We start from the raw sequence: 72,089 nt of genomic DNA on the forward strand, positions 1-72,089 counted from the left end.
CATAAATATCCCAATTGAACATTTATATCACAAACAAACGAAACCTAAGTTTTCACCAGCCAAAGAACTTACAAACTGAATCAGCAACAGTTGGTGAATTATAGAACTTGATCTACACAAAACTAAATCAAACTGAATCAGCAACATTTATACACGTCTCTTTACATCCTGAAGAAACTAATTTTGGTACATTATTCATCCGATTTGTGTGGCTTATTGAGGTTTACTCATTAGGCATAATGTATTGAAAAGATATTCGCTAGTGTCAGGATTTCATGTATTGGTAGCTGTCTAGAGAACCAGATGACAATGAGAGTACCCTTTATTTTAACTGCAATGACCAATGAGGTTCCCTCACTTCAGTCACCACCTGTCCATGTACAGAAGATCTGGATCCACAAGTTCGGTGTGATCTGACAAGATCACAAGAGCAAACTGACTGTTGTGGATTTGTCCACAATCAATTCAATTCTTAGGGCAATCTTATATCGAAATATAAATGAAATCTCTAATGGTCAATATTATTTGTGGAAAACCCCAGCAATAGGGCTGTTGTGGCTTGGGATTGAGTAGAGGGCTCTACATGGTGAATTTGTCACATGATACATCTGCATTGCAAGGCAGCAATATGGCATGTAATGTAGGGATTAGGGAAGATGGAAGCTCCTTACTTGACACCCCTCCCCCACGTGACTTTGCGAGAATGGGAAGATGGAAGATGGAACCAAGGTTTAAGTATAAAATTCGTGGTGCTGTTTTGAATCTCACTATTATCATTACTCTAAAAAAATAACTGTTGTTGTGATATTCTACTGTTCACTTAAAAGAGAAACGATCGCTATGCTACCGGGTATCATGCAGTGCTGATTAATACCAACAAGAATATATATATATATAGATAATACTCCCAAATGCTACGGCAGCTACCCTACTATAAATTACCCACAACACATTGTGGTCATACATTTGGAACAATTTTCAACTTGTATATTATCATTCGAGATATTCTCAATATATGGTTTTAGTGTCTTATAAAAAGTTCAATCAAATAGATGTTATAATTATACTATAAAAAACTGATCAAATATGGCACTCATGCTCAACATGTATTACTTTGGATGGTTTAGATTGAGTCTTGTGACTCAATGAAAAAATGATTTCTTTTGGTAAATTGGAGATGAGCTACACAAGCCAAGGGCCCATCCTCACAAGTCACACAAAAAAAAAGTAACTCTAAGAAACCAGGAAGAGCACATGCATGCTTCGTGTTAGGCGTGACTATATAATACCCTACGATCCAGCATTTCTGACATCTTGAGACAATCTTTGACTATATATTTCAATCTCCATGGCACCTTCATCTTCTTCTTAAGACTCAAGATGACAATGAGCGAATCCTCTTCAATGCAAATAGGCTGGTATCTGAAATTTAATGCAATATTAGTGGAGATCCATGTAATGTACGGAATTTGTTAAGTTAAAGATAAACAATAGAAATATATAAGAGTATATATAGGAATGTCAATAGGTCGTGTTCTACATGGGTTTGCCTCAATCCTAATTCTACCCTCTAGTACTCCAATCCGAACTGGCTTAAAAAATACATGATCACCAAACCCAACTTGACCCTATAGGGTTTAACCGGGTTCCGACCTGACTTGACCCGTATAGTTTTAAATGTATTTTTTAACACATTTTGAAAACCTAAAATACATTAATTTAAACAAAGAAATTGTTTTATAGATTCTAAGGTGTTATTTATTTTTATTTAAAAAAGAAGAAAATCAAAATCAAAATATAAATAAATTATAAACTTTAAGCCTATAAAGTTAGAAGTCGAAAAATTGCAAGAATACTTGGTATAGTGGAATTTTCATTAGTGTCTTCTTTTGAAGACAATGAACAATGTCTTCCTTTGAAGGGTAGTTTTGACATTTTCAACAGATAACTGACGATCAGTACGACAGGGACCAACTTGACACTTTTTGAAAGTTTAGGTACTATAGTGGAATTTTCCATAATAATAATAATAATAATAATTTTGTAAATATTACATTTTACATTACTTATTATAGATAAGTATTAAATTGAAGAAAAATGATCAAACCATTAAAGTGATTCAATGATATCAAGTGAGACCATGGTATAATCATGAGTGTTTGGGTTAAAATCTTTACATCATCAAAATATTTTGGGATTTCTATAGAAAAAGTATAGTTCCAATGTTAGTTCCTCCAAGGTCATCAAGGCTGATTCTCTGAATTGGTTTGAGTAGCATAAACCACTGGGGGGTTAGTTCCAAGAATTTCGAATCAAACTCATCTGTAACAGATTGAGTAGGGCCAGTTCAAGGCCAATTTAAGATTGATTTCATTTGGTTTTGGATAGAACCGAACCTATACCCATTTGCTCACCCAACTTGCAATGTTAGAAGTCATTGGGTTTCGTGACCCAATTAGATGGGACCCATCAAAATCGAAAGGGTATGTCCATCTTTGTATCCTAGCGTGTGCTTTGTGGTGTCCTACCATTTGTTGAGAGAAACTTCCAAAGGGTTGTTTGCTAGAGTTCTTATTATCATGGTTTTCAAAACCGGATCGGAACTTGATCGGTTTCGTTTTTCTCTAAAATCGTTGATTTTTGTCAATAAATTGCTGAACCAGCCGGTTAATCGTTCGAACGGTTTTGACCATTTTTTTTTTATTTTTTATTGTCAGAATAAGACGACCATTTAGATTGAATGGTTAGACTGTTGGAACCGATAACCAGACCCCTGACCAGTTCAATTTTAAAAGTCATGCTTATTATATGTATCTGGATTTGCGCATAAAGCGTGTTTCTCACAGCAATTTCAGCCGTTGATTAAGAACATCTCCCATACTTTGTTTTATGATTGATATTACATGTACTTGTATTAAATTAAATAGTTTTATATATGAGCATTGAGCATTAACATTATTTAATAATACAGATGCCCATATCCATGCATGACATGAATATTATAATCTCCAGACTTAAAAAAATTAAAGATTATAATTAATCCGTTTGAACTTTGGACACACATAATGAGAAAAACAAACGGTCGCTCAATGCATTTGGAATTCATTCTATGAAGAACCCACGCGTGTGGAACTGCTCAGAAGGGATCTCGATCATTCTGAGCTTATGTATAAAGAAGTGTGTGAGTTATTGGAAATAGAACTGGATGGTTGGGTTTTCTTGATTAATCGAGTTTTGTTTTTATTAAATTTCCTTGGTGGTAGTGTTTAATATAAATATGAATCAGAAAGTAAATACATGATGCACACAAGGTTATAGACTATAGTTTTAAAAGGAAAAGGTACCTAGAATCTCTCATTCCTGGATAGGAAAATGAGCAGGAAGGAATCCATCTACCAACAACAACGTTAACTCACAGAGGACATACGATTCGCCACAGTGATGGGACCCGACATTGTCCACTTCCTAATAAGGACACATCCTCCAAAATCCGGTTGCCTACGATCCAATCTTGATGAAAAGAAAAGAAGCATCGATCCCAACTGTCATGAACCCGCAGATAGTGCTACAGCAGAGAGCAATGAGCATGGAGCGAAATTCCCTCCCACAGTCACAGTCACAGTCACAGCGTAAGTGGATGGCAGCACTCCGGCAAACAATGGGGGGAGGCAAGTGTGGGTGGTCCCATAGACGTCTTGTCTCCTCCACTCTCCATATCACTACCTCTCAGTCTCAGTCTATGGTGGGGGGTGGCTTGTCCTTGCTTTAAATTAATACACGTTAGTTGCTTAGAATCTTATTATAAAGCCTAGCTAGCTAGTGTGGGGACTGGGGTGGGTCTGAGACTCTCTGATCGAGTCCCCCTACACATAGAATGTTTCTTATTGTATGCTTGTTGCAAACTAATATAGTAAACCCTTCTGAAAAGAACAGGGATTCAGGGAAGGGAAGAATAGAAACATCCCTTTCAATTACTTTTATTCATAGGATGCTCTCTCTTTGTATAAATATTATATATGCTTATAGAGATCTACCTTTTTTTCTATTGAACAGAAAAGAGAAACACAACAGAGTTTCATAACTATTGTATTCTAATTATATGCAAATTACTTCTTCTTTTGTTTTAACTTTTAACACAGAGATATGGGCACGTAAGAATAGATGTGCAAGGGAGACAAAAGGGTGCACATAACGAAGCAAACAATTTGATTTAGGTTGCTTTGGAAATCTCATATCGGACCGAGACTGTGGAATGACCGGCCCACGTGTGCACTGGTTCAGGGCTTCAAAGCGGAACGGGATCTGCTCCTCACATTTGAGCGTCTCACATGCACATTTACTGTGCATTGGGACCATCTCCTGTGAAGTACGGGAGATATTCCCAATGCATAGTAGGATATGCGTGTGAGGAGCAGATTCGATGGTTTCGGCTGCAATTAACTGGATGTACACATGCAGTTACACAGTAGTCGGTCGGCAGCTGCGCCTATCCTAGAGCGGGCCATACCCGAGTGGGTCTCGAACCCTCCGCTTTTGGGATCTTTTCGGATTTTCTCTCCATCCATTTATTCTTTGGGATAACATACTGCATAGACAGACCTTACTCGATATCGATAGAGTGTTGTTGTTTTAAAGTTTTACGGATCCACTAAAAAGTCCGAGTTTGAAAATGCGAATTTGCCCCTTTTCAGGTATGCCTTGATGGGTATGGCATCCGCTTTTTATTGCTTTTGACCGTACTTAATTTGTTGTCTCTTTACATTGCAAGTAAAAACTAAAAAATTAGAAGAGCTTTGGTGAACAATGAAGTGAACTGGTTGGGGCGAACGGAAATCGAGGAGGACTAGAGCAGGAGAACGGGCCAGGTCTCTTTGACTCTTCAAAGTAAAATATCGCGTTCATGTCCTGAGGGCACGGCATATTCCCGCATAATAATAATAAGGATCCGTTTGATTTACAGTTGGAATCGGAATCTAAATTCTTTAAACTTAGAATAGGAATCAGAATGGTTTATCCCATAACTTATTTGATTCAGATAGAAATGGGAATGAGAATTGAAATCAGAAAGAATGAAATTTCATTTTCAGGGAAAGGATAGGAAATGGCTATTCCTTTAAATGAGAGAATGCCAATCTAGCAGGACTGGGTGTGGGGTTCTATTTCTGCCCAATCAAGTAACTGGAATCGTAATAGCCCATTCCGATTCCGATTCCGATTCCAAACCCCCATTCCCATGAACCAAATGGGGCCTAATATCTTCCATGCTCTGTCTCAATGATCTAGAGGATAGGGTTGTCAACGAATAGGGAATAGATGGAGTTCATGTAGAATCAGAACCAATTCAACAAGAAATATTAAAGATCTGAAATCAAATCAGATCCGATAGGATCAGTAATTTTACATCCAAAACCAAATTGATCGGTTCTCGAAACAATAAGATTTGACCCAATGGATCCTATTATAATAAAATTATTGAAATTATTTTATATATTAGTATGAATTGGATTTGAATTGGTTTAGGCCTAGGTGAAACTGGTTCCAAACCAATAAGAATCGGGACAATATATACGGAAATGGGACCAATCCATCAATTTTGGTTCTTTTAATAAAAAACAACCCAATCGGTTTGGATCCATCAGGCCTGTTGAAATTTTTTACTTTTATTTTTTCTTTTTAACTTTCAAGAGGTCCCATTAGAGAGCCATATAGCCTCATAGAACTAGGAGTGCCCGTTTAAGAGGCCCTTCATGTTGTGGCTGTTTGCTTTACAAGGTATAAAGAATGTGTGGTAACAAAGCCACATTCGATCATTATTATGTATTTTTCTATACAAGCCTCTTTCTATGAAAGTGGATTTAGACCTCATAAAATTGTGAAGATGGTTTTTGTGGAGATCAAATCCAAATTCGTTTCAATAGTTTATACATCCTGTTCGGAAGGGATTTCAGGTGGTATTTTTTGGCTTTACAAGGTGAGTCACAGCCATAGAGGTTATAAGCAATATTTGTTCTATGGAGGGCTGATGAATAGGAAGAAAAATAATTTGGCTCATGGTTTAGCTTACAAAGTTTGTAAGGAGAGAATCTCTAGGCAGTTCCAATTCTCACAAAATGGAATGGATGTAACTATGTTTAAAAGCTTAATATAATTCTATTCCTTTTTCTTTTGCCAAGAAAAGTTCTTTAGATAAATTATTCAAAGACTTGGATGGATGAGGTCCAGTGCTCCTCATATCAACCTCACAATACATCTCAGCACATCACGAACATCTGCCATATAAATGGGGGAGGTACTGTGAGGTCAGTGGTAGGTGCACTCTGGGGAATGAACCCTGATTATGGATGCAAAGCCGTTTTTCACATTTTCACGAAGCATAACCTATAGGATGTCTGCGTGGGGGCCCATTTTAAAAAGCAAGAAGCCCCTCCCAAATGGGCACTTGGTGAAAAAATTGAAAATTGAAAAGCCAAAATATGATGTGCTTCGGCCAAAAAAGGGCTTTTTGTGAAGAATATTGTTTTAATAGTTTCTTCAAAATGGCTCAGTGAAACAGTTCAATCAAAGCTGCAAATGGGTTAGGTAATCGAGCCAAAGGAGCTACATATAAAGCTAAGCCTCCCCAAACAGGCCTCAAGAATCCATATGTTTTAGCTGAATTAAGCTTAAGCAAACCAATCACAAAGTTTTTAAGTAGAGTCCATGAATAAATTCAGTGAAATAAAATCATTCTCCGCTACAAACCTTAGGAAATCAGAAGGGAAGGACCAAGTATAGGTCCCGAAAAATAATTAATACAACCATGTTTTGCAATTATACGAGAAACTTTATTGCCTGCACGGTCGGTAAAGGAGATAGTAGTAGAGCTATCGAGCTAGTGTAAAAGGGTATTGGAATCAGAAATAAAGGAATGATTTCTCCAAGAAATCTCCAAACGAGGCTCAAACAAGACTCGATTGAACGACCTTCTGAACATCTCCATCGATACAAACATCTTCCAACTTAAAATCCAAAGCCAATTTCAACTCTTCCTGAATGATTGGCCCCCAAAGCATCGTCGACATTACTCTTAATTGTGTTGGAACCATGGCTTTTAGATATTTAGAAAGCAAAATTTCCTGCTTTTTATTTTTTGCTTTTTAAAATATTTAAAATTAAAAAAAAATGTATTTCTATTGGGAGGATAACCAAGAATTGATTTATCGACATTGCTATATATTGGTGAATCGATACACTTTTGATACGAGTTGATACATTGTGAAAATGGAAAAATAATGTTAAAATAAAATAAAAAGGGATTATTAGTATTTAACCCTGGCTGTTGTCAGAATTAACGTTTTTAGGCGATGGCTCAGTAATGAAACGATTCAGGAATTCTAACTAACTGAGTGATGGGTTGACTAATCGACGCAATAGATGGAAGAATTCCTTTTTTTCAGAGAGATATTAGCAGGCGCTGTGTGATGCACGGGATTGGGAATTCCTCCTTGTCCCTCGCCTCCATAGTCAAGATATTCCACCTCATTTTCATTTTGTCTCTATTGGGGATGGAGAACCCCCAAAATTTTCATATCCCAATGTAATCACTTAAAAATAATCTAATTTATAGATATTTTACAAATAGGATTATAGGAATCTGGGAGTATTTCATGAATTGGATTATGACAATTTGGAGATATTTTATAAATTGAATTGTGGGATCCTACGATTATAAGAATATGAGGAAAACTAAGAAACATGCTAAAAATCAATATTAAATCTACTAATTCACAATGGGGTTTGGGAAATTATATGCAAAACCCGTCCTCGAGTTGGAACAAAAATATTTTCCTCATCTCCACCCAGTCTCTTCCCCATTCCTATTTAAAATTCAAGAAAACTTGCACCGTTTGGGGTGGGGTAGGGTAAAGCCCTAGTTTAATAGGAAAAATTGCTATCCCTACAGTTCTAATAATTTTCTATAACTAATTAACTAGCAATAAATTAAATAACAAAAAAGTACAGTATTTTATAATAATTTTAAAAAATTATACAAATTATTGTTCATTAGCAAAAATGTATAGTAAATTAGTTATTTACAATAACAATAAATTAATGTGAATTAATGTAAATTACTTACTTTTTAAGACTAAATTATTTACTATTAATCAATGTGATGTAATTATAATAAATTAATGTAGTTATGGTGAATTACATTAATTTTAAATAAAATAAAATTATTTGTTGTTAATTAATGTAAAACCAAGTATGGTTCAAGTCAACCAAGTGGTCTAGATCGGTGTGGATGGATTTAATAATTTTCCTAGATTATTTCATAATTATTTATTAAAATAATAATAACAATGGATTGTTATTTAAATAAATATGAAACACTTTCTAATAATGGGATATTATTTAAATATTTTTGGAGAATAATAATAATGGGATATTATTTAAATAATTATTTAGTTGAATAATAATAATGGGATATTATTTAAATATTTTTGGAGAATATTTTTCGTAAATTAATTTTCCAATTTTTAATTATTATTTATTTAAAAAATTATGGAATATTAGTTAAAGAGTTTCCCTTAATTATTTGATAATTGTTAACTATAATTATCGATTTTATATAAATTAGTAAATTACACCGATTAGTAATATCTTTTATGAATGAATAATTGTTGTAAAAATTTAATGAAATTTTATTAAATTAAAATGATTAATGTAAATTACGCTAAACATTAAAAATTTGAACATTTATTAATTAACCAATGGTTAGTTTTCACTAATGGTTGGTCAATTTCGAATGACCAACTCCCTAACCCAACCAGATCAGTTTGGCTAGCCAAACAATCTCCAGCCAAACTGAATTGCTTAGTGACCACTTCTAATTTCAGCTAAATTAATAATCTAATCTCTAACAAATAACAATTGTTTAATCTCTAATAATTATTGAAACTTTATAGCAAAAATACACAATTGCTAAGAATATATTTATTAGGAAAATACAATAAGTAACTAATAAAAATCTTTAATACCTCTAAGTTAATTAATCTACTTCCACTATTTCAATAATATTTTTTCATTTATTTATATTTTATATTCTTATTAAAGTTACTATATAATTTTGTTATTTTGATCTATTTTTTTTGTTTTTTAATATTGTTTAAAATATGATTTAGTATTCAGTTTTTTATTGAAAACATTTAAAATCTATTTAAAAATAGTATATAAAACATAAATAATTATTAAAAAATAGAATATAAAAATTAATAATACCATGCCCCACCTTGAACGGGGCAAGTTTTCTCGAATCTTAAATAGGGATGGGGAAAATATTTTTTCTTGAAATTAAGGATAGGAAAGGGATGGGGTTTGCATATAATTCCCAAACCCGATGGTACATTAGTAAAATATTAGTATATTTAATATTTACTTTTAAAATTTCTCTAAGTTTTTTCCTCATATTCTTATAATCCTACGATTCCACAATTCCATTTATAAAATACTCCCAAATAATCATATTCCAATTCCTAAAATACCCCAAATTCCCTTAACCTATTTGTAAAATATCCACAAATTACACTATTTTTAAGTGGTTGCCTCGAGGTGGGGAAAAATTGGGGATTCCCGCCCCGCCATTGGGGATGAGGCGAGGATGGGGTACAATGTCTTGAATACAAGGGAGAGGGACAGGGAGGGGTGCCACATCTTGTGCATCACATGAGACCCCATTAGTTATAATGACTTTTGTGCTTTTGATATATTTTTTAATTTATAACATAATTTTGTTATTTAATCTATTTTTGTTTTTGAAATAATATATAAGATATGGTTTAGTTATTAATATTTTGATATTTAAAGTATTTAAAAATTAGTTATTTATAATACTATTTGAGTATTTAAATAATATAATTATTTAAAATTTTAAAACATTATTTATTTATTAAATTTAATAACCCATGGAATTATAATTTATATTTTTGTTACATAATTTTGTCATTAATTCTATAATATATAAAATTATTATTAATTCAAAAGTTATGAAATCTATTATAATTTTTATTCTACTTTCAAGAAATTTTTTAAAATTTATTACATAATTTTGTTGTTTAACTATTTAAAATTGAGTTATGTTAATATTTAAGTAATATGTAAAATATTTAATATTTTTTTTATTTAAATTTTATTTCTTTAAAGTTATTATGTCATTTTAAATATTTCGTTACATAATTATTTATCTATTTTTCATATTTTGTTATTTAAATAATTTCTATTATGTTTTTAAAATATTATTTAGTTATTAAATTAATTGAATAATCCATAAAACTATAATTTCATAAAAATATAGAATTATTAATATTATGAATATTAATAAACCCATTATAATTGTATTGTGTGTTATAATAAATATTTTAAAGTTATTAACGCAAATTCATTATAATATTTAAATAATTATTAAATATTTTAATTAAAATTTTCTTTAGATAGATATAGATGAAATACGGGGGACACGATAAATAGGAATTAGAGATTATTTAGGAGATAATAGGAAGGAGAGATAGAGATCATTTAGGAGAAAATGGTGGATAATTACTTCTCTAATAAAAAGGATAAGAAAAAAGGGAGATGATCCATGTTAGGTGGCAACTCCTAGTGCTTCTAGAGGGATTTTTGCACCCCCTCTAGAATTGTTCAATTTGGATAATGAAGCAAAGAGAGGATTGTTGACTTGGCAAGTTCTGTTTTAGTATATATATAGATTTACACGTCTCCCACAACAAACTCCGAAGTGATTTACTAGTTTCCTAATTGTTGGTTACAAACTCAAAATCTATTTGTCATTTCGACTGCTAGACGACAACAACTGGCTCTAACAACTTATCGGAGAGTTCTCAAACTCAAACAACCTTACTAGATTTGCTATATTATAGTGCATATCTACAAGTGTCTGGTCAGTGAGTCTCTCTTTCTCTCACACACATTTATCATGTAGTTTTTTTTATGTGAAAAAAGTACAATTGAATTCAGTCAATAATCTCGGTTGAGTGTAAAGGAGTTTATGGTTAAAAAAATGGGGTTTATGAATTTGGATTTTATCCTCACTGCCCTTGGGGAACATTTTCATATTTCAATGTACTTACTTCTCTAAGGGGTGAGGATCAATTCCGAATTCCACCGAGATCAACTAAAATGCCTATCATCAACAACAACCTAACCATTATATAATGGGCAGCTCTACAATGGTCTACGTCATCATGCTTTTCCTTGCTCCATTACCCCAACCCTTCATTCTCCTTGACTTTCTCTTATCTTTCCTTCCCACCACTTGTACTAAGCCAACTCAGTACCCTCTATTTTCATTTCCTAATCAGTTTAATATATTTTACCTAAAACCTCTCTATCTATATAGAAATTAGCTCAAAACTCTCTCTCTTTCTCTCTCATTGTTTTTCTTTTGGGAAGAGGGTCCGAGAGTTCAAAAGGGAAGGTTCCAAATAAGAGGGTCCGAGAGATAAAGCTCGAGGGAGAGGAGAAAATAGAGGTTAGAGAAGTCTGGGAGTTCTGGCGAGAGCGAACAAAGAGAAAGAGAGCCGAGAGAAGAAAGGGAGAAGGCTTCTTATCCCTTCAGCCTAGGTCATCGAACGTACCTCCACTCTATGTCCACTGACGTCGATATCCTGTTACCATTTAGCTTCTGCAGCATTGCTATCCAACTCAAATTTGTTACGTCTCTAGGTTTGAACCTACAACAACATCAATTTCTTCCATCGAAGGCTACAAGAGGTAAGATTCACACCTCATCTCTTTGTAGTTTCTTCCATCTATTTTTATTTTTTAATTTTCTTTTCTTGAGCTTTTCTCAAGACAAGAGTGCTTGCTTCTTCTTGCAATCGAAGGAAGAAATCCAAGGGCTCTCTCCTTCTTCCAGTTGATCAACTGAGTAAGATTGTGGAGGTCCTGATAGAAAAGGGGTAGGAATGTAGTCTCACCCTTTTACTTAGGCCCCTGTACCTAAAAGGAGATTAAATGGGGAGGAAGAGATGCCCAGTTACAGAAGTTACCTTCCATTGTAGGTGGGATACAAATTTCTTCTTCTATGGCCTTCTTCTCATATATGATTTTAGGGAATGGAAATAAAATCTGCACCGATCAAAGAGAGAAATGCCTAATCCCTTCCCTCTCTCTCTCTCTCTCTCTCAACTTACCTACATCTACAGTGACAAGGCCTGGAGTCCCTTTTTTTGGTTTAATTGCAATTATTTGGGAGGCCCATCACTCCCTACTCTGTGATTTTGGTGGGTGGCGACTCTAAACAATCAGCTAGGAAGTGAATTGATATTTTTTTCCGATGTTCACAACTATTTTTGTGAATAATTAAAAAATACCATAAAATATTACTATTCTTAGTAATTACTATTACTATTAGTAACTATAACTTAAAATTGGCACGACAAATGTCCTACTCCAGCACAACATGTCTATTCTATACATGCACTCGAAGCCTATACAAAGGTCAGGTTAGCATTCAATTCATACTTTATGATTCACTGAATTCTCACCTACTCCCTTCAGATAGTTACAAGCCCGGGATATCATCCTAGGCCCTCTGACCACATCTTCCTCCTTGCAGGTGAACTCCAAGCTGCTCCAGGGACCTCGCCAATTTTGACCTGCATCAGGTGTCATATAATTTTCTTTATCAATCGTCCAAATGCCTAAATCTCTTAGAAGTCCATAGAGGAAAGCAATTTGTCAAAAACCATTTTGTTGATTTTGTTCAATCTTGATTCTTGAGAAAGAAGATGATGAAAAGTATTAAAGGATAATTTTGACATTTTCAAAAGTATTAATTCATAGATATCATCATGTGATAAAGGCAATTGACAGACTGTAATAGCATGAAGTAAACTGAAACATTTTGAAAGTTTAAATACTAGATTTGCACGTTTTGAATTTTGGATATCAAAGTGAAACTAGACCCAAAATACAAAATATTATTCTACAATTTTCCCTATCGATCTATTTTAACCACTATTTTCAAAATTGGACCAGATCGGACAGTCAAACCAGAAAAACCAGGAACCAATCACCTGACCATTTTCGTTTTTCTCCAAAAAACTTTTTCCCCCAAAACCGTTGATTTTGGTTAGCAAACTGCTGAACGGACCGATTAACCGTTCAAACGGTTTTGACCATTTTCCAATTTTTATTTTATTTTATTTTTTGTCATAATGGGCCAGTCGTTCGGGTCAAATGGTCAGACCATTCAAACTGATAACTGGACCCTAACCGATTTGGTTTTAAAAACCACAATTTTAACAAACACCTGGCTAAGGTTTTAACCATCAAGAAGAGGGGGCTGAAACGTGTGCATTACTTTCACTAGTTGTGATTAGACCTGTTCATGGGCTGGGTCGGGCTCGTGTCGGGCTTTTGCTCTTTATTAACATAAACTTTTCAGGCCCGAGACCGAGCCCGGCCCGACCAACGGGCCTAAAACTTGGGCCCGAGCCCGGCCCTCAAAAAAGCTCGAAGTCCGGGCCTGAGCCCGAAGCCCGACTTGGGAGTCTGAGCGCCAGTGCCGTATGAGAGAATGGTGCCTATTGAGTTCGCCGATTCCTGGGAGTCTGAGAGTGAGAATAGAAACCCAGAAAGTGAGAAAATAGAAGATGACAACACACAATAGTGCCAGCTAGAGAGAGAGAAAGAGAGCTCACTACTCAAGAGAGAGAGAGAGAGAGAGAGAGAGAGAGAGAGAGAGAGAGAGAGAGAGAGAGAGAGAGACGATCTAGATCTGGTGGTGCTAGCCGTTGATGCGGTGGTGCTTGAGTTCGTAGAATGAAAACGGCGCGCCTGGGTTTTGGTGGCTGGAGAGAGAACTGAGAATGAGAAGAAAGAAGATGAAAACGGTGCTAGCTAGAGAGAGAGAGAGAGAGAGAGAGAGAGAGAGAGAGAGAGATCACCGCCAAAGAGAGAGATGACTAGTTCTGGACCTTCTGGTGGAGTCGACCGTCGGTGGCTGAGTTCGAAGGTGGGTTGGGTTCACTGGTTCTGAGAGTTGAGAGGGAGAAATGAGAGCCGCTTCTATGAGAGTGAGAGTGAGAGTGAGAAAGAAGAATGAAAAGAAAATTTTTAAGTATTTAGGGTTAGGATTAGGTAGTTTAGGAAAAGTTGAGTCGGGCTTTTCTAACAAATCCCGAATCAGCCCATAAAATAGTCGGGCTTGGGCTTTTAAGCCCGAGGTCAAGCCCACGGACTAAAACACATGCTCAAGCCCGTCCGGGGGCCACCCGGCCCATGAACAAGTCTAGTTGTGATCTATGTTTGAGCACGTATATTCTTTGGGTCCAGCGAATGATCGTGGTAAGATCAAACTCCATTTGACTGGTCAGCGTCCGTTAATTATTTTCCACCATGCACCATTCTTCAAAATAAACATCCTCTTCATCCACATCGGATTCTCACTCCTTAGCCTTGGCAGTAGCAATTTGAAGTTCCACCTTTGTGTATATATATAAAGTTTGGAATTTCGTGCTTAATTTATTAGGCCTTCAGCCCTCCGTATCCAGCCAAAAGAAGCCTGAATTTGATGCTCGCCCCAAGTATGTATAACGGGCAAGCAACCAATCACGAGCATGTCATCTATCCAAAAAAAGCCAATCACGAGTGAATAAGCCGGTGTTTCGCAAAAATGGCAGAGCAAAATGAGTCAAAGTTGTCTTTTATCAATTTTTTTTTTCTGTTTCTTGAAATTTTAGTTTGTCCTAATTTGTCCAAGAGCGCAAGGGTATGTGGTCGTTAGCCAGGCATGAAGCCAATTTGTTATGTCTAGGGGCGATTAGAGGCTAGCTATTCGAACTTGGCCCGTTAAGGTAAGTTCGGTTCAATTAGAATCTTGAGTTCGAGTTTGGATTCGAGTTTGATTTGAAAAAAAAAATGTTTTATAAAAATAGAAAAATAATATATAAAAATATTTTTATTTGATATTTAAAATTTAAGAATTATAATAATTATTTATTATTATATAAAAATAAAATATTATATATAATATTTTTATTATATATATTATTTTCTTTATTATTATTATTATTATTATTATATGTATGTATGTATGTACGTAGTTATTCGAGCCAGCTTGCGTGTCTCACGACCCTGAACTTTATTAGGCTCAATCTCGACTTGATTAATAAACGAGCCTGTAAATTATACTCAAGCTCAACTCACCTCAACTTATTTTCAACTAAGCCAAGCCGAGCTTTTCATGAGCTGGGCTTGAATAACTCATGAGAGCTCGACTCATGACCACCCCTAGTCCTGTCCATGGATAGCAATATAAAGAGACAAAGGAGCGGCTCCCATCCATCAGATAGAGTTGGGATCTTCCCCAACACACTCCCAACATGATATGTAATCTCCACATCTCAAGTCTGGGGTACACCAAAAGATTGAGACCCGAAATGTGCAAACAATGTTGGAAGAATATTGGAACATGATTTTTTTTTTTTTTTGAGAATATCCAAGCTCGTAACCAAGTCCAAAGACTTGTATATGTTTTCAAGACAATGAATTCCACTGTTTGTGCAAAAAAAAAAAGTACTTGAAAAGTTTGATATTCGATTTAACATTTTATATATATACCAAAAAACACTTGTAACAAATCAACTGGCATCATGTGGTAACCAATCAAGAAGGTTTTCATTAAAGTTTTCCGGCACCATGTGTTTCCAACATCATAGATTTTTCTTATATATAATTTTAAAAAATTATAACTAATAAATAAATATTTTATATTTATATATACATGTATACATTTTAAAAAATAAAAAACTTTGTTTGTTTTAATAATAAATGCAAAAAAAAAAAATCCAAAACTTTTCAGAACTTCTAGAGAACCCCCCATCGTTGAGTTTTATTGTCCAAAAACTCATATTCCATTAAGATTTCATTAGGTCACCGTTAGTGACCATTAATAAAAGTTGTTCATGTAGACATTTGAGTATTTTACATGGCCAAATTACCCCTGAATGGCCAACCAAGCTTATTAAATACTTTTATGACAAAATTACATCTAACTTGGCCCGGGCCCACACAAGTCTCACAAATATTAGAGTCAGGCTTAGGTCTAATATTTCAAGCCAGACCTAGGCCTAAAGTATTTAATAAGGTTGGTTGGCCACATCAGGGGTAATTTTGTCATAGAAATATATAATAAGGTTTATTGGTCATTTTAGGGGTAGTTTGGTCCAGTAAAATACTTAAGTGCTTACTATGGATAATTTATATTAATGGTCATTAAAATCTTAGTAGAAGGTGAGTTTAGAGCAATAAAACTTAGGGCTTATTCGTTTGTTTTGATTGTTTAACATCTGAAAGTGCAATAATTATATTAGTAGCTATATTGGTATTGGTGAATGGAATTGGATCCAATTGGCACAACCATAGGAATCACATTCAGCGAGCATTTATTAAATATTCTGACAACTATTACAAGTTGTCTTTAATCTTTTTCAAGGGTAGGTTGGGAGTATTTCAAGGGACAAGTGGCAAAAAAAATTGAAAGTGCTCATTTAATGTGATTACAACTGTGTGCCTACCTAATCCGAACTTTTGGTGAACTTTTCTTTCCTATGAACTCTGAATGCAAAGAATGTTGCTCTGAATTATGTATTCTGAAGATTGTCAAATATCCATTTTAACCCCATATATGAGAAAATTTGTTTGTTTATATAATTCAATAAAAAATAATATTAAACTTATTATAATAATTAATAATTATTAATAATAATTAATAAATAATTATAATGATAATTATTACTATTTAATAATTATCAATTATTAATTAATAATTCCTAATTACTAATTATTAAATAATACTAATTAATATAATAGTTAATAATTAATTAACAAATAATAATTAATTATAATAATTATTATAAATGAATAATTAATAATACTTATTGTAACGATAATAATAATAACTAGTATTTAATTAACAATTAATTCATTACTAATATTAATTATTATAATAATTAAAAATTAAAAAGTAATTAATATTAATTACTCATCATTCATTATTACTGATTTATAAGGCGCTTGAGTTATAAGGATAAGTGTTTTGTGTTTGGGAGGTATCATTGGAAAACACAAAAATGTAATGTTCCTCTTTAAGAGATAAGAGATAAGAGGAAAAGAACATCCATTTTTCTCTTAAAGTTGTAAGATTTTTCTAAAGTGGTAAGAATTAAGAGGAAAGGGATAGGCCAATGACAAGGGGCTCTCTGGAGTTTTTAAACAGTTATGGTAAAGTTTAGAGAAATGCAAAAAAGTTTTGAGGAATTTTAAATAATATCCTAAAATTAAATTATACATGGAGAATATGAAGGAACCATGAGTAAACTCTAAAACATAAGACGTCTCTTACTCATCATATTCGTTAATTGTTATTACTATTTTAGTAGGAGATGTACCATTAGATTGAACTTCACATTAAAATTGGGATCCTTTGATTGTGGATATATATAAGGAAATTGGTGGTTATCTATCTATGTATCTATGTATCTACCTATCTATCTATATATAAATAAAGAGGAAATAAGGGAGGTGAGGGTCCTCTCACCATAGAACTCACACGTATCTCATCCTCCTCTTCTTTGTTACACATGTGCACATTTATTTTTATATTAAATCACTTAAAACCTCATAGGTCTTTATTGTTTTTAATAAAGTCCATATTTACTCTCTAATAAATCTCTCTCTCTCTCTCTCTCTCTTCTCTTAATAGTCAATGTTTGTAACATTTCCCCTCCCCATAATCCTTATTTTCCTCTTAAATATCCCTTAATTCCTTTTGGCTCTCTCTAATAAAGTAGGGTATAAATTAGATGGATTGGGTTAGATTAAGGATCAACCTAAATATGAACTTTAGTTTGGACCCAAATTTGTCCACCAGTACATAGGATGAATCAATCTAAATAAATCATTACTCATTTCTTTGAGTTACATTTTTTTCCTCTATTTTAATCCTTTCCTTGGGTTAAAGTTTTTTCCTTTGTTTTTATTAATTTAATTTAATGTAGATTTGTTTAATGGATTGTTTCGGTTCAATAATAAAATCTAGTAAGAAGAATTAAATGTGAGTTTTTGGTTATCTTCATCAGTTCATTTTTTAAATTGTTTTTTTTTTTTAACTTAGTTATTAATCTCATGCTAAGCACATTTTTTAGCTTTATAGGACTACACAATGGGAGGTAACCCATTGCCCCAAGTAGATAAGGTATCAATTGAGCCACTATCACTTGGTTTACGTGTTTCTCATAATATATAAACTATATAAAAATAAAAGTTTTAAGCTCAATAGCTAAAAAGAAAAAAGATTCCACTATTTTACACATAAAAAAATATAAATACAACATCCCTTACATTACATGGGTCACTGTTAGTTTATATAGAAGATACACTCTGTTAAAGCATCATGAGGAAGGGGACATGGTGTATAGGACCGTCGATCCAAGAACCATTTAGGCAATCGGTTCCGTTTTACCCCAAAATTAGTCCCTGACAAAAAACCGTTGAATCAGTCAATGATTCATTGACCCGAATAGACAAATCATTGACCGTTCAACATATTTTTTTTCATTTTTAAAATTTAATTATTATTATTTTTAAATTTATTTTTATTAAGATGAATCATCTATTCCGACTGAAGAGTGAAACCATTGGCCCGAAAACCAGTGGCCATAACAATTTCGTTTCTGAGTCGTTTTTTTAAAACATTGATCAGCTTGACTCATAGACGACTATGATTATCCACTAGGAGTGGCATCGATAAGATGATGGCGTGGATGCCATCTTTACAATGAGATGGCATGTCATCTGTCTAGAAAATATTTTTTTTTCGCGAATGAGCTATTAGTAAAAGTAATAAAAGTGGCTCATCTCTTTTCGTGTTTTAGAGTCGTATTTTTTTTCTTGAAATGGGTAACCCGTACGTAGGAATACGAGCGGTACACGTGGTATACATGCTTTGAGTATGGAAAGTGGACACAAATGCTATCTTCTCGTCAGTCATCAATTTATATCAGACGGCTGTTATTTTCTACAATTTATAAATTTTCCTGTATTTTTGTTATTTGCTTACAATTTCTGTATTTTCTTTTACAATTTTTATTTTCTATTTTGTTTTTCAATTTCTATAGTTTCTATAATTTAAAATTATAATTTTTTATTTTATTTGTAATTTCTATGTTTTTATGTATTTTATATCTGAAAATATTTTATTGAACTTTTTTCTTTAACGTCAAGTTAGTGACATGGTGAATTTTAGACATTTTTGAAAAATTGTGACGAGTTTAAGAGAAATGCTGAAAACTCATGGTGAGTTTTAGACAATTTTCCAATTTTTTATGATGCTCGAACTGTTTTGAATCGATTATTCGGACAAAAGGGAGACCAATTTTGTGGGCCCGGGGGATTGACTCGGTTAATGCACTCCGATGGTGAAGTTAGCTTTGCTAATAGAAGAAAGTGAGAACTGAGAGATTCAAAGTAGAGAGCTAAGTGTATGATATTATGTGGAGTGTATCTTGTGAAGGTATGAAATCACCTCTATATAGGTGTTGGGGCTCAGCGTGGTGTATTCAACATGTTCAGAGGGAGTTCACATTTGTGCCCCACAATGTCCCATACCACATCTTCGTCGTGTATTGGGAACACCTCCCGATGATGACATCATCATTTCTGATACTATCATCAGGACATGTTCTCAATACACGGCGGGGATGTGCTATGGGACATTGTGGGGCGCCCCCTTATGGGGCCCAGTTTTGAATTCATTTGGAGGTGATAGGGCTTATCCGCCCATTGTTTACGAAGCACATCTCTTCGATGTTGTGATGATTCTTATCCAATTATGTGCAAAAGTGAGTGAAATCCTGCTAATTGTTGCTAGGTGAGTGATGTGTCACTATATGCTTCGGAGTCTCTAAGTGAGTGGGCAGATAAGGAAGGACACATCATGTAGGTCGGTACTTTGAGAATTGGTTGGCTACTTATGCTGTTAGTTGCCTAGATAGGAGATAAATCGATCATTGGAATTCTTGATCTATAACCTTGAGGTGATGGAGTTCACATTTGCGCCCCACAAATGTCCCATAAAACATCCCCACCATGTATTGGGATCATCTCCCGATGATATACTAGAAATGATGATATCATCATCAGGAGATATTTCTAATACACGATGGAGATATGCTGTGAAACGTTGTGGGGCACAGATCTGAACTCGGGGTGATGTACTCCAGACTAGTGTCAAGCAATATACTGATGTGCTGTTAACTTTTAAGGTCGGGTTCATATATAAAAGGTGGCATAAAGCCATAAACTGATTTGCCCGAACGAGATCGACCACATATAACATTGAAGTGTAATAAAATGGTTTGCACCCACCACGGGGACAGTCTGTAATTGGAGGGCCAAGTTACTTCTCATCGAAGTATCATTTGCATACTTATATTTAAGAATACAAGCACTAAAAATACATAGCATAGCGTGCTATGTTTAAAGTACTGCCATTAACTCCTAAACAAACCATGAAAAGGAAGAAAACAAAAGGCACTAAGACACACAAGGCAAATGGCATTTATGATATTTTCAAAGAAAATTTTCTTAAATTATTCTTACTGTTTAACTAATTGACAAACTGTATGCTTATTGTTTAATCATTGTCTTAAACCACCTTCTTCTATCAAAATCCGTAACATGTGGGTGACCGATAATTTTCTTTAAAATCCAATATTACCCTCTTCATCTTTATGGGAAAGATATCGGTGGGGTTTTACTGCAAATCCCACAGACTTGATGGATTGGAGATTACATTGGACTTGAAACCCTGCAACCCTTAAAATGCCATATCAAGCGAGAGAGAAGGTTGATCGGCAGATTATTTACTTCGACCAACAACTGATTGAACCTGTGTGGAGAGAGAGAAAGAGACTAGCTTGTTGGGGTGTTTTTTTCTTGGTTTTTGCATAGGAAGAAGAAAGAAAACGATGGACTTGCAGAGGAGTAAGAGAGGAGAAATAGGGTTTCGAAAGATGAGGAGAATGATTTGGTTTCTTGTGTCTTGGTTTTGGCACGACCGAATGATTGGTGGGAACCTCTCTCTGTCCTTCGTCGATGGCATGGCCGATTGTACATGAAGATGCCACTGTAGAGAATGAAAGAGGAGAGAGACAAAGAGTAGAGAGAGAAAGATTGGGGGAGTAAGTAAAAAATAAGTCATTGTCACTGCCGCTTGAAGTTGTAGCAGCGATGGCGACAACAAAAAGAAAGAGCGAAAGGGGGAGAGAGACAAGGAATAGAGAGAGACCATTGCCACTGCCGCTTGAAGTTGTAGCAGCAATGGCGGTGACGGACATAAAGTGGGAGGGAGACAAAGAGCAGGGAGAGCCCATTGCCATTGTCTCTTGAAGTTACAGCGGCGATGGTGGCAACGAACAAAAAAGTGGGAGAGAGACGGAGAGCAGAGTGAGAGACAACTACCATTTCCACTTGAAGTTGCAGTGGCAATGGCGGTCGTGGACAAAAAGAGCGAAGGGGGGAGAGAGATAGAGAGTAAAGAGCAGAGAGAGACAGACCACTGCCACTGCCGCTTGAAGTTGTAGTGGCGATGGCAATGACGGATAGAAAGCGGGTGAGAGAGAGAGACAGAGTGTGTGATAGCACATCCACATCGTTGGTGATGGCTCGATCCATTCCGACAAGTATTTTCGAACCGAAACAACCTGTGCTCCAACAAACCTTATACGTGGCCACACATGCCCTTGTCGCCATCCCACGAGCCGTGCCGGGAGCATATCTGAGAAGGCTTGTGTGTGGGTACTGTGACTGTCTTGGTCCTGGGTGGACTCCATCTATTTTGGTTACTTATCGAAATTGCAAAGTTTTGATTTGAGAAGAAAATGGAGAGTTATCCATATTTTCTTTTCAAGGTGTTTGTGATTGTTGCTTTATTACCCGATTGACATTTAGGATTGGGGGTAAATTTGATATTTTATTTTATTTAGAAAACACGAGAAATGAAGGGTAAATATGACTTTTACTTTTTCCGTCAAAAGGTGATGACTATTATCATAAATATTAAGAGTGGTTTAAGAAATTTGACCTATTTTAAGATAATATTGTCAATTAGCTAAATAGTAGGGATATTTTAAAACATTTGTCAATTCCTGATTAGTACCCTATTTTTTGTGATAAGTGTCACTTTAGCCTCTGAATTTTAAAATATGATAATTGACTATTCAAACTTTCAAAATGTGACAATCGAATATCTATCATTAATCAGCGGTGAACCTATTCTTAAGTAACACTTTAAAAGGACATAAATGCCTTTTAAATGTCATTCAATTTTCTTTCATTAATCAGCAGTGAATCTATTCAAGTAACATTTAATTTTCAATTGAAGAAAATATTATTGATAAAATATTAAAAATCCCAAATCCTTACTTTTTCAATTGAAGAAAGTTGGGGTTACTTTGAATGAACATTCTGATGACCCCTGAAGAAGCAAAAATTTGAGACTATTTATTTATTTTTATAAATATTTACATAATTAATTAACGGCTGATTAATTATTACTTAACACAGTGTAATGAATAATTCGGGTACTGATTATCGCATTTTAAAATTTAGGGATTAAAGTGGCAATAAACGTAAAGTACATGATACTAATTGACAATTTTCCCTGGAATGAATCATTTTTAACAAGATGGGCACGAAATAAGCGAAGGACCGGTTTAGGCTTTTAAGCTTTCCAGTTCCCACCGCTAGAGAGTAGAGAGACGGGGAGAAACTCGAGAGAGAGTTGGTTCTAGTCTTCTAGAAGGGTAAGTCAAGGGACCGTTACCGGTGAGCTGAAGTGAGGGCTGGACTTTTTAAGGTATGCCGGAAAACCATCTATACGTTAATGCGCCAGATTTAACGTTTTAGCTTCTCGCCGATAAGCTGATTTAGGTACGACAGTGGTTTCAGGCCGACGATAGAGACAGTTAAAACACCAAGGAAAAGGGAAAAAGGAAGGAAGGAAGGTTGAGAGACGAAAGGTTTTTTCTCCTTCCTGGTTTTCCGGTGCGGCAAGTGAAGGAGCCGTAACCGCCATGGAGGATACTGGAATCTCAAGGCATCCAGGACACTTGGATCCTCGAGCGCAAGAGTTCCGACCGAGAAATCCTTCTCTGCAGAACCAGGTTACTCTCCTTCCACCGCAAATTTACTACCCATGCCCTTCTTCCTTCCCACCTGCAGGAGTTCAAGCGATGCGTTTCTACGATGGCTACCATTCATCCCCTCTAGCGGCTTACCCCAGACCAAACAGCATAAATCCACCTCAACTGCCGCCACCGCTTCCGCCGCCTTCATCTACGGCGACAAGAGCATTGCTTCTTAGCTCTGTGCAGAAGGACGTTGATGAAACAATAGTGAGAAGAGAATTGGAGGTGTTTGGTGAGGTGAGGGCGGTTCAAATGGAGAGGTTACAGGAGGGAATCGTGACGGTTCATTTCTATGATACGAGGCATGCACAGGCAGCGATGAGGGAGATACGAGAGCAGCACATGCAGCAGCAAAGTAGGCTGAGACAATACTACAACTCATTGTTGAACCGGAATATATGGTTTGAAGGGGAGAACTCGGAGGCTCCGGTGCCCCCACCGGCGCGTGGGCTTATCGCTGGGCGCGCTGTTTGGGCGCAGTTTACGGTACCGACGCCAACTATTGGGCCCGACGGGCATAACCAAGGGACGCTAGTGGTCTTCAACTTGGATTTGGGGGTTTCGACAAACAAGCTTAAAGAAATTTTCGAGGCTTTTGGTATGAGCCGAAGACGAATAAGGCAAACATTCGTTGATTCTATGCGTGATGTAATTTTATGGGTTTATTGATTTCTTGATTTTTATTCCGAGCTAGTTGATTCTATTTTCTCCTCTCCTCTTTCCCTCATTTTTACTGTTGGAATAGACTTGCGCTTGAGGGCAATCACGCATTTAAAGAGGTTCACTCTTTAGTCTGTATAATAGTTGAACAAGAAAACATCAGTATCTGTTTCTTTCTGTGTAGTATATATGTCGGACGCTTTTGTTCAGTTGTTTCTTATGGGGTTGTGGGGGCATCCATCCATATCCTGAGTTTTTCTTCGTTATCATGCATTCATTTTTTTTTTTCTTTCATCTCTTTATTATTTGACAGCCTGTTTATCATTCGATTTTTTTGAGCCTGTATCTTTTCTCCCCTTATCTTCCGTCATTGGGGGTCTTATTTATTTATTTTTTTAAAAAAGTTATTTATTTATTAATTATTGTTTTTCATTAACAGTTTTAATTTCTGGTTGCTTTTTGTTGAATTGTTTTGTAATAAATCAGGGCCTGTGAAGGAATTGAGGGAAACGCCATCCAAGCGGCACCAGAGGTTTGTGGAGTTTTTCGATGTAAGAGATGCAGCTAGAGCTTTATCAGAAATGAACGGAAGTGAACTTCACGGCAAGAATATAGTAATTGAATTCAGTCGCCCTGGTGGCCATGGAAGAAGGTTGTTGAATGCAGCAACTTCTAGTGCGACTACCATCTCCGCCGCCGTTATCAACTCCAACAAAGCGGTTTTTGACTTTAATGGTAGAAGCAGCTATCACACAAGTAATGGGAATTACTCGCAAACACCAACACCTCCGCCGCTACGTCCTAGATTGTCTGGTTGCTCAACCTCAGATTCTTGTATAACTCATCCCTCTCGAACTCAATACCCGAATAAGAAGACGGGTATTATCGGGGGGAATGCTACCTGGAATAACGATCCAAGATCAAATTATGGAGCGGAAGCAGCTGTAGCTGTTTCCATGGGTTCGTTGGCTCTAAATTCTGTTGGAAATGGGATTGAAGGGGAGGGAGACTGCAATGGGTCGTCGAGGAGGAGCGCTAGGAAGAGCAGCAGCAACAAAAGTAGTAATAATTCTTCGACAGCAACGAAGCAGGCGAAGATTCGGCCATGGAAGGGCAGACAGAAGAACTCGGATGCTTATTTCATGATCAATGAGAACGCGATTGTTGACTCGGATTGCAGAGATACCAGAACCACTGTGATGATTAAGAACATACCCAACAAGTACAGGTGCTTTGCTCCCAAGTGCTGATCTTTCCTTCTGATTACTAATTTAATTCGATAACAATTTATTTTTGTTTGTTTTTCCATGTGGGTTATGTTTTTTCTTTTTCTTGGCTTTGGGTTTGTGATGTGGTGCAGTCAGGCATTGCTTTTGAACATGCTGGACAACCACTGCATACACTGCAACGAGCAGATTGGCGACGGCGATGATCAGCCATTATCATCCTACGATTTCGTTTATCTCCCTATTGATTTCAAGTAACTTTTTTAATCTTTGTTGTTTAACCAAATCAAATATTTAATCTTAAATTTGAATTTTTCAAGTCTGTTAACTATTTAATTTTCATTTCTGTTATAATTTTGTGTGTCCTCCTCCGTTGTCTTTGCTGGTATCAGTAACAAGTGTAATGTTGGATATGGGTTCGTGAACCTAACGTCTCCCCAGGCGACATGGAGGCTCTACAAAGCTTTCCACTTGCAGCCGTGGGAAGTCTTCAACTCGAGAAAAATCTGTGAAGTTACTTATGCTCGGTTACAGGTACAATTATATTATATAAAATGTTACTTCAATTCATTGAAAATTTCTTGTTACGGTTTAACAAACATTGATACATAACAAATGTATTTGTATTTGTTGGGCGGTGTTGTTGACCGGCGAGTTTAGGGCTTGGAGGCATTAAAAGAGCACTTCAAGAACTCAAAGTTTGCGTGCGAGACGGACGAGTACCTGCCAGTGGTGTTTTCTCCGCCTCGAGACGGGAAGAATTTGACGGAGCCAATGGCTATCGGCGGCCATTCAAACGCAGTTTCCAACAAAAAGGTGGTTCATAGCAGTAATGGGAATATTACGAGAGAAGATGACGGGATGGATGATGGAGATGGGTTAGATGGCAACGAAGGTGATAGCTCGAACAGCTTCTTCGGTAGTAATGGTGATGGTGACGGGGACGGCGATGACGACGACGGCATTATTGGTGATGGGGATTCTCGGTTTCCGGAAGAAGTGTTTAATTCCACCAAAGGCAGCAGCATGACTACTACTACCTCTACAAATGCAACAGCCACGCCGCCTAATGGGTGCTTGATGAGCACTGAGCCTCAGCTTCAGCAACCGAAGATTTTGAGTCGTGCTCAGGTCAGTTAATTTGCACATTGCTCATCCGCTCCCTCTCGTATCTCTCCTCTCCTCTTTCTCTTTCGACTTGTAATTCCAGAAAAAGATAATGTTTCACATGCAATTTACAATATCGAGGATTTGATTATGGTTTACACACTGGAACACTGGAAACATGGAAGTATCTATCATCTTCCTTCTCTCTCTCTAGTCTCTACATTCTCAGCCACCTTCTGCCGCCGTTTCGTGGCGGGTAGATGGCTGCAAGACGCTAATACTCGTACGCCACTCTTTTTTGGTTTGTATTAATTTTAAATATATATATATATATTTGCGCGGCGCACAATAGAAAGGATATTTAGGTAATGCTAAAGTGCGCAACGAAGAACATGTCACGCAGACACCCCCCTCATTTATCTTGGGCATATCCCCGGTGGACAGGTAACGGGCATTGTGTTATCACTTAAAAGTGGAGATTTTTTTGGGTAAATACAATATATATTAAACTTTTTTGCCAGATTGTCTCTCAATCTGATTAGCGTCCGTTCATAGAAGGATTAATAAATAAATCATGGCTGACATTGTAATTGGAAAGATGCTTTGCCACAATTGATTGTGGACTGTGAATTTATTATAACCCATTGCTTTTGTTTTTGGTATAAAATAAATGCTATATATAAAGAGTGTAGATCCTTGATGTGCAGAATATGACCATTAAGAGAATGGGGTGCACTACTCTGAAGTATGAACTACCAAGTACCCGGTTCTTGTGATGTCTGCCAAGCAATTATACATAACAGACGGGGGTGAGATGAGAAAAGTTGGCTCGGTCACCCAGGTGAAGTAGTGAAATGAAATCATCAGTCCGTGTTTTCATACAAAAATATTACATACAACTGTAAAAAAAATGGGAGACCCAGAAAAGCCTGGGCCAATCAAGACAATAGTTGCTTACAGTTAAGCCTCTTCTGCCACGTTGGACGACTTTGCTCACGTGGCATGTTTTTCCCAGCATCAGGTCTTGTAAGTTTGACCGAGCCCGTACAAAAAGCAGGTGTTTGTACTCCTTTTTGACACACAGCACATACATACTCTCTTCCTGCAATAGTTCTGCTCTCAGCCTCTCACTCTTAAATGCTTTCTTTCTCATCCACGTCATTGGATGCTCTTCGCTTTGTTTTCTTTTCCCACCCTGGCCCCTGCACCGGGAGTCATTAGATGTTCTGGCCCTGCATCTTCCTTCTTGTCCATCTACAACTCATACCCTTTCTGTGATATGACGGGGTTGTGACACGTTATCCAGTTATTGTCTGCCACGTTCGAGGTTTTGTCCAAGCTTTGAAGGTGCGGTGGGGGTCCGTGGGGTGTAACCTCGTATTGTTGGTTTCAAATCGTCAATGATGACAGCAACAGCTGTGTTGAGTCTGTTGACCAATCATACAAGAGACAAAATAGAAAAAAGCAAAACGAAATAGAAACTGCAACCGAGTAAGCGAAACGTCAGGTTGGCTGTGCTGTGATTCCGGTGAAACTCCTCCATTCTTGTTACTTTTTCCAAGCCTCGGAAAGACCGATAAGAGTATAGACTAGACGGCCATCACCACACCCAGTGGTGAATGAATAATCAACTCCACCCTAGGGGTGGACTGAACGGTTAAAACCCATATCTCGCTATTATTTTATTTTGATACAATGAAAAATAAAGCAAAGAGAATATGTATGAGAATAAAGAAGCAAAATAGAAAGAACTGTGGATCTTCTATTTCCAATGCCTTTATGATTGGAGTAAAATTCCTATTTGGGTCATTTGAATTTGGAATTGGAATCACTCGAAAATTGTCAATTTGAATTAATTCATTAATGTTCTATTATTATTATTATTATTATTATTATATTAGTGCTTTATTATTAATTATTAATTATTATTTTATTATCACTTTATTATGAAAATTTTAATGACAAGTTGATTATTTTCTATTTTATTACTAGTTTTATTAATATTCTATTTATTTTAATATTAATTTATCATTATTGAATAATTAATATATTTTTATTACTTTAATTATATTATAATATTTTTTTGTACTTTAATATTATTAATTTATTATAATAACATTATTTGATTATTATTTAATTATAATATTTATTACAATTATTTTACTAATGTTTTATTTATATTAGGCTTTGGGGTTTTCTTATTAGGAGTTCACTTATTAACTGACTCTAGAATGAGAATCTCATTCTGGGGCGGGGGGGGGGGGATAGAATGGCTATTCCTCCATACCAAGGGTCAAAAAATCGTTACGTATTGGCCCATATCGATCGATACATATTGTATCGGGAGCACCCTGATATGCCCCTACAGAGGGTGTATCGAAGTTTTGACTGGTTCAAGGGTGGAGGAATCTTAAATCGGCCCCTTGAACCAAATTTGAAAAAAAAAAAGAAAAAAAAAATCGTATCAATACTGCCCGATACGCCCACCCTTACCGGCGTATCGTTATTTAGAACCTTTCTCCATACCCATATGAGGGAAACACATTCTGTGAAGACTAGGAATCAAAATCCCATTTTGATAAAACAAACAGTAATAACATTCTAGGGAACCAAATGGACCCTAAAATCCTCAACAAGGGAGAGCCCTTCCAACTGCATCTAGAAGGACAAGATAATGAAAGTCCCATAGACCACAAAGAAGCAGTCATCATTAGGGGTGGATTTGAGCCGAGCCGAGCCAAATAATACGAGGCTCGAGCTTGGCTCGCCAAGGTAGTACAAGTAGAACCTTGAGTTTGAGCTCGACTCGAGTAAAAAAATCGTAAGCTTGAGCTCAATTCGGCTTGAGGTCGAGCTCGACTTGAGAAAAATTGTTTTATAAAAATAAAAAAAAGTATATTTAAAAATATTTTTTATTTGATATTTAAAAAATTAAAATTATAATAATTAGTTATTATTATATATAAAAATAAATTATATTGTATATAATATTTTTATTATATATATAATTTTCTATTATTATTATTATTATTATTATTATTATTATTATTATTATTATTATGTAGCTATTCGAGTTCGGCTCATGAGCCTAAATCGGGCTCGAGCTTGGTCGAAACCAAGCCAAGACCAGCTTTTCACGAGCCGAGCTCAAGTAGCTCGTAAAGAGCTCAGCTCGTGTCAACCCCTAGTCATCATGAACCTCACCTTTGTTTGCTCTATCAATGATAGTTGCGTTTCTTATGAGTGTGATTATAGGAAATTCTAGAGGTTAGTCTTTGAGAAATTTGCTTGCAATCTTCTTAAAGGGAGAGACACGCCAGGGCATCTTGACCAACATTGGAGGATTTTAATAACAACGACCTAGTCACCTTCAAAGATTATAGATGAACGATTTGCCTTCATGGAGCGACCAAGGACCCTCTAAAATTTTAATTAAAATGTAAAGGCAAGTACCAGTGCTTTTTTTTTTTATGTTTTATTTATTTATTTTTTCAAAACTGGTTTAGAGGATTGATTTAAGTCCCGACTATCCTTTAAACCATGGTCTGACCTTGTGTAAGGATCATACTCTAACTCTCCTCCAACTCTCAATATATATATATATATATATATATATATATATATATATATATATATATATATATATATATATATATATATATATATTATTTTCTTGTTTAACTTAACCTCTCCAAAAGAAAATTCCTGACTCCGCTACTGCCTTCAAGGCTAGCTCATGGGCCTCAAAGGAACTTCCCCTCTGTGGTTTCTGATAATGCATCCATTGGCACAGAGTTGATCTTTATTTAGTCAAAGTCTGGTGGGATCCATCTAGCTTCTATATAATTTTTGGTATATATAATACCACGCTTATGCTACTATTTCCTGAGGGGGAGAAAGATCTAGTCTTTTTTTTTTTTCATTCCTGTACTCCTAAAGAAACCAAAATAACGTAGCATCCGTCTTTGAGAACCTTTGAATTTTATTATGCAATTTTAATTTCAGAGCTTTGGTCCACCAAGTTATTAAGTCCTAGTCGGTGTAACTGTGTTATCCACAGACTGACTAATATCTTGGTCTACTAGGCTCCGGACTTGCTTTGCTACTGAACATTTTGATATATATATATCTATATATATGTAAAATTTGATCTCTATCCTCTGTTTGGTTGCAAAATGGACAACTGGGGTCAATATTTGTACCTATAATATTATTTTGGATGAGAAACCACAAAAGCCTTATCTTTTTAGCACAAAGGATATTTCAGGAATATTTTATTAGCTTCACCATTGTTTGCTTTAGTCTATTGTCTGATTTTAAGAAATTATTAGCCATTTCGTAGTGAGGTCCCACTTCTACTAGTACCCCACACTAACGAGTCTTCTCTATCACTTGAAAGTAGGTGAATTGCTTTGATCTTTTATGCAATTTCAAATGGGACTGCTGAAATTATTTTATTTTGATCGCATATTCTATTTTCCATGTTAATAAAACTCTTTCACTTGTAAATCTAGGTTTTCCCAACTCCAGTTTCAATCACTAAAGAATTCTTTTAGATGTCTAGTGTCAGCCCAAATGTCCAATTATCTTACCAGAAGTTGCGTTTTGCCCCATTTTCTATTTTCCACATCATACCTCCTTTTGAGGTGGCTTTTTTCGTTATTAAAATTTTCCATGCCCAAGAGCTTGAATTCAAGGCTTTATGATTGAGGAAATCTTCCTCTTTCAAATATTTCATTTTAATAACTTTGACCCAATTGTTTTTATTGTCGATCATGATTTTCTAACCCAATTTCATGAGATTAGCTTGGTTTATCTAGGTTAGCTTCTTGATGCCTAGCCCCCTAGATTTTTTGTTCATATGAACTTATCGCAAGGGCAAAAGGGCTTATTATTTTGTTTTAATTCCCATAGAATTTGTCTATAATCTATCCACTTCTTTTATAAATTCTTCAGGGATTCCAAACATACTCATTTGGTATTGTGCTAGGTTGCCAACTGTTGATTTTAATAGAACAATTTTTCCTCCTAAAGAGAGGGTTTTGCTCTCCCACCCTTCCATTTTGCTTATTATTTTTCTAGTATTTCTTCCAAAGTATTTTTTGCCACTCTTTGTTTGATCAAAGGGGTGCTTAGATACTTTTTCTCCTTGTTTTCCCTTGGAATTCTTACCACCATAGCTAGTAGTTTTTGGAACCTGTTTGGCACATTTTCTGAGAACATTATTGTTGACTTATGAAAAGTTGGCTACCTTAAAGCTTTTGCATACCCATTTAGTGTATTCTTGAGGTTTTCTTGTTGGTTCTGGCAAAAATTAGACAATCATCTACAAATTGAAGAATTAGAATCTTTGGGCCTATTTTAAAAGTTTTGAACCCTAAGTTAGCTTTTCTTCCATGGGTTAGTGCCTCATTATATAGACCAAATAGGTGGGGAGACAGGCGATCTCCTTGCCTTATTCCTCAAGATGGGTGAAAGTAGCTGGCTAGAAATCCATTTACTAAGACTTGATAACTAAATGAAGTACACATTCCATTGTCTACCCTATCCATCTTTCATGGAATTCAAGCTTCATCAATATTAATTTTAAATAATTCTATTATAATTTATCATACACCTTTTCTATATCTCTCTTGTATGCAACATTTCTCGTTTTTCTTTTCTTCCTTAGGGAGTAAAAAATTTCATGAGCCACTAGAATGTTATCGGTTATTTATCTTTCCCAGAACGAAGGCATATTGATAAGGAGAGAATTCAGGTTTCTAGCATTTCACATTCATTTATTTCCTTAACCAATTGGACATTTTCCTCCCATGATACTAGGGTAAGGGTGTAGATTTTTTAAAACATTCTCCACTCCATTGGAGTCTTCACTACTTAATGATTCCTAATTAAATTTGTCACTGAAAATGTTCTTCACTTGATTGGCTTCAATCACCAAATTATTGTCTGAATCACTGACACCTAAGATTCGGTTTCTATTTCTTCTGATCATATGTAACAGTCCCCACTCTCCACGGTAAACACATACATAGTTCAATTTCATCCATGTTCATATTAGTTTTTTTTAATAGGCTTTTCATATTAGTTTCTGAGAAAAAATTCATTTCACGAGCTTCATAGTTAACCTTACACTAATGCTTAGGTAAGCTATTTGAGATACTAAAGAAAATAACTATGACTATACATCTCTTCTGTCATTTTTTTTTCTTTTAAACGGTTTTCAAAATATTATTTGGTTTATTTTTAGATATCCCAAACTGCTTGTATACATTCTTCTAGATCTTATCTTATGGACTCTTTATTGGCTTGCCATCTGTGAAGTCTTGATCGTCATTTTTGTCAGTTGATAGAAAGAGTTGGAGGTTCTTTCTTTTCATGGAAGCTAAGAGTGAAAGAATGATTAGTCAAATAAAACAACACTATAGCATTTAGTCCTCACCAAGGTGCTAACAGAAGGATGTTCTTCCATGCCTCTTTCAACCTCACCATCCCAAGGCCAGAGAGAGAGAGAGAGAGAGAGAGAGTAAAGTTTGTATATATAGTAATCCACACAATAAAAGGTGTAGCAAAAGGCTAACAGTTTCAGATGGAATTGGGAGAAAATAGGCAATGCATGAGGAGAATTAATTGTTATGCTAATAAATGCATTTATTTACCATTCGCTTAAATGGAAAGATGTTGAGGAGAACCGACGGTGATACTAATAGATTGAATGGGCAGAAATGTGCTTGGGAATCCATTTGCTTTATGTGATTTTGTGGTTAAGGTAATTAGATATGATGAGAAATAATTAAAGCTTGGCTAAAGTTTATTCACCTCAATATTGGCTTATGTTGTAGTGATGGGATAGTGCTTTCAACAACCGATTTTTTGTTTTGATAAGTCTAAGTTGAATTGCATATTTGCATCAAGTCAATATTGGAAATGATTTTTTTTTTTTTGCCAATTTGGCTTTAGGACACTGTATTTGCAATGGAGTAATGCCATAATCAATTTTCAAGAAAAGGGGAGATATGTGAATCTTTTTGAAAACACTATTATGCAAGCATATGCTTTGTATGTGGTGATTTTTTATGATGATGATGGTATATAATATGTTTTTTTTTTTATATATTTGTTTATAAAAATTATTTTTATTTGTCACACTTATTTTTGTTTAATATGATGATGAACATGTGGAATTAGAGATGTGCTCAAATGTTTTCGATTTTTTTTTTGTATTTTCATATTCTATCAAGTTTTCATCTTTTCATCTTTTTATTATTATTTAATTATGATTTTGAGGGTTGATACACTTGACTCCAAAATGTTGAATTGTTGATTCACCATCAAAGAGGCAAATAACTCCTTTTTTTGGGTTGATTTTAAATTTATATTTTATTTCTATCATCAATAGAAAACAATTATTCTTTGTTACACTTATTTTCTTTACTATGACTAATTGATATAGGATTTAATGAAAGAATGAGAATTAATACCCTAAATCTAAAACTTAGTTTGTGTTTGGTAGCATTGATGTTTTCTCATGAAATGTTCCAGGTTATCAATTGAAATTGATGTTAAAATATAAATTGTTATGTTATATAACCATAAATATTTTGGGTTTGATCAATACAAATTATACAAATTACTGTTGTTACTTGAAACATTAAGTTGATGTTTCAACTCTAAACAACAATGATTTTGCATGCATTTTTTCAGCTGAAGTGACTCGTTTAAGTGAAGTGACAACTCATCTTTTTTATCAATTTCTATTGATCAACTAAACAACGTTTCGTGAAGAAGCTACAATGATACCAAATGCAACCTTATTGAGAATGAATTAAATGTGAAAATGTGATAATTCAAATTACATTTGATGCTTTAAAGAGGTATCAAATTCAAAAATAGGGGTGTTCTAGTAAAAATATGTTTCAATGAATGTTAATGGGATTTAATACCAATGTTTTAAGAGCTTGATTGGACTGGGCGGTTGGATCATAGACCCGGGAAATGGAGACCATTACAGTTTTGTAGAACCCTTGGTTTTAAATTTCTGAAAAACCGATAGAATGGATCAAAACTAAAAAAGAAAAAAAAACCATTGAAAGTTGGTTTTGTGTTCAAGTCTTAAAACATTTATTATTAATACCCTAAATATAAGATTTAATGAGATAGATTGGAATAGGGATAAAAATAGATTCTCAGATTACATTTTTGTCCTTACAATTAAAAAGTGATTTTATTCAAAAATTGGGATTTTTAAGTTAAATAAAAGCTTCAATTCTCATTTACACTTTTAACAGTAAAATTTAATATAGATATAGATAGAGAAAAGGTTAGTAAAATTTAGTATAACCTCAGGTTTGCATAATTAATAACTCTTGATTAAGAAACTTTTAGGATTAATGCCTTACCCATTTATTTATATCTTAACGCCATTTACATCTGCAAATAGTTGGGACGAGGAGTGTATTGCCAGGTGGTAATAGCTAATTATCATGCCTAATTTCAGCCTCTGAATAGAGGGAGATGTAGAGTGCGATCACCTGACAACAGAATTTGTTCCAATACCCACCCGACATCCTCTAACACTATACATCTCATTCATCAAACCAGTGAAATGTGCGGTGCCAGATCATGTTGAATGTGTTTTGTTGGCGGGATATCCCAACTCGGAGATGTGACACAGACGTAGAACAGTGGAAGTCCCACTTAGAGTTTTAAACCATAGCTGTAGGTAGCAAGTGAAAAGATTCATGCGGTCGTGTTGGTAGATCATATATGATGTCAGTGCCGGTTATTAGTCGCGCGTCCCGCCTAGCAGTAGCAAACTTACCCCTTGTCCCAATCGAATTTGCGTCAATTTTTCACGTAACGAAAGAAAAGCTTAAAGAGAGTGGAGTGACTGAAGCCGATCTCTGAAGATAGAGCTCGAGTCTCGAGAGGGGCCATGCACGTCAGTCCGGATCTTGAACAAGAGAAAGAGAATCGACGTTCACAGCGATGACTGAACGCTGGTCTACCTTTCTACTAGCTAGGCTTGATGGGCCACACCAAATTTTGTCGGGAAACGTTGACCACTCGATTGGTTACTGGGTCGGTCTTCAAAAGAAAAGAAAGTTTTTTTTTGTTCCTTTTCTTTTAATTGCTTCTATATATCGTCCTATCGTTTTCATTTTGAAATTGGATCTTACGCCATTAAGCTTTGAACAGCAGCTCTACTCTCTTCGAACTAGTACTAGTGGGATGGTGTGTTATATATAAATTCAAGTGAATGTGAGATTTGCAAGCTTAAATCACTGAACGAATACATCTCTAGGACTCATCAAGACTAAAATCGTAAGCATATCGTGGTTGTAGATGCATGACAGAACTAACTAGCTCAGAGTTTCTCTGAGTGCGCTGACTCAAAACCTCTCAGAGTTGGCTACAGCTTAAAAGTGAGTTGAATTGGCGAGCTGGGGTCTATATGCTTTTCTAAAAGGTTGTGCTTGTTGTTGTTGTTGGGTCTATTGATCTCAGAAATTACTTTTACCACCGGTCGATCGACTTCTACACGATGCAGTGCATTGACCCTTGAGAAATAGAGAGACACTCGTCCTGCTGCTGCCGGCATGTTGCCGTTGGTTGTTATTTTCGGCTTAAAGAAAGAAAACGGCTAAAGCTCCCCTACGCTGACAACTGACAGCAGTAGTGTCCATTGTATGCCGTCTTGTTGGCAGATCCAGAGCCACCTCTAAAGCAACAGCGATTCGGGCTGCCTGAAGAATTCCCGTCGACAGGCGTAGGTAGCAATAGGATAAACCTAAACGCCGCCTACCACCTGAACAGTAAGTGTCTACCTGTTCTTATTTCTTAATTTGGCACCCAAATGTACCACTACTAAGCTCATGTCTGTGCAAAAGTTCATTTCTGTTTACTTTACAAGCTCCATCGAGCAAGAGAACTACTGACAGCTGGTCTGCTGGGTTCCGTTATAGAAATAGAAATATGACACCCTTTATAAGCTCCGTTGATGCCTCTATATATTGCACTACCTGCCTTTTGCTGCTAAGAGCTGAGAAGAAGTTGTTTTATTTTTATAATTTCCTTACTCTGTGCATTACTTCTAGTATTCCACTAAAATGATTCCAGATGGTGCAACTTTATATATTTATTTTAATTGGGTAACTGAAAAAAATATAAAATTTCAACAGGATGATGCATATATACAAGGGATTTCACTAAGAACCACTATGCAAGCAAAACCCAGGATCACAGTAATGCTGAACCCTGATTGCTACCTCTAAAGACTGACTAGTGAATTCATCTGCTTGGTTTTATATAATTAATTTAAACCGAGTGTCAGAGGAGTTTGAGTGGATTGAGGCCGACAAGCTAACTTACTATAATTTAATAGGACAAACCCCAACGCCAGAGAGGCAGAGACCGTCGACCATAGATACTTGCTCTGTGTACCAGTCTGCTCAGGCAAAATCCCACTAACGGGCGTTGTTTGTCTTTTCTAAGTTTCGTGGCCATCGAGAGACAATTACAGCCATCATTCTGTGTGGTCTTGTTGATGCCTTTGCCTCAGATTAGAGTGAGAGAGATTGATATTTTAATTTTGTTTTGCTCGTGTCCTATAACACTCGCTAATGGGTAATCGGCGTTGGGGTCATAGTTTTTGTAGGCGAGAGAGGAGGCACGAAGAACACCACCACCAGACATCATGGCATGCGTGCACGGTGCACCCTCCTTTTTTGTTTTATTTTCAAGTCTATCCATGCAAGAAGTCCACACTGTTGGTCACTGGGCCTTTGATTTTAGTTTACTGGGATGATACCAGGCCATACCATTGATTCCAGTGAGCACAGCCAAGCATATGCACGTACGGCTACTCTGTCTTGTTTCGGATTTCTGTAATTTTGAAACCCCCACAGCCACATTTTCTCTCTCATTTTGTTTATTTTAGGGAGTCATTGCTTTCTTTTTTACTTCCTTGACCCCTTTTTTGAGATTTGGTTTCTTTTGAGTTTTGGTTTTAATTTACTAACCAAGAACTGAAAGGAAACAAGTAAATAGATATTGGGGGAATGATGAAGCATAGTCAGGGGAAACCTTTTTGAGAGGAAGCATGTTAGCCTGTTAGGAGGTTGGGGGACTCTTAAATACGTTTAGGACAGATTAGGGTGGAAGATGGGAACCGGTCCCACCAAAGCTAAATGCCCAAAAGTTTGAACCCAAATTAGTTGCATTTGATACTCTTTTGCAAGGTGAGGGGTTGGTGGTTAAAGGCGTAGATGATGATGATTAGTCATTTGATGGCTAAAACCAAACATCAGCCATTCTATCCAATTGAACTTTGAAATACTGGGGAGTTTGTGGGGCATATACACTTAGATTGCTGACGTGGGGTATTATTATTGATTATACAATACACTTCTTAATACAACTATAAAATGCAACTAATATGGACTCCAAAATTTTAGGGGGCATTGGCAACACCACTCTGGATAAGCTACCAAGAAAGTGTTTCTACATCTTTACCCATTGAACACCACTGTTCTGTATTGGGAACGAATCCGGATCTGCTGACCACTCTTGTATGACCGCATAACTGGCCACCGCATGAGAAGATAACACCTGTCCATACATGTTAAAATACTTTGATATGTGTGGGAAACTAACGGAGGGGTGTTAAGCCCAACCGTTGGCTCCCAAAAAAATTTCAAACTCAATTTCAGAAATAGTTCTCTCTTCGTCCCTGAACCCCGTTTTGTCTTCAAATACTGTTCATCTTTGAAATCTCAATCACCATCTCCTCATTTCTCCTTCATTCTTGTCTAAACCTCATTCTCTCTCTACGTCTCTGAACTTCCCTCTCTTTATCTCTAAATACTGTTCACTGTTTAAAAATTTAAAACCCTAATCACTTCTCTGAACCTTATCTTCCCAACTTGTAATCCCGATTATTTCCAACATTCATAACTACAATCGTATTGCTCTCATTGAAGCTACTACAGGTGAGTCTTTTAATGAAAAAGATTTTCTGTTCTCTAAAAAATGTTTTATTTTTAAGTTAATATTTTAAACCACTTGGGGTTTCGTATTGATTTCATCGATTTGCTCTCTAACTCTGCATTTTGGAATGTATTCTGAACCTTATTCTCTCTCTGCATCTCTGAGCTTTTCTCTCTTTATCTCTGAACACTGCTCATTGTTTAAAAATTTGAAACCATAATCACTTCTCTAAACCTTATCTTCCCAACTTGTAATCTGATTTTCAACTTATTGGAATCCGATTATCCCCGGCATTTGCAACTACCATCATTCTACTCTCGTTGGTGCTATTACATGTAAGTCTTTCAAAACTTCTCTAAGTTCTCCGTTTAATTTATACTTTTACCTTATTCCCCCTATTTGTTTCTAGTTGAAGGCATAGGGTACTAGTAAGCCAATTTCCCTAAGTTTCTTTTGCTGGATTTTAGACGTCTCTTGTTGTTATTTCTTTAATGGATAACACTCATTTCGCTTATATCTTCTTTTTTAATTCTGAATGGAAATGCTACACTGGTTAATTGGATGGCTCACAAACCGACCAACACCAATATCTGCATTGAAACATATGCCTAAGATTTACATTAATCTCAACCCATAGAACAACATATCCACTAGGTGTATATTACCAAACGATTGAGAGCTCTCATACAATGAGTTTTGATGGAGTGCGATCCGGCCGGTCTTAGTTGTCCGCTGCCTTGCTTCCGAACGGGGTATCAGGGAACCTGAAACGGAGGAGATGGAGAAGCTCCGGGACAGGGCGAGGTAAGTCCTCTAAGTCCTCTGCTTCTAAGACGGAAGCGACCTCCTCTGTCCCCCCGAGAATACTAGGCCGAGGTAAGTCCTCTATGTACACAGTTCTCATGTTGTTGTGACTCGTACTGGCTAACCGGGACAGGGCGTCGGCCTCAGTGTTTTCTGACCTCGGGATTTGCCTGATGATGTGTGACCGGAAGTTGAGCAGGACTTCTTTTACTTTGGCCAAATATGCGATCATGGAGAGATCGCGTGCTTCATACTCGCCGGTAACTTGGTTCACCACGAGCTGAGAATCGCTGCAGATGACCAAGTGTTTTGCCTTTACCTTTCGCGCTAGGTCCAGCCCCGCGATCAGTGCTTCGTACTCTGCCTCGTTGTTGGATGCCGCGAACTCAAAGCGTAGTGCGTATTCTAATTTTTTGCCGCTCAGGCTGCACAAGACTATTCCAGCTCCGCTGCCTTGCCGGTTCGAGGAACCATCCACGTGAAGGATCCAGGGATCCTCATCCCAGTTCGCGCTTCGCCTGACCAGGAGAGATGCCACACTGGCTGCTACTTCACAGGGTTCGGACTCTATGGTCTTAGGAGCTTCGAGTTCGCCCGAACTGGGGACCTCGGGCTCGACCTGTGGGGCTTCGTGGCTGAAAGTGCACTCGGCGATAAAATCTGCCAAAGCTTGGGCCTTGATAGCGGTTCTCGGTTTGTACTGGAGGTCATACTCACTGAGTTCGATGGCCCATTTCGTCAGTTGACCGGAGACCTCGGGTTTGAGTAAAACTTGTCTAAGAGGTTTGTCAGTTAGGACGATGACGGTGTAAGCCTGAAAGTACGGGCGGAGTTTCCGAGCTGCTATTACTAGGGCGTATGCTAGTTTTTCTATCTCCGGGTACCTTGCCTCTGCTCCCTGCAAAATTTTACTAACATAATATATGGGTCGTTGGACCCGGTCTGTTTCTTTTATCAATACCGAACTGACCGCCTCGTCGCTCGCCGAGAGGTACAATTCTAAGACCTCGCCCACCTCGGGACGGGCTAAGGTTAGCACACTAGCGAGGTAACCTTTTAGTTCGTCGAACGCGAACTGGCATTCCTGGGTCCACTCGAACCCTTTGCCTTTGACTGCTTTGAAGAAGGGTAGACAGCGGGCTGACTTAGACAAGAAGCGGGTTAGAGCGGCTATGCGGCCGTTTAGCCTCTGAACCTCTTTTACTTTCCGAGGTGGTTTCATATCTAGAATGGCTTTTATTTTGTCCGGGTTGGCTTCAATACCGCGCCGATTGACAATGTAGCCTAGGAACTTGCCCGAGGTGACGCCGAAGACACACTTGTTGGGGTTCAACTTCATGCTAAACTGACGCAGGATTTGGAAAACAGAATCTAAGTCTTGTATTAATTCTTGTGAAAACTGAGTCTTGACGACCATGTCGTCTACATAGCACTCTATCTTCGTATCAATCAGGGGCCGAAATAGCTTATTTACAAGTCTTTGGAAAGTCGCCCCGACATTTTTTAGTCCGAAGGGCATGACTTTGTAGCAATACAGGCCGAACTCGGTTATGAAGCTGGTTTTTTCCTCATTGGATGGGTCCATCCTAACTTGGATGTAGCCCGAGTAGGCGTCCAGGAAGCTTAGCAACTCGTTTCTCGAGGTCGCGTCCACTAGGCGGTCAATTCTGGGGAGGGGGAAGCAATCTTTCGGGCAAGCTCGTTCAGGTCGGTATAGTCGACGCACATGCGCCACTTGCCGCTTGCCTTTTTTACCAACACCGGGTTGGCCACCCAGCTCGGGTAATGGACTTCCCTTATGAAGTTTGCTGCGAGGAGCTTCTCGACCACCTCGTCGACCGCTCTCCAGCGTTCTGGGGCTAAGTTGCGTTTCTTCTGTCTAACGGGTCTGACTACAGGGTCAGTATTAAGTTTGTGAGTTATCAGTCCGGGGTTAATGCCGGGCATGTCGGCCGTGGACCAGGCAAAAATATCTAAAATTTGAAGTAAAAAACTCACTAGTTCGACTCGTAGGGGGTCTTCGATGGAAGCTCCGATGCTTAGTGTGCGAGCTGGGTCCGTAGCTGAAGTCGGGATTGCGATAGTTTCCTCCGTGGGCGAAGCTCATTCCTCACCTTGCTCCGCAAGCTGCTCCAGTTCGAGGTCGTCGACCGCCTTGGTTTTTCCCTTCAGGGCGGCAACGTAGCACTTGCGGGACTCGAGCTGGTCGCCCCGCGCTACCCCTATACCGAAGTCCGTAGGGAACTTCATGGCCAAATAGTAGGTGGAGACCGCCGCCCGTAGGATATGCGTGATCGGCCGCCCTATTATGGCATTGTATGGGGAGGGGGTGGCGACTACCAGGAAATCATGGTTGAGTCTGACCGCACAAGGCCATGTGCCGACTTCCACAGGGACAGTTACTTTTTCGAGGGGCCTGACTTCCGCTCCGCTGAAACCCACCAAGGGAGTGTTCGCGGGCTTCAGCTCGCTCCTCCGTAACTATAGCTGGTCAAATGCTGATTTGAAGAGGATGTCCGTTGAGCTGCCCGAATCTACGAGTATGCGCCTGACCTCGAAGTTGCTGATCCTTAGTTTAATGACAAGCGCGTCATCATGGGGGTAGTGGACTCCTCGCGCGTCGTCCTTCGTGAAAAAGATTGGTTCTTCGGTCTTTAGTCTCTTTGGGGGGTTCCGTTCTTCGAGGGCCGCATCGCCAACTGAAGTTCGGGCTGCTGCCGAGGTACACCCCGCTACCACCGAACCTCCCACTATTACATGGATGGTTCCCCGAACTGGCCTCTCTTCCGGAGGCTACTTCTGCAACGGTTCGGTAGGTTTGTTGCTAGATTCGGGGGCATCCTTTTCGTGCTCCCCTTGCCGACCTGATTTATTGTTATTGTTGTGCTGTACAAAGTTTCTCAAGTATCCGCAACGGATGAGCCCCTCTATCTCGTCCCGGAGGTTATTACACTATTCGGTGCTATGACCATGGTCTCTATGGAAAATACAATACAAATTCTTATTTCTCTCGTTCGGATTTCCCTTTAGGCGAGGTGGCCACTTAACGTACGGAGCGTCTTTGATCGTCATTAAGATCTCTGCCTGCCTCGTGTTTAACGGCGTGTAGTCCGTCCGAACTGCTAGGGGGGCCCGGAATGACTGGTTTGGCTTTGGCTCCCGGGTTGGGATTTTTCTATTCACCGGGTTGGGGAGCTCGCCTTCTCTCTTCCTTTTCTCGTTCCCGCCTTCGGTTCGTTGGTTGATTTCTTCCTCTGTCCTCATGAACTTATCCGCGAGTTTGAGGAATTCGGCCACGGTTGCGGGCTGGTTGGCCACCATGTGCCATTTGAATTCTTTGTGCGTCACCCCTCTTTTGGCCGCCGCGAGCTGCACTGCGGGGTCCAACCGCGATATCTGCAAGCATGCTTCATTGAACCGCTTGATGTTGCCCCGAATAGATTCTCCATCTCTTTGGACTACTCCGAAGATGTTGGGGTGGTTTTGGGGCCGGGAGGCCTTCGCCTGGTGGGGGCGCCCATCCTGCGGGGAGGCCTTTACCGGCCTCGGAGCGGGGTGGCGAGGCGGAAGTAGTGGTTGGTTCAGTGGCAGTTGGGGGAACTGCTGTTGATAGTGATACTGGGAGATGTTGTGCAGCACTTGGTGCTGGTGAAGCTGGTGCTGTTGGAACTGTTGCATTTGGGCTTGCATTGCCCGCATGCACTGCATCAGGTCCTCCAACCGGTTTTGGCTAGCTGCCAGGGGGACGGCAGCCGGTTCAGTGAAGGTTGTCTCAATGGGGAGAGGAAAGGGGATGCTTGTGGTAGGAGGGTTTACGGGTGCCACTGCTTGTGGCGCGTTCAAGCTGGGGATCCCATCCGCCGAAAGGGGGATGGTGAACTGTCTGACGCACACCACGGGGACTTGAAGTTGTTCCCCGGTTGCGTTTGTCTCCGTGCCACGTCCGGTGTTGCTGGAGGATGCCATGAGTGTTGGGTTTTTTTTTTTTTGGAGAAAAGGGGTTATCGAAATTTGGAGGGAGGCTTTTTGAAGCGTTTTCCACAGACGACGCCAATTGATGGAGCGCGATCCGGCCGGTCTTAGCTGTTCGCTGCCTTGCTTCCGAACGGGGTAGCAGGGAACCTGAAACGGAGGAGATGGAGAAGCTCCGGGGGGAACCCGGTGTAGAGGCTCCGAAGCTCAAGTTAGAATCCTTCAAAAGCAAGGTAATACCAGATAGCGCAAAGTTTGCATACCTCCGTTGTCGGGTGGCAGGTGGCTCTTATAGTCACTTCGTGCACTCGTTCCGGGGCCCTTGTCAAGTCAAGTATGATTACCCTTGCGCTTGTCAATTCGACCGTCGTCCTTTCTGCTGAGACAGAACCGTCATTGCCTAACCGTCATCTAACTGGAGATGGCGGTGTCAGTGGTGGTGGCAGGTGGCCGTTTAGGGTGCTACCGCCAAACGTCAGATCCCAAGTCAGTCAGGCGCGACGCCCTTGGGCACGAACTTCCTTAGTGTTAGGCGTGGTACGACTTGTTTGGTTTCGGTGCCAAGTGATGCGAAGTGCTAAGCGAGGCGGTCTTGAGCTCGGGGGTATCTATATGGCAGGTCAGTTCGGCGAAGTGTATCCCGAGCTGTTACAAGGTGGGTCAGTTTGGCGAAGTGTATCCCGAGCTATTACAAGGTGGGTCAGTTCGGCGAAGTGTATCCCGAGCTGTTGCAAAGTTTGGCAAGTATAACCTGAGTTGTTACAAGGTGGGTCAGTTCGGCGGAGTGTATCCCGAGCTGTTACAAGGTCAGTTCGGCGAAGTGTATCCCGAACTGTTACAAGGTGGGTCAGTTCGGGCCCCCGGTAGGGAGTTCAGTCCGCTCGTGTCCCCTTGTTCCCGCTTAGGCTTGACCCCTTTTGCCGAGCTGTTGTTTCTGCCACGTATCACGTAATAGAGAGGTCAGGCCAAATCTTCCTTCATAAAGTTTATTGACCCAAGTGCTCTGAGAAACATTGCTATGGAAGAGGAAATAGGGACTTTTGATCATAGTGCTCTGAGAAACATTTGCTTCCTATGCATCTAACATCATGTTCAAAAAGTTTTGTGCCAAGAAGAAAATAATGTATGAATATATTATATAGGCAAAACTATTGTTTATTAGTTAGTAGATCTGTTAGTATACCCATGGTTGCTTTATCTAATCCAACTAAAACTTAAACAAGTTGAACTGGAAATAAACAACAATGCATATGCTAGTCTGATATGTGGCATTTGTAGAAGATATTCATATTTAAAATTTCTTTTTTTTATTTTGCATAACAGGTAAGAATATTTGCTAAGTGGTGCTTTCAAGTCAGATTTCTTCAAGTTCTAAAGCATGTGTGCTGAAATATGCGAATCATCATTGCAAATGTCCACACAAGCCAAATGTTACACCAAAGATATCCAGTCAAGATGATAATAAAAGACAAGAAGTACTTCATTTATGCAAGTAGAAAATATAACTATTATAACTATTTTGGATGGGGTATCCCTTATAATTTTGATGAGGTGTTTGAATTGGCACATGCAACAAATAGATGAATAAATGAATCCAGTATAAGAAAGTGGATTGAAGAGAGAGGTTCTAGAACAATTTGAGAAGGAAATATGAGTATTAGAGGACAACCTTATGAAAGCGGTTTGGAAAGCATATAGTTTTTGTCATAATGGTAGTGGTTTTAAAGTAGTAGATTTTCAAATGTATGCTCATAAAGTATGTTACCAATGTAGTTAAGGTGACTTTAGATCACTAAGTTGGAATAGAATCATATTGACTACCCATTTTGTGAGCTTTGATTGATATTAGTTTTGGTTGTTAAAGTATACTTACTTATTACAAGTTGCTTTAATTATGAAAAAACTCAAAAGTTGTGCTAGAAACAAACTAGTAGCATGGTTTTATTGCTCCAATGGAATGAATGTTTTGAGTGGTTCTTTTTCAACACGGACACTTTTACCAAGTCACCACTCCAAATTCATCCTAATATATTTTCTCAATAAGAATAGGTTTTATACCAATTGCTCCTTTTAGAAGGAGTAAAAATACAAATATGTAGATTCATTCATCGTCCTAGGCTAACCCACTATGTGACTAATTGTGCAAAGTATCATACTATACCGTTCGTTCCAAAATTATGTAATTTCTCATAGAATTAATCAAGTTTCTACTTGTTCAAAATTCCAAATAAATGACTATAATACTACTAAAAATAATAAATCAAAGTAGGAGCTAGAACACTTCTTAACAGTAATCCATAAATTATAATTATTGCATTACCACAATTTAAATACAAAAGTGGATCAACTAATTTGAGAAATAACTTTTTGTTTTGATAATAAAAATTAAATGATTATATTTTGGGATTCAAGGTACAAAATAATATGGTATAAGGTTCCAATATAATTTTGGCATCTTTAATATCAAATCATTATAAGCAAAATGATACTCAATAGAGATTTTAAAAAGTGTAAGGGAGTAAATAGACTTGATTTGCCATCTTTCAAGAAGCCCCCCATGTTACAATTGAAAGAATGGTAGGATCCATCTAATGGACGCTATGAAGGGTGCGAAATGGGTGGGCGGATTTTAAAAATTTTTCTACCTTCTTCCAATTGGGAATCATATTCCCTAAATTTAGAATACAATGTTCAAGGATTCTACTTGAATCATAATCAAACCAGATCTGAACCAAAAGAAAACAAGAAGGATTATACTTGATCCGGAGAAACAATATCTTCCAAAGTTGGTGTTCACGCCCAAAGAAGAAACCAAGATCCACTCCTGCTGAAGATGACATAGCTGTGAATGGAATGGAACCGGTAGGGTGCGTCCTACACACTGGATCCTTCACAAGAATCCTCTGGAAACTTTGAACACGGAATCGTTTTGGTCTTTCTTGCAAGGCTGTTGTCAAGAACTGGTTTCTTGACTTCCTATTGCTGCAAAGATCCAATCTTGCAACAGGGAATGGCGACTGCTGGAGGAGAAATCCAGGGACGAAGAGGGCTGAACCGTGTCTCTTCTCTGTGGAGTTAGTGTGAGATCAAATCTCAATTCGCAAGAGGTATCTCTTGCATACCAACCCTAGTTCAAAATCTGATATTTTTGTTAGGATTTCTCCTCTTTCTTCTTGATTAAGAAACCTCCTAATTTGGGAGTTATCCCAATCCAAACCAGTATTTGGATAGGGGATAATCTTAATCCTATCTGCAGATTAAGTTAGCTGACTCATGATCTTATCAGGAGGTTACCAGATTCAAATCTAATTTGAATTTGGTCTCCCAAAGTGCTTAAGGTTAAAGACCCAATCCTTTTATTAACATTAATCTCAGATTCGCCCATGAATAGGTGATCATATCAGCCCAGTTCGAAATGGGCTTTTGGCCCATTAAGTGTTCAGTGTTTAACTAGTTTCCAATCTGCTGCCCAATTGGGCTTTTTTGTATGGCGTGGGACCCAAGCATTGATCTACACACTAGCCACATGGGTTCGGCCCAGCCTTTATTACAACGCCCAGCCGAATTCACTGAAAAACTCAGTGACCCCTTTGAGCCCATCACATGGACCCTATGGGCCCAACACTTACATTAAGTGGTCCCTGGGCCAAGCCATCTTATAAAAACCCAAGGACTGTGGGCAGGTGCAAGATTAGCCCATCAGGTATTATCCTAAATGGTCTTACACTTAACCTCTCAGCTCTTAATGATCAAGCACTGCCCAACAAGAGAAGACCTTTCCCTCGGCTGCAAAGAACAGTGCCACACTCTCTACTTACATGGATCCCGGGAATTAAAACCTTTTGCAAATCTTTTGAAACCGTACATGTATATTAATTTTGCAAAACAAAATTCCAACGATTGAAATCAACTGCCGGCAGTTTGGTTTCCATCAGAGAGATTGCATTCCCGATCATTGCCATTGTCCGACAAAGGGGCTGATCCTGTCACTATGATCACTCACTCAGATGAATTCTCAGACTGCCCCAACATGTCTAGGTTTTGACCCCACTAAGGATCTCACTGATTGACACATCAAAGACAGCCCGATCCGACACCTAGTGATGTGTCATAATCGAGTCTAGGGGTCAGGTGTAACTTTACAGTTTTGCCCATCTGTCTCAAAGGTCTAGGGCAATACTACAAATCTGGTCCGGTTCAAGGGTTCAAGCAATCCCATACTACATGTGCCTTGGATCTTACCCTGATGGCCGAAACAATCCATCCCAACACTTGGTGGCACATCAGTATCAGCCTTGATAGGATAAATCTCCCCAGACTTATCCAATGGCTGTGAACATTTAAAACTAACACAAGTTTCTATAAGTGTCCAGTTTTAGGGTTTTACACAGAATTATACCAAACAACATGAATCAAACATGTACTTTATTTATTTGCACTAAATGTCAAAAGTACATCAAAATGGATTGAAGTTAAGGGCATACAAAACTGTCTAACAACAATGGTAGTTAAATTGTAAAAACTAACTTTTCTCTTTAATCATTCACTTTAGTATTCAAAATACTGCTATCTCTTGAGTTTATAAGCCAAAATGCATCAGATGCTTAAAGTGATTCAATTACTGTGGCTTTGTTTGTGAACAAAAATCCCCCAAAGTCCAAGTTTTCCTAGAAAAAGAAAGAAAGAAATGTGAGAAGAAGCCAATAAAAACTATGAAAAAGACATAAAGAAAATATATCAAACAAGGATATTGACATAGTTGAAAATATACACCCGTAAATTTGTCACTCATTTTTTATCTTGTTCTTCTAAACTGTAATGGCACATGGGTATCTGTTGGTATGGTTCAATCCCTGATAAGCCCTATAAAAAATAATTATATCATTTTAACAATATATAAAAGAAAATTTGACATGTAAATCTTTCAATACAAAATTATCATTTGATTCATATGAGATCCACTAGAAATGGTTAAATCGCACATGAATGTGCCAATATTTTACTTGAAAATGACCTTCCTGCAGTGGTAGTTTGTGGATCAGTTATAATAGTTTCACTATTTTCCTCAAGCCTTGATTCGAAAAGGATTTTTAATACCAAAAACATCAAGTTCTAATAGAAGATATAACCAAACCTTAATACCTGTCTATATGAGAGAGGTTGGTTAAATTCTTGTGTCCTTATCTTCATCATATTCCCCTTACACACATGATCCAGATTCCCCCATCTCCAGATTCCTAAATTATAAAGATTGATTAAAACTTTGTATAAATTGATTAGATGAATTGAGAAAAAAAATACCTATGTACATTGGTTGATGATAAAGCATTCTTTGATCGATTGGTTCTTCTTCTGCTTTGCCTTCTTTACTATTGCTTTTTCTAAAGCATTTTTTTGGCTCTTTGAAGAGCAGTGGTCACTTTGTGTTTAAATCCTTTCACTTGTTTTTGCATTCCACCTTCTATAGAACTGGCATTGGTGCTAGCAACATCTTTGCATGTACTATCAAGGTTTATGCAAGGAGAGTCAACATTATCATTTTTAATTTCCATACCCTCAAATGGAATAGATAATTGACCAAATGCCATATGCTTTACACACCTTGTCACATCTTTCAAAGCCTTTTCTCCAAACTTCATAATAATCTTATAAGCCTCCTCAATAGGTGCAGCTTTATTCGCTAATTGAGTAAGCAAATGAAACATCTCTTTTCTGTGCGTTGTAGTTTATGTGATCTGATCAGGATGTGAAGTAGAGCTATGAGATGTTCTAGTTATGGCCACTTTTGCATCAATAGTCAATCTTTTCAATATATATTGTGAGGGTATCATCTTTATCCGCCTACAATCAAGTTCCATTAGAGCATGTCCACATAGAACCCCAACTTACTAAATCATTTGTTGAGTCAAAAGTAACTTTGTGTTGACGACTCACTCCAAGCATGCTAACTATATACCTTGTTGTTGTTTTAGACACAACTTGATGTTCTTCAATGGTGTAGTTCAATTGTTTCAATACTTCTCTATGAATCATAGAAAAAATTGGTGGGGTATAGACATTAGCGACATAATTCAATATTCCCAATTGTATTTGCAAGGATGGGGTGCTTTGTGTTGCTACAAATTCAACGTTCACTTCTTCATAGCGCCTATCAGCAACCATTCTCTCAAAGTGCCGAAGGAATCTTAACAAATCATACTTAACATTAAGATATCTTTTGAGACAACTATTCATGGTCTTACTTTTTTTTGTTGTTGTGCTCATACCACTAGAAAATGTTTGGCGTCCAAATACTAAAGCCCATTTATGCTTTTTGTTGTACAACTTTTTTAACCAATCATTTTCTTTGACTCTATACTTATTAATCATGATCTCCCATGCATTTTCAAATTCATCCACATCCTCACAATCATAGACACAATTACTGAAATCCTTAGAAAATGTTTTGAACTTTTCAAATGCATTACTAAGGTGTTTTGCAGCATTTTGGAACATATGCCAAACACATGACGGATGGTGTGATTCTAGCAACACCAATTTGATTGCTTTTGCCATAGCTGCATCATCATCAATTAGAATTGTTTTTGGCTTTTTTTCCTCCGATTGTTTTGATAAACACCTTAAACAACCACTCAAATGTCTCTGCAGATTCATCATATAATAATGCAGCACTAAAAATGATTGTTTGCTTATAATTATTTAAACCGACAAATAATGAAAATGGTTGATTTTCCTTGTTTGTTCTATATGTTGTATCAAAGCATATCACATCACCAAAATGACCATAATCCATTATCATTTGTTCATCTGCCCAAAATAGATTTGTAACTAGCTCAGCTTGGTCCAATTGTATTGCATAGACAAAAGATGGGTCTTCTGATAGTTTATTTTCAAAATATTGTATTGCATAAACACCTCTTGCCTCTCCCTTCTCCACTTTAAATCTACAGAAGTGAAACCAATATTTTCATGACCACCAGCTTCAGTGGTCATCAATTCAATTGATGCTTTTGGAGTTATTCCCGAATCATCTGCATTTCTAATTTGAGTAGCTTGTGGCTCAATCATCTTTCTTTGTGATCTCAACATGTGCTTCTTCTTTGAAGTTGCAATTATATGATTATGAGTTTCATTAAAGGCAATCGCATAATAGCAACCATCTTTGCGACGACTGATTTTCATATTTTCCATACAACCTCATCTTGTCTTTGCTCGATGTTGCTTGACATTGGTCCTACGTTTATCCTCAACATGTTTTCCTTCTCTACAACAACAAAACTTTCCAAACCTCACTTCCCAAGTCTTAGGGCATCGTAGGCTATTAGCTTTCCGCACACTAAATCCCACATGTCCCACATATCTATTATAAAATTCATAAGCTTCTTCTTCCTTAAATACCATGCCAACCTTTGGGATCCACTCTTTGGGAAGGAGGGCTATTTTTTTTTTTTTTGAATTTATCCTGAATACTTGCATCAAAGTCCTTTTGTTCAAATTTCAGTAAATCATCAACAAAAGCCTTTTATTTCTCTAACTCGATAGGCATAGCTAATTCATTTATGGCATATAAATCATTTACCTCAAGTGCATCATTAGTTATGTCAACATGTTGTTCATCTCCATCTACTTCAAAAACCATCCTTCGCATGGAGTGTGGCCCAATCTCAATTCTCTCTTTGACTACCTTGTTATTAATGAAAATAATAATGACACATTTAAACATCTAAGAATATATAAAAAAGATTAACAAAATAATGCGATCTTATAATCAAAGTAACGATTAGGGAAAAAGTGATTTTATTATGGAGAAAGGGTAAAGGAAAAGCTTGAAAAGTTTTGGGCTCATTCAAATTTTGGAAGGGGAAGATAGGTGGTCCAAACGTTTGGTAGAGTTAGAGAGCAGTTCGATGAAATCAATATGAAACCATCGAGTGATATAAAATATTAAATTAAAAAATAGAACATTTTTTTAGAGAGCAGAAAATCTTTTTCATTAAAAGGCTCACCTATAGTAGCTTCAATGAGAGCAATACGATGGTAGTTGTGAATGCTGGAAATAATCAGATTACAAGTTGGGAATATAAGGTTCAGAGAAGTGATTAGGGTTTTAAATTTTTAAATGGTGAACAGTGTTCAGAGATAAAGAGAGAGAATGAGGTTCAGACAAGAATGAAAGAGAAATGAGGAGATGGTGATTAAGATTTCAGAGATGAATAGTATTTGAAGACAAAGACGGGGTTCAGGGATGAAGAAGAGAGAAAACTATTTCTGAAATCGAGTTTGAAATTTTTTTGGACCCCACCGTTAGTTCCCCACACATGCCAAAGTGTTTTGCGTGTATGGACAGGTGTTATCTTTTCATGCGGTGGTCAACTATGTGGTCATTCAAGCGTATCAGCAGATCTAGACTCATTGGAAATATCTCTCCATCAATGACAAGGTAGATATTTCCAATGCATAGCTGTAATGTGCCATGGATAAAGATGTGGGAACAGCTTGTGGATAGCAGATCCGAACCCTGGCAATACAATTGGTTTTGTGTAGCTAAAAACACATGATTGGTTTTATTTTTACTGCTGTATCAGTTATTTTTGTTTAAAAAACAGAATCATACACGTTGGCCAAACACCCCCTTTAATGTGTTGCTATGTGGCTACTTTTAAAGTTGTCTGGTCTAATGGTTTTATTTCCCAACATATTGGTCTGGTCTTTGCCTCAAACGAGAGATTTTAAACACATGGAATCGAGACTTGTGAAGGGGAACGCCGGTGAAACTGGAGTTGACACTATTGGGAGAAATTAGAGAAATTAGAGAATACACTTAGGGGTGGCCACAAGCTGAGCTCTTCACGAGCTACTCGAGTTCGACTTGTGAAAAGCTCAGTTCGGCTTGGTTTTAATCGAGCTTCGAGCCCAATTTAGAAGCTCGATTAGCAAACGAGTTGAGTTCAAGCCTAATAGAGCTCGGCTGGTGAGCTCGAGTCAAGCCGAGTTCGAGATTACAAGTTTTTGAGTCGAGTCGAGCTTGAGCCCTTTAATACATTGGCGAGCCAAGCTCGAGCCTCATACTATTTGGCTTTGCTCGGTTCAAATCCACCCCTAAATACACTTGAGAAAAAGGGCAACGCATTAGATACTTTTATTGAGGGAAGAGTCCCTTATTTTGAAGATGCATACATGAAAGCTTGTTTTTGGTACCATTGTTGTTTCCATCTAAAACATTTTAGATTGATCAATACAAATTCGTGAGAGATATTTATTGTAGATCACGTGCAATAATTACTTTAAGTTGGAATGATTAAACTTCACCCACTAGAGCAACCAACACTGATTTAATGTTTCCAAAAAAAAGTTTCTCGAACATGCATTTTTAAGGTTGCTTATTTCAACCATAAATAGCCTCAAATAACAATTCTATGTCAATTTATATGAATCAACTAAAACGTTCCAGGTGGAAACAGCAATATTACCAAACACAACCTGACTGATGTCATCAAATGCGTCACAACCTCCAATCGGGGGCAATTACTAATTTACCCCTCTCTTAATAACGTGGCATCCCCAAGAATATTCTCAATGTTGGCCCCCAACAGCTGAAATTTTTCCTAAATGGATAACATTAACAGGGTAGCAAAAGGCGTCATGGTCTGTTTAGCTAGGGAGACCCATTTCGGAGTTAGCCCATAATAGGACGGCCTGCCAATTAAAATATAGAGTAAGCATAAAAAAACGGGCTTCAATGAGCAAAGCAATATTGTCGTGCAAATAGTAGCCCAGTAGGGGTCCAAATTGGGCCGATTTGATCATTTGTTAAATTTAAATGGGCCTGACCTAATGCTGTGTAAATTCTTCAAATTGGGTAAACGGTATTCATCTCTATGTGAAAGAAACCAAAATATTGTATAGACACACACCTTAATGGTCTCTCGAGCATCTTACAGTGCTTGTTGGGTAGCTTTAATGCCAAAACATGATCAAGAGGAGGAACCTATACCTGATGCCGCTGGATCTGGATCTCCTCAAATTGCTGTACCATTTACTGTGTCCTTCTAACTCCATTTTTAATGGATCTGTGTGGTTCTAACTCTATTAGAACATTTGGAAATGCTTGAAAATTGAAAAGCAAAAGCAATTAGATGGTTTTACCATATCGAAGGGATATTGAGTTTCACTTGCGCTGGTAGTTCCATCATAAAGCCACTTCTGTCAATGAGATGGGCAAGATGGTCTAAGACTACAATTGTTTGGTGGGCTTCATACGAGTGGATTGGTATAGGGCTTAGAAAGCTAACCGAACAACCCTCAAGATTAAAACCATATGATTAACTTGAGTAGCATTCAAGATTTTTTTTTTTTTTTTTTTTTTTTTAACCCAGATGATTAATCTGGCAAATTGTGCAGCCCGTATTGTGGTAATATGTATGGGGTATGGTAAAATTCAAATCAGTCCCACTGTAACTAAGGCATATGTTTATAAGGAACTGAATATGTTCGGTTCATTCTTTCAAATAATTGAAAGTCTTTATTTACAAACTAACAAGATACATAACCAAAGATGTTAATATGACTTAACATATGCATCAGATTTGTGAGTCAAATTTATGGGTTTTACTTTTACATGCGATGATGATCAATTCCTTCAGAGCTCATCCTTGAGAGAGGATGTCTTAGCAGGATTTGGAGAGTATTTGATGGGATATGATGCTTCCATGGCTATACCACAGATTCCCTCTTTGGCAGAGACACCTCGTTGCATTCTTATATAGCCTTTCTCTCCCCATTCAGGTCCCCATGAGTTCCTCACTATCCAATATTTAGTCCCATCAACAGTCGTTCCATAGCCCACAATTGCCACTCCATGGTCAAGTTCCGTGCCACAGGATCCGGTGAATACCCCCTGAGATCAAATTGACCCAGTTAGACAAATATATATTTGCTTCATTCATGAGGATTTGGACCCTTGAGTTAGGCAGATCATAGTACCTCTGAGTAGAATTGGAAGTCGAGACCACCAGCCTCTATGGCGACAGATACAGGTTGTTTTGCCACAGCCTTCATCAATGCATCCTCGTCGTTAGCAGGGACGTTCTCATGCCCATCAATTGTCACCATAGGAGAATTTTTCTGCAAAAACCAGCAAATTTGTTCTCCATAAGGACTTAACTTTTCGGGAAGGATGTAGACAGGAAACCTGTAGGGATAAATGTGTCACCTTTGATGCTTCACAACTCCCATCTTCAGCTCTGTAAGGATAAATCTCCTCTGAGGTTAGCCCTCCAGTGTTCTTGATGAATTCAAATGCATAGTCCATTAGTCCCCCATTACAACCTTGGTTTTCGGTTTTGTCACAGTCGACCAGCTCCTGTTCGGACAGAGTGACAAGCTCATTCGTTCTGATTTTGTTTATACCTTCAACTGCAACCACAGTTGAAAATGCCCAACAACTACCTGTAAAACCAACGAGAAATGGTATATAATTGCTGGCTAGACGTTTGATAGGATAGAAATTCATGGAGCATGACTACTTGTGGATAATAAGAACAGAGGAGAACTGTCTCGTCTAAGTCTAACCAAGCTTACACTACAGAGAAATGGACTAAGAACAAATAGTTTAATGATGAATCGAATAAATCTTATTGTTTACTAACAAGAATCATACCGCATTGGCCTTGGTTTTTCACAGGAGTGACTGCTCCTTTCTCCCTCCAGTCGACAGATGGGGGGAGATTGTCCTCCTTCTCATACATGAACCCCCCAGTTCCACGTCGGCTTCCTCGGAGCATCTTGTGGTGATTTACTCTGGAGGAAGCGTAGAAGCTCCTGAACTCATGGTTTGTCATGTCGGCAAACTTGTTAAGTTTTAGCTTGTAGGGGGCATCCTTCTTGTTGAAGTTGTGAATGTACTTGACGTTCTCTTCGAACACATTAAAACGTTTGTGTTTCTCCGACAGGTCTCGGGAAACAGTGTGGTGGCTCCTCCACCTCTCATACAGCTTCCAGAGGCTTTCTTCCGAAGCCAGGTCCTTTTCGTGAAACTCCAAGCTCTCGACCAGGCTAAGAACCAGAACCAATGTCATCAAAGCAACTAAAGCAATCCTTCCAATCTCCATTGCTTTGGTGAATTTGATAACACCCACAGCCACAGAAGATGGGGATTTGAGTCTACGGGAAACTGGGTTATATAGGAGAGTAACAATGCTAATATAGGACAAAGTAGTACCATAAATAATGATAAATGAGCAAAGTAGGTTTCTTCTGGGCAACAAAAATTAATAATAGAGAAAATAACAATAATGGTTTCTGAGGAGGGTTGCTTGAAATTGAATTGATCAAGCTTTGCAAGCAAGTATGTTTGTAGGGGGCGGGCCGGAAGGGGGTGTTGGCTGCTTATAGGTCTAGTTAATAGTGGATCACTTAATCTGTAATTGGAGGTTTCTTAGTTCCGATAGCGAGTTTATTTGCTTGCAAGAAAAAAAAGATTCTTTTAGCGAGTATCTATCTTATCTTACCATTTTTGAGGTACGTTTGGCCCACTTTTGGTGTCATCATATAAAAAATAAATCCACCTCCGCAATTCCGCATGCCAAAACCTCTAGGCCCAGATGAATGAATGAGGTAGAGAGCGGAGGTTAGTCCGGTTCCAGACTACCAGTAGTCCTCCCTCCAGATTCCCCAAAATCCCCAAACCATGATGAAGGCAGGCGGGTTTTCGTCCCAGAACTCCGGTGCAATCAGCAAAGAAACTTTAACGGCAAGCCAACTGGCAACTTACGCTACCTTGTTTAGCTTCTTTGTGGAGGAAACAAGTTCGCTACGTAGTTGGTGATGCAGATGGTGACCCACTGATTTCTTGCAAATGGGGGAAAAAGAGCTCCCTATTGATTTTTTTTTTTACTATGAAAAAACTAAACTTAAAAGAAGATACTCAATCAGCTTTACTGTTAACTAACGGTGTCAATGAATCAGTTTTGGATTGGATTTGTCCGGTTCAAAATCAATTTGGACGGACCAATAAGACATATTGGATTGGACCAATTCGATCCAAATTATTTATTAGATTAGATTAGACCTGGTGTATCTATGATAAATTTATATTGGATTGGGTTAGATTAAGCTAATATCTGATTCATTGATATAAGATAAAGATAAGAATATAGGTATCAATGAATTGAATTTGGGTTAAAACCAATATAGATCAAAACGAATTTGAACAGATTAGATGATCTAGACATTGATTTGGACTGATCCAAATAGATCTAAAATATTCATTAAATTGAATTAAACGTGGTCCATTTGTAATGGATTCATATTGGACGGAATTAAATCGGACCAAATCCAGTCGAAATGTTAACCTCGGAGGTTATGAGGTGAAAAAAGTTATGGATTTTGGAGTGGCGTGAGGATGTCTCCATCTAAATTGTAAAGAGGTAATGGGCAATAGCGGAATGCCCTCTGTCAGCTGCCATGTGTATAACACAAGATGTAGTGAATGGGTCTCGTTGAATAGAATGTTTATACTTTATACCAAATTTATTGGACCGACCAAGAAGACCGATATAACAATCTTCTTCTCTTTTATTAGAGTGGTGGTTATAAATTGACCCCATTTCCATTTGTTAAGGTAATGTCTAGTCACAAAGGCAATGAACATCTTTACACTATGCGTCTGCGTTATTACTTCCAGGTTGCATCAAAGCAAAGGAGACCCTTTGTCAAGACATTGTCCCTCCCCTCAAGAAACCCTCTCTTATTCGCTCTTACTCCAAAAATTAATTCCATCCTCATCATATTGGTTTTACCTCTTCTATTTTTCTTATCCAATATGATGAACACCAACCGTTGATCTGGAACATCTCACAACAGATTATAAGTTAAGTCGTGTAAAACCGCATAGGTCTCACCCCGTATTCTACTTCTGGATCAAGCGTGTCGGTTAATATATTCAAAACTAAAAAAAAATAATAATAATAATAATAATAATAAAAGGAAAGAAAATAAAAGAACGGCTACAGGACAAACAGAAGGCAAATTCCACGCGTGGAGTGGTGGATTTAGAGGAAGATGACATACCATCGAATCGTGTACCCAACTAACTTAACCAAAAACGAGAAGGATATTATAAATAATTAACAAAATGAGAGCATAAATAAAAGAAATAAAATGAACTTAATAACTTCTGGGAGACATCCGACTCTTTACTCTCACACTCTCAATGAACCGTAGCAGGCTGCAGGCAACGTTCACACCAAAATTCACACTCTAAGACCGCTTTCATTACTCAATTTAGGGGTTAGGGCTTTCTCACTCACACTACACAAAACTAGCGGGACCCGTGCGATACACGGAAAAACGAAATGAGAAGCAATTATCATCTTAAGTTTTACTAATTTTTTGAATTTAATGGTTATTTTTACAAAATTATACTAATTTCATCTATTGTATCATATTTTATGAAAATTAGTGGTTATTTTTCCATAAGTTCTACTAATTTCTGGTAATTTTTATTATACAAAATTTATGATAATTCTTGGAAAATATAATGTTTTATAGAAATTAGTGATTATTTTTGGCTAAGTTCTACTAATTTCTGGTAATTTCTATTATACTAATTTATGAGAATTATTGGTCAACATATATACTTATTTTTTATACTTATTATATGATAATTTATCGGTCAATTAGTGAAAATTAGTTCTATTATATAATTTCTACTAGTTTCTGATAATTTCTATTATATACTAATTTCTTTGTAAATATATAATATGTATTATATTTATTATATGATAGTTTCTTGGTCAATTATAGTAATTTATTGATTTTATGGAATTTAGTGTTTTTTTTCGGACATTTCTACTAATTTATGATAATTTTTGGCAAATTAATTTAATGTATTTAGGATTATACTATTTGATAATTTCAAGTAATTATCATCCTAAAGTCTACTAACTTGTGATAATTTCTTTTGATTTATTTTTAGTAATTTTTTTTATAAATATTGGTAATTTATGTCTAATAATGGTAATTTCCTTTAATTTATATTTGATAATTTTTATAATTATTTGACAATTTTAGGTATAACATTTATCAAATAAAAAAAAACATTCAAATAACAATATTTTTAACTTACAATATGTAACCATCTTCAAAGAACAAAATCTATAAATGTAAACCAAAGCAATTCAAGGCTCAAAGTATCAACACATAAAGGCCCGTATCGGCCGATATGTATCATGTCGATGGCTTCTCAATACGCCCCTACAGGGATTGTACCGGGTCAGCCACTTGTTCAGAGGGTAGCCAGGCCTTAAACCGGCCCCTTTGAACCGATTTCGAAAAAATAAGTAAAACATAAAAAAAGCACCAACATAGGGTGTATCGGTCCGTGTCGATATTTAGAACCTTGATGCAATTCATTAAGCTAAATGAAAATAGCATTTTTAACTAACATTATGTAACAATCTTCAAAGCACAAAACCCAAAAATTTAAACCAAAGAAATTCAATAAACAAAAAGACAAACACTATTTTTGCTGATTTTTGTTAACATTATTTATTAAATATTTAATTATTAACAACATTTATCAATAATAATAAGTAATTATAATATTTTATTAAATAACCAGTAATGATATTTTTAATATTATTAGTTAGTTATTTTTAATATAACAATAATTATTAAATTTATGAATAAGATTTATTAACAATATTCATTAAATTAATAATTACCAAAATTAAACTAACAATATTTATTAGTAATAGCCAGTAGTCATAATATTTTATTAAATAATCAATAACAATACTTTTAATAACATTTTTTATTATTTTTAATATAACAATAATTACTAAATTTATTAACAGTATTTATTTTTAATTTAAAGTAAAATTAAAATAAATAACTATTTATTAAGTTTATTTATAACAACAGTAATTATTAATTAGAATCACTAATTATATAATGTATTATAATCGGTTATGGTAGTAATTTAAGGGGAGACCACCCCATATATATATATATATATATAGGGTGTATTGGGAGCCGTGTATATATATATATATGCGCTTTGCAGCCGTGTATTGGGAGGCTGCAAAGGCTCTGAGGACGGTGTGAGAAATCCAGATGCACCATCATATAAGCATTATCCCTATTTCAACTATATGGGCTTGATCATGTGAATCCTGTTTTGTCATTATCCAATATCATGTCTATTATTAAATTCAATTGTTTGGTTTGTGCGAACAAGGGTCTAGAATCGATCCATTTTTATTTCTATTGTTTGTTTGGTTGAATGGAATTGGAATTCCATTCTCATTTCTGGTGGAATGGGAATTCTCTCATATAAGAGAATGGCCATTCCTTCTCCCTCTCCTAAGAATGATAATCCATTCCAGTCAATTCTAATTTCAATTCCGATCTCATTCTAAACGAAACAGATGAAAGGAATAGACCATTCCAATTCCTACTCGGGTTTTAATTTCAATTTCGACTATAAATCAAACTGACCCTAATATACTAACATATGCTTATCCATTTGGAGGTATAATGCTTGTCTTAATTCAGGATCCATGATCATAAGAACATGATAAAAAGACTTTAAATGCTAGCTGCAAATGTGACACAACCCTTGGAATGTGTAGTATAAGACAAGCTCACATGAGTGAAGTTTCAATCCAGATAGACACAGGGTTTTATAATTCTTGGGGGAATGTTGGGTACAGATTATGACTTTGGAAACGGGACCAGATGAGTGATGAAACTTCTTTGACCACTGATTATTGGATCAAACAGTCCAACCGTCCAGTCGAAAGCGCGGTGAGACAGTTTTTGAATCCAAAACTGGATAAAGGGTCATAACCATTCCCAGATCAACCAGTTCGACCGTCCGGTCTGATAATGGTACAGATTAACGAGAAAAGCTACGTGTAGCTTTCCTTTTCTACAACCAGAAGAAGGTCCTGCTGTATTTTAGCTAGATACATGGAGCTTACGTTGTAGTTCAAAGTTCAAACAAAGGCAAGAGGCGTTGATGACCAGATCATCTTCCATGCGCAGCCTACAACTTGTACACTCACTTCCACTGTGTTGACCACACAGCTGACATCGGGTCCCACGAAGTTAAGACTTAAAGACTGTTAGAGGCTGAGCTCAACGTATGAGAATTGAGAAGAGAAACCATTCATTTCAATGTTCATTTGGGTGAGACTAGTACCTGGAAATCACTGCTCATTTGGATCATACCACATGTCCTCACTTGAGGTAAGGTTGATGCGAATAGTCACTCTACTCTTTACTCTCATGTCTCATCGCATGGCATGGCATGGCAAACCGATCGATACGGACGATAAGACAATCGCCGGAACATAAAGAAATAGCCAGAGAAAAATCATCGAGCAGCGCATCGGCCCCTGATTTTAACACCACCACGTTCTTTCCCGGAAAATGAGACTGTCATTATCAATCGTCTCTTTTCAAATGCAGCTCCTCCCTCCTCTCAACTCCAAAAGACCAAAACTCTCTCTCTCTCTCTCTCTCTCTCTCTCTCTCTCTCTCTCTCTCTCACCTTTATTTTTTTGGTACATTGGAAGTATCCTCTCTCACTTGGTAGCGATAAAAAAAAAGGGACAAGTATTCTCACTCACTCACTCACTGTTAGTAGCAGTTAGGTGCTCTGCTCTGTTTGCGAATGGCTCCGAATTCCAAGATAAAAACAATAAGAAGACGGGGAATCATCACTGACACTGAGGAGTGAGGACAAAGAGCCTAATGAGAAGGGAGATGATTGATAGTGTAGATTTGGTGTTTATCTACCCGTAGCGGTGGGGCTGTTCGTAAAGAACATCAAATTTTATGTGGTGCATCAGAAAATAAAAAAAAAAAAGACATCATTTTCTGATTTATCTTTCAGGAACGTAATTAGGAAGTGTAATTTACCTGAAGCAACTGTGGTAGCATTTGCCACAAAACATCCAATACCTTCAAGCTAAGCTCTTTTCACTGTGAGCATTGTCTTAAAGCTCTTTGCATTCAATACCTCAAGCTAAAGATCTCTTTATGGTGACTTATTCCCCTGATCCCTTTCCTATTGCATCTTCTATTAGGTACTAATAAGAGACTGTTCCACGTTTTAATGAACAGAGTCGGATCATGTCAAGCCATCTTTATGAGTCAACCAAAACCCAAAACTTGCATCTTTAACCGATCCATCTGATATAAGCCTAATTCAGGTAAAAGTGTGAATATGGTTGTACGTGGAAATACTGCCAAACTGTGATAAACTTACCAACATATCAACATTACTCTTATTCTACCCCACCTCACATATTTTTTTTTTCTCTTTAACCTTAATAGGAAAATTCCAAGTATCTTCCTCGCATCAAGCTCAGAAAGCATGACGCTACTGATCTAGACCTTGAACTTGCAGGTTGGTTCTTGCAAGATTTTGTTTTTCCTTCCGAATGGGTGGACTACATAACGACACCACAGAAGCTACATAATTTGACGTTTAGGACCGTAGCAGTTTAGAAGATAACTAAGGAGACTGAGATTATCTCTCTCATCAAGGGAATGGAAGTCAAGATGGAAGGCCCATGCATGATTGTCTACTCTCATCATGTTATGCTATGTACGCATTGATGAAATGGGTTTAGAAGCCCTCTTTCGAAATTACTTCTATTTGTGTTTTAACAACAGTAAAATCATTGTATATCGGCCGATACACAACCGAAACTCACCAATAGGGCATCAATACGCCTTCAGCACGACGAAAAGGAACGGTATGATTGATTTCGAACCGTTCCCCATGCCGAAAGCCTTAAGATACAGTACGTATCGGCCGAAACAGGATGAAATTTTGAACCTTGGATTAATGAGACTTTTAGGGATCATTATATAAATAAATAAATTTATAATCGGGTTTTATAATATATTTTTAATAATAATTTATTTATAATCTTCTCGAGGCCTTGAGTTGGGCCAAGCTCAAGTATATTGCAAGTATTGGCTTGATTCAAGTTCATGGGAAACTTGAAACTTGGTCAAGCTCGAATCGAGTTTCAAGCTCCAAGCTTTTAGAGTCTAGTCAGTTTGATTTGGCTTGATTACAACCCTAATCTGCAATCAACCATTGTTGAAAAAATTAGCAGAACGGTAAATTCTCTTGGTGGGAGACTCTGCTCAATACCCTCCTTCAAGGAGATACGTTAGAATATCCCGAGGACAGGGAGATTATAAAGTTCCATGGACTTCCAGTCTTCTATCAAGGATTAAAACTTGAGCCACATACAGGTTTTCAACTATTACCATGATCATGGTTCTGCATACTTATTGTGATCACGGATGACGGATCTTTATTTTCCAGTAAAAGATTGAAGTGGAGGCATCAAGACTCTCTACCTGGCAATGGCAGAATATCTGACTTGTGACTGACATGAAAAGAAGTTGAATAGTGGCAGTGGTGCAAAATAGAAAAGGTGATGGAATTAGTATAGTATTTATGAAAAGGCAGAGCAATTTGTGCAGCATCTAACATTTCAACCCTTGGAAGATGAACCATATAAAGAACCAACGCCACTATAAAGTACAGATCTCAACAGCAGATGAGCGTCAATCAAACAGTAAATAGAAAAAAGCAAATGATTTTCCATTTTCAACCAAAGGATTCAGTCCAGAATGGTTACTGTATTTTATGAAGATTTAGTTCGCATAAGATTAAAACAATTCTAGGACAGAAAATTACAAAATAGGAAGCATTCATAGCTGCCACCAACAAAACGAGAAGACTATGCAAGAGAATCCTTTTGCTTGGCTTGTTGATGCAGTAGTTCTTCTCTAACCCTCTTAATTTCCATTTCCCTTTCCAATCTTTCTTTCTGCAATCATAAGAAGGCGAAAGATTTATCAATAAAGGAACAAAATCTTACACCTGAAGTTGAAATTTCAATAACAACAATAAGCAGTAGTTTGATAAAATACTGGACTAGCTCAAATAGATCATATGTCCAAACTTTCAAGTCTGAGCCAAAGCTCCAGCTAACCTTTGTTATCAACTATTGGTAAAGACATGCACCTAACATTGTCTCTAGCAATTTAAAGCTAAATGAGTAATTGAGATGAGTGGGCTAACAATGCAACATCTAATCCCCATGAAGTATGTGTCTGTATGTGCCTGTGCTTGTATAAATTTCAAGTTTAACCATTTAAAGCATTGGTTTTTATGAACCAAAGTTCTGTCTGTATGTTCATAGTTGTCAAGGCAGTGCCTAGGCGACAAGGCGCCGTTGTAGGCTTGCCTCCCCTAATAGCCAAACAGTTTTTTACATTGTACTATAAAATATTTTTATATTTTTTATTTTTTGAGATTATAATTACAAAATGACATTATTAAACTAAAATATTCATTTTGTATGTTTATATACTAATTTCTTTTTATCATTTTCTTATTTCTTAGGTTTAGTCAACATAGACATTACTAAATGCTCTATTGAACCCTCAAAGACTTCAAAACCTGAACCAATAAGTAAGGAAAAACTTAAAACTTTGTCTGATCAACAGTACATTATTTCCATGCTTAAGGCATAGGCCAAAAAACAAATTTTTCTACTGACCATTGAAGTTTAACAACCTTCTGAAACTTGGTCCTTCCTTTCCAAACTGATAAACACTTTAGGTATTAACGCTTCAGCAGAACTTCACCATCTTTAAATGATTTCCCTACTATATTCCATTTAGATAAAACCAAATTCCATGATTTTCCCAAATGAATACTTTTACCCGTCCAAAGAAATAACAATTTTGTATCATTTAAAGAAAATAACATCATTCTAACATCTTTACTAATCCGGGATTCTGAATACTATTGCTTGAAAAGAATGTTTTTCATTTTGATTTCAGACAACATTTTGACCTGATCTACAACCAAATTCAACTGAAATCTGCTGACACTTAAAGTTCTTAGAACAAAATAGGGAAAAAAATGAAATCTTTAATTAATTTCCTTTTCCCAGTTATTTTTTGATAAATTTATTTTTCCCCTATTATTTATTCTCTATTTCTTATGAATCCCTCCTATTTTCTTCCCCTCTATTTTTCGCATTCTGAACCTAAATCTGTTATGCTTTCTTTTTAGTAGTTATATAAAGATCTAGCTCCAGTCTCCTTTGGAGCAAATTGTCAGAATTTTCAGAATTACGACGACATTAAAAAAGTCAGATTTCCAACAGATTATGATGGTTTTGTTGTAACCAATCATATTGATAACTGATGGAGATAGAAGACCATCGATTGAGGTGCAAATGTAATCATTTCACTTGGTGTCGAAAAATGGAACCAAAGAAACCCATAACTTAAGGATTTTATCCAATCCGTGTAAGCCGGTCCATTAGTTTGGTTATATAAAAAATGATAAAAATTGTAAGAGGAGAGAAACCCTAAGAATGTGGAGTAAGTAACGAAATCAAGTTTACACAATGTTCGAATTAGGATCGACAATGCACCTACACTTAAAAAATTGTCCTCCGTTAGATTTCAGTTCAGAATTTCAGATCGCCACATATGGTGAAAAGATTCAAATTCTTCGAAACAGAAAAATAAACGGAACCTAGGTTTAACTGGAGTCAGTGCCAAGTTGTAATTTGTAGAACCCATAAGATGGACTACGTCGGTAAGCTGATGGATTGAAATGACAGAGCATGAATAATGTCATGATTCCAAATAGGAAATGAAATCAATTAAAAACATCCTTATTGGTAAGAAATGGAGAGAAAGAGAGAGAACCTTCTCGTCCTGATGGAGAGCAATCCAGACGTGGACTTTCTCCATTGATTGCCAGAAGATGAAGGCCCCCAGTGTCATCGCGAAGTATGTGGCTACCCTCACCATCTTCTCCTTTTCCTCCCCTACTTTTCTTCCTCTTCGACTCCTCAACGCAGCGGACAGCGGGTTGCGAGGAGGGCTCTAAGCCTCCAGGTCTTTTCATTCGTGCCAAACTGCCTAAGTGGTTACAGAATAGGGGTGCAAGCGCAACTTGGGCGGGCTGGGTCGAGTTGAACATCAACCCGGGCCCAGCTCCAAAGGTACAAACATGAGTTCATGCCCAAATTTATAAACCCAGGCCCAAGACCTTAATCTAATACAATTTAGGTGGGGTTCGTTGGGTTTGAAAAAAATTATGTATAGCAATTTTTTATTGGGATTTGGGCTTTATATCTCAATTTAAAAGTATGGTTGATTAAAAATATGTACAAATCTCATAATCTCATATTTGAATGTACAAATACATATTTTATTTATGCACGAGATTTGTTAAAATAATAGAAACTATATTTTTATTTTTTTAAATAATTAACAATTATTTATATTTATATACTATTATTAATAATTTTTTTACAATGCAAAAATAACAATAATTAATTTCAGTTAGGGTTGTTTATCAAATTGATGAAACCAACAAATCCAACCAACTCAACCCAAGTTGGTCAGTTTTCTAGTGTTTTTGGTTCAACAATTTCCTAATTCGATCATGTTGGATAATCAATCAAAATCGAATGGCCTGGCCATAGATATATATTAATATTTTCTATTTTTAATATAATTTTTTGAATATAAGGAAGTGGAAATATTCCTATATTTCTTAGTCTAAAATATTTTATATCATAAATTTATTTTTTAATAATGCCACTATAATTTTTTAATTTAACTTTAATTTTTTAAGTTTGAATCTTTTGAACAGACTAACCAAACCAAAAATTGACCCAAACCGGTACAAACCGAGTTAGTTAGCTTTCACTAATGGTCAGTCAGTTTCGGGTGACCAATTCCCCAACCTAACCAATTCAATTTGGTTGGCCAAATAGCCTATAATCAAACCAAACCAACAATTTCAACTAAATTAATAATCTAATCTCTAATAAATAACAATAGTTTAATCTCTAATAATTATTAAAATTTATAGAAAAAAATACACAATTATTGAAAATATATTGATAATAAAATACAATAAATAACTAATAAAAATACAATAACTACAAAAATAAAATAAATACTAAAAAATATATTAAATTGGTCAATAAATAGTTAATCTTTAATAAATATTAATCAATAAATTATAACAAAAATACAATAAATTAAATTCAAAAATTTAAATAACAGTAGTTTAATATCCAATAATTATTGGAATTTTCTATTAAATAACAAATAAATAAATTTATTCATAATTATTGAAAATATATTTATCACAAAAAACAATAAATAATTATAGAGAACACGATAAATATTATTATTACTTAATTTTGTTATTAATTTTATAAAATATTAAATTATTATTAATTTAAATATTGTGTTATAATTATTTTTCTACTTTTAATAAATTTCTAAATTTATTACATAATTTTGTTATTTTATCTATTTAAAATCTAGTTATGCTAAATATTTTGTTATTTAAAATGTTTAGTTATTTAAATATTTAAATAATATATAAAATACTATTTAAGTAACATATAAACTATTTAAATAACTATTTAAGATATTTAGTTATTTAATTTTTTAAATATTATTTTTATTTTTTAAGGTTAATTTTTTATTGTTTGAATATCATTTAAATTGAATAATCTAGAACATCATTGTTTATATTGTCAGTATATAATTTTGTGATGAATTTTGTTAAAATATAAAATTATTAATAATAAAAATATTATTAAATATATTATAACAATTTCTTTGTATTTTAATAAATATTTTAAAGCTATTATGGCTCCATTTGGAAGGAGTACAAATACAAACATGTAGAACATAAAACCTTATATTTTGTATAGATTTGTATTGTACATATTTGTATTTGTACTATTTCCAAACTGAGCCTATATAATTTTGTTAGGGGTAAAAGACTTAAACCTCCCTTAAAATTTCTTGTAAATATTGAAACCTCCCTTCTTATTTTAAAATGGACTAAGACCGCCCTAATTGGATGAAATCCTCCCCTCTGTTAGCAGTCCATAAGATCCATTTGCAAATAGAATATGGGTGGGTGAAATTTTTCTAAAAACACAATTTTACCCCTTAATGGTATTAATTCTGTCATTTCTCTCTCATGTATTTCTTGAGGTTTCTCTCTCACTAATCCCTCGAGATCCTTTTGTTGCACTTTGTATCATGTCTAACCATGTAGATCATCATTAGTTGATTCGTTAAAGAGACACATCAATGGTTTTTTTTTTTCTTCTCTAACCTGAAAAAGGACTTTTTTCCATCCATAATTATGCGAGTTTACTATATATATATGTATATATATATATATATGTATATATATTATATAGACGGTCCACTTCACTTTCCTTCTCCTTGCTCCATTACCCCAACTCTGCATTCTCCTTGACTCTCTCTCTCCTCTCCCCCCTCACACCACTCTCAATTTGCCATTTCAGCACCCTCTCTCTTCATTCCTCTCCCTTTCCACTTGGTTATCTCCCTTCTGCCACAGGCCACAGCTCAAGTCTCTCACTTTCTATAACAACCTAACTTCTCTCCTTTATTAATTCAATATATGTTTTATCTCTCTTTCACTTCTTTCTCTATTTCCCCTCTAAACTAGATTTCAAGCAAATTAAAGAGAAGGGTGTAAGGGGATTTCAATGTTTCCTATATATTCATGGCATCTTCCATTATTGTTAAATAATCTATTCTTAAATAATAATCTATTGTTAAATAATCCATTAGTTATTAAAATGATTAAAAATTTCTGGAAAATATTCTACCAAAAAGTAATTATTTAACAAGTATTAAATAATTTAATAATCTACCAAAAATTAATAAACAATCCATTATTTAATAATTTTTGGTTATTAATAAATGTTAAAAATTTCAATGTTTAGCATAATTTACTAATTTCTATAAAATCAATAATTATAGTTAACAATTATCAAATAATTTAGGGAAACCCTTTAACTAATAATCCATAATTATTTTTTTAAATAAGTAATTAAAAACATTAAGAAATTAATCTATGAAAAAATATTCTCCAAAACTATTTAAACAATAATCCATTATTATTATTATTGTTATTATTATTCAACTAAATAATTAGTAAAAAATGTAGGTAAATTAAATTAGGAAATTAATCTATTAGAAATTGTTTCATAATTATTTAAATAACAATCCATTATTATTATTTCAATAAATAATTATTAAATAATTTAGGAAAATATTAAGTTTATTCACACTTATCTAGACCACTCGGTTGACTTTGATCATACTTGGTTTTACATTAATTAATAACAAATTGTTTAATTTTAATTAAAAATTTGTCATAATTTCACTAATTTACTATAATTACATTTAATTTGATTAATAGTAAATAATTTAGGCTAAAAAAGTAAATAATTTACATTAATTTATTTCTATTATAAATAATTAATTTAATATACATTACTACTAATCAATAGAAATTTCAATAATTTTTTGGAAATTATCATAAAGATATTGTAATTTATTGTTATTTAATTTAATGTTAGTTAATTAGTTATAGAAAATTATTAAAATTGTAGGAACAACACTTTTTCCTATAAAACTGGGGTCCTACCCTGCCCCCGCCCTGAACGAGGCAAATTTTCTCAAATCTTAAACTAGGATAGGTGGGGATAGGGAAAATATTTTTTCCCCAAATTAGGGATGGGGTTTGCATGTAATTCCTCGAACCCGATGGTAATTTTTAAAATTTCTCTAAGTTTCCCTCATATTCTTATAATCCTAGGATCACATAATTTTATCTATAAAATACCCCCAAAATGTCATAATCCAATTCATAAAATACCCCCAATTTCCCATAATTCTATTTGTAAAATATCCATTAATTATATTTTTTAGGTGATTGCCTCAAGGTAGAGAAAATTTGGGAACTCCCCATCCCCGACAGCTGACAGACAATAGGTGACTTACCCCGAACCCACCCCGCCATTGGGGTCAGGCGGAGATAAGAATAGAGTGTCGTGACTTATGGGGGCGAGGGACAAAGAGGGGTGCCCATCCTGTGCATCACACAACCCCCACTTAGACCTGTTCATGGGTCGGGTGGTCCGACGGCCCGGCCCAGCCCGACCCGACCCTCGGACGGGCTTGAACAGGCTTTTTGGCCTGTGGGCTTAACCTTGGGCCAAAAAGCCCAGCCCGCATAAAATTTGAGAAGCCCGAGCCCAGCTTGACCTATAGTTAAACCTAAGTAAACCCAACCCGACCTATAGTTAAACCTAAGTAAAAACCCTATGTAATGTCCATTTGAATAAATTTTTTGATTTGAGAAGGTTGTTGATTCACTTGTAGGCCCATTGTTCATTTAAATAGGGGAAAAACACTTGAATTAAAATAGATAATGTCTATTTGAATAGGGAAAATTTTGATTTTCTTTTATTAGGTCAGGCTTCGGGCTCGGGCCCAAGTTCTAGGCAGTCGGGTTCGGGCCTCTAAAAGCCTGGCCCAAGCCCGGCCCAGCCCGACCCATGAACAGGTCTACCCCGCTAGAGTAAATGGATTGATGCCTGGACAGATAAATAGACTTAACAAAAATCAACATCGTAATATCTATGGGTGTGAATCTTTACATAGTCTACACAGAATCAGACCGTGTATATTTAACAAAAAATGGGGTATCCTCTTTTTTCACAATTAACTATGTGTATTGATTTCTTTTTTCAAAAATTAACTACATTACCTGTAGGACGTTTTGGTGAACATCACCGGGTCCTGCCTCATTTGGATCTAATTTATGATCTTCATCATATTAATATTATCATCTGAAATTGGCCCATAACATTTTCTTTAAAGTAAAAGTGAGACAGTAGGTCAGCAGGTGGAGTTAAGAAAGAAATGCACAAAAATTTTATGATTTCTCTGTCAGTTGAAGGAGAGAGGAACGACTAATTATGACAATTGACAAACACATTTTGGAAATTGGAACCAACCCAACTCTCTCCAAACCTCCTTTTTTCTTTTCTTTTTTCCCCTGAGTTTACGGTGTTTCTTCCACTTCTGTGCTGCTGTCTTTTTCTTCGTAGAAAGGCAAAATAAGATTTTTAAAATTTTAAATGATTTTACATATGCCTTTTCATTGATGAAGGGTATATTTAAGTCATGTGGGATTAACTCACAAAGTATATTTAAGGTACTGTTTGGCGTGTCTTTTTGTGCGGTCTTTCGGCTGTTTACAAGTTAAGAAGACCGAAAATCAGTCTATTCCCGTTTGGCACATGAAAATCTCGCTATCAAAAGACGGGGCACCGAAAAGATGTGGGAAGCCCATTTTGGACTGATTTCGGGAAGCTCCAAATGAAGCTTTTCACGTCTTCTGTGTTTTAATCTCATGCAAAAAGACCTGAAACAATGCATGAAAAGATGCACGTTTGCCAAATGGTCTTCGGGCTGCTCAGATCTTATGTCAAACAATGTGTTTATTGACTGTCAGAATTACGAGAAAATCTTCTAAAAAAGACATGCCAAACGGGCCCTAAATCTTTTTAAAAAGCATAAGATAGGTTTAAGTCAATTTATGAAAACAGAATATATATTTAAGTCTTTTACCCTATATATATATATATATATATATATATATATATATATATATATATATATATATATATATACACACACATACGTATTTATTAGGATGGACTCGAGTTAGGTAGGTCTGCCCAAATTGTATATATATATATATATATATATATAGGCTCGAGTTAGGTAGGTCTGCCCAAATTGCACCCCTATTCCACAATGCACAAAACAACAATACATAACAAGAAAAACTTTGGCTGTTTGTTATGCAAGGGCTCGTGAGTAACCTCACATTCACATTCCAGCCATGCAATTGAATTGTTCCAATCTGGTTTTTAAAACTAGACTGGGATGGACGGTCGGACCAGAAAAATCGGAAACCGGTTACGTTTCCCCAAAAACTGTTTTTTTCCTGCAAATCGTTGATTTTGGTTAACAAACTGCTGAATTAGTCGGTTAATTGTTCGAACGGTTTTGACTATTTTTCATTTTTTTATTTTTTTGTCAGAACAAGTTGACCGTTCGGGTCAAATGGTCAGACCGTTCGAACTAATAACCGGACCAATTTGATCATCGGTTCGGTTTTAAAAACCATGACAATCATACTACAATGTAAAGTAAGGTTGATGTGAGGCGCAGACCAAATCCCATTACAACATAAAACATGTTGGAACAGTGTTGAGACAGTCTTTTTTGGGAGGAAATCCCGACTCATGAATGACATGTATACGAGGGATGGATGCTCCCGATGTGAGATTATTAGACTCACCAGGACAGTATTGGGAGGAGATATCAACTCGTGAATGACAACAAGTAGGAGGGATGTTCCCGATGCATCGACTACTAGACCAATTCACAGGCCAGGCATCGGGCTTGGCCATGAACATTTTACACTGCTTCGTGCATGAGTTTTAGGCGAACTGGCATCGGGCTTGTCCATAGGAATCTTACCCACAGTTGGACATTACAACTGTACATTGAGAATATCTTTCGTATTTACATGTTCTATACTAATGTGGGATAAGGGTGAAAGGATGATTACTCGATTTTAATGTTGCAGAAAGTGGTGATAGATATACTGAACTAGCAAAAAGTATCCGCTGGTCCAAGCTACAGTTAATTATTCACTAGTCAGCTAAAAGCTTCAGCAATGCATTACTCCAAAATAATCCTCTCTCGCCCTGGGATGGGTGAGCTTTACTCTTGCCTCTAATGTGAGTTTCTAACTCTTCCCTTCCCTTTCTGGCTTTTTGTCTTCTCTCCCTACTCCGTAGTTTGAATTTTGAAAGCTTTCCCGATTTTCCAGGCTTTGTTTCTTGTTTAGTGAGTGCTGCATCAATTGTGGAGGAGATTCCCATCTTAGTATGAGGCTTCTACACAGCCATGAATGATTGCCTTTTTTTGTGTGTACATACTAGGTTGCAGAATTGTCTTAACTTCTCGTCCATGGTAAGTAACTAAGTACAGCTCTGTTTATTGCAGGAGATTGGCCACCGAAAATATTGGCCACCGAAAATATCAATGATCAATGTTGATGTTAATTCTTTAGATGGAT

The 72,089-nt window shown here is 36.5% G+C and overlaps 3 protein-coding genes, 1 long non-coding RNA gene and 1 pseudogene across 6 annotated transcripts; 2 read left to right on the forward strand and 3 right to left on the reverse strand.

The window, feature by feature from the left end:
• Positions 1–11,442: 11,442 nt before the first annotated feature.
• LOC148853693 (uncharacterized) lies at positions 11,443–12,914 on the forward strand. Its single transcript, XR_016112185.1, has 2 exons — positions 11,443–12,495; positions 12,614–12,914. It is a non-coding gene; the product is annotated as an uncharacterized LOC148853693 (long non-coding RNA).
• Positions 12,915–22,767: 9,853 nt separating this feature from the next.
• Positions 22,768–26,449, forward strand: LOC148853694 (protein terminal ear1 homolog). 3 transcript variants are annotated; one of them, XM_088986345.1, is made up of 6 exons: positions 22,768–22,918; positions 23,002–23,847; positions 24,396–25,137; positions 25,270–25,389; positions 25,528–25,669; positions 25,796–26,449. In XM_088986345.1, exons 2-6 carry the CDS (start codon positions 23,136–23,138, stop codon positions 26,273–26,275), a joined length of 2,196 nt encoding a protein of 731 aa, XP_088842471.1. In that variant the 5' UTR covers positions 22,768–22,918; positions 23,002–23,135; the 3' UTR covers positions 26,276–26,449. The 3 variants fall into 3 exon arrangements, with proteins under 3 accessions (XP_088842471.1, XP_088842472.1, XP_088842470.1); XM_088986346.1 differs by having other exon boundaries at positions 23,011–23,847; XM_088986344.1 differs by having other exon boundaries at positions 22,768–23,847.
• Positions 26,450–48,307: 21,858 nt separating this feature from the next.
• LOC148853695 (protein FAR1-RELATED SEQUENCE 5-like) lies at positions 48,308–50,669 on the reverse strand (annotated as a pseudogene).
• A 2,807-nt stretch (positions 50,670–53,476) lies between these two features.
• On the reverse strand, positions 53,477–55,671 carry LOC148853696 (vignain-like). The gene is made up of 4 exons (XM_088985818.1): positions 54,666–55,671; positions 54,219–54,454; positions 53,990–54,130; positions 53,477–53,903 (listed from the first exon to the last, which is right to left on the reverse strand). The coding sequence occupies exons 1-4, from the start codon at positions 55,114–55,116 to the stop codon at positions 53,646–53,648; spliced, it is 1,086 nt and encodes a 361-aa protein (XP_088841944.1). The 5' UTR covers positions 55,117–55,671; the 3' UTR covers positions 53,477–53,645.
• A 6,950-nt stretch (positions 55,672–62,621) lies between these two features.
• On the reverse strand, positions 62,622–64,963 carry LOC148853697 (uncharacterized). Its single transcript, XM_088985819.1, has 2 exons — positions 64,775–64,963; positions 62,622–62,871 (listed from the first exon to the last, which is right to left on the reverse strand). The coding sequence occupies exons 1-2, from the start codon at positions 64,877–64,879 to the stop codon at positions 62,782–62,784; spliced, it is 195 nt and encodes a 64-aa protein (XP_088841945.1). The 5' UTR covers positions 64,880–64,963; the 3' UTR covers positions 62,622–62,781.
• Between the last annotated feature and the right edge of the window lie 7,126 nt (positions 64,964–72,089).

The sequence above is a fragment of the Nelumbo lutea genome, chromosome 4, assembly GCF_056320005.1.
Source record: "Nelumbo lutea isolate HS-2025 chromosome 4, American lotus-T2T, whole genome shotgun sequence".
Taxonomy (NCBI): Eukaryota; Viridiplantae; Streptophyta; class Magnoliopsida; order Proteales; family Nelumbonaceae; genus Nelumbo; species Nelumbo lutea.

Bases quoted from the DNA above. Each gene is read 5' to 3' on its own strand.
- LOC148853697 (XM_088985819.1), bottom strand. From the start codon at position 64,879: ATGGTGAGGGTAGCCACATACTTCGCGATGACACTGGGGGCCTTCATC. The intron at 62,872-64,774 runs GTTCTCTCTCTT...TTATGATTGCAG, and splicing joins CTCTCCATCAGGACGAGAAG to AAAGAAAGATTGGAAAGGGA.
- LOC148853696 (XM_088985818.1), bottom strand. From the start codon at position 55,116: ATGGAGATTGGAAGGATTGCTTTAGTTGCTTTGATGACATTGGTTCTG. The intron at 54,131-54,218 runs GTGACACATTTA...TGGTTTTTGCAG, and splicing joins GGAGTTGTGAAGCATCAAAG to AAAAATTCTCCTATGGTGAC. The intron at 53,904-53,989 runs GTACTATGATCT...ATTTGATCTCAG, and splicing joins ACTTCCAATTCTACTCAGAG to GGGGTATTCACCGGATCCTG.
- LOC148853694 (XM_088986344.1), top strand. From the start codon at position 23,136: ATGGAGGATACTGGAATCTCAAGGCATCCAGGACACTTGGATCCTCGA. The intron at 23,848-24,395 runs GTATGAGCCGAA...GTAATAAATCAG, and splicing joins AGAAATTTTCGAGGCTTTTG to GGCCTGTGAAGGAATTGAGG. The intron at 25,670-25,795 runs GTACAATTATAT...CGGCGAGTTTAG, and splicing joins TTACTTATGCTCGGTTACAG to GGCTTGGAGGCATTAAAAGA.